Consider the following 72089-nt stretch of genomic DNA (forward strand, 5'->3'; position numbering starts at 1 on the left):
TCTCTGAAGACTAAACTTATTTAGGAAAGAAATATATTTAGCTATAGTAAGAGTGAAATACTAACAAAACAGCAAAAGGCATTAAAGTATATTAACAGTCTTTCGCAAAACAACTTTAAATCATACTTAGTAACATTGTTGAAGTCAATCATTAACCCAAGGCCTCCTTTAAAAAAAAAAGATTGTTAGGACATGGTAAGCTGTTAGGGAAACTTCAACAAACTGGAACAATACTAGCAGAATAACAAGGCATGAAACTGAGAAACATGGCAAAATTTGTGAAATCATCAGGATTTTTTGTGGTGGATGCAGGAACTTTTCAAAACTGCAATTGTATCTGCACAATAAATTAAGATTCAATCTGTTTCTTATTCATGTAGGTACAAGCTGCATGAAAGTGAAGTTAAAAAACAGGATCACTCAAGCCAGTGATATGGTGTAGAGGGATAAAGCCCTAATTACTGACCAGGCATCCTGAGTTTAATTAGCAGCTCAAGCACCTGAGGTGAAGGACATTCGTCTAGGAGTTTCCTGTAAGACATGATGGTCCACAGAGGGAAGCAGACCTCAGACATAAAAGACAAATGTGGGGGGGGGGGGGTTCAAAGTATAGGTCATATAAAACTCCACAATGGAAGCAGACAATAGCATGACAATTGAGGATGACTTTGGGTTCCACAATGGCCCCAGTCTTAGAACAAAGATAATTCATGTGCTATAGGAAAGGTTGGTAGAATCAATGAGGAATGGAGGCATTGGGGTAAGACAGAAAGAATGAAGCAGAAGATGCAACACAGAATAAAAATATGATCATCTAATACAGGGCTTTAGCAGTGCAGGTGTTTTACTTATGCATATATGTACTATAAACTCACACTTTGAAAATATAAGCAATTTGCCAGTTAAATAAAGTGAAAACAATCTTTGCATGAAATGCATGCATAATATGCATGCCCAGTACAGATGCTGCTAATGTAAGCGTACACAAACCATGAAGTATGCTGATGCAGACCTCAGCAACTTTGTAATAAAGAATGGAAACAATGGAGCTCTTGGGCAACATCCCTTCCCCAATAAAAAAAGAAAAAAAAGTACAGACCACCAGAGAAAAGGCTAACAATATAAATGAACCTAATCAATGTGGGCTGTCTTTGCAATCCAGGACCTAAGCAGTTTTATGAAAGGAAGGAAAGTACAGTTCTATAAGTAAACTTGACAACAACAGTAGATGCTGGAATGATCCCTGCTGCAAGAGCATTAGCATTATATCCTGCAAAGGATATAGCATTCCGCCAATTTCCAAAGCTTCAGGATACCTTCCATGTGCCCAAACCATCAGCCAGATTGAGCTAAACTGACTAAAATGACAGGTTTGGGTGCCAAACCCTTCAGAGCTTTTATGCCAACAGGGAGATGGAAGCTCTGCCTTGGAAAAACAAAAAAAATAAATGCCCACACCCTGGCATAAACAACACACCAAAAAACAAGAAGGAATGGAGGGAGGAAGCAGCTACCGCAGCAGTGATCATTTGAACATCTACCGTTAGAGTAAGTTTTTTTTTACAAAACTCTATGTTCATTATATTAATCACTGCAACAGTAACCTTAGCTATATGAGTAGATTACCCTAGCTTACTACATTTGGGAGGTAGAAGGAAAAGAGTCCAGAAGCGCCGGGAGAATGGTCTGAGCAAAGTCTGATTTAGACCTAAAAAAAAAAAAAGTCTGATTTAGACCTAAAAAAAAAAAAAAAATCAAGCTTATAATGCTTTGTAAAAGTATGTACAGAGATGCAAGTTGCAGCTTTGGAATACTTCTAGAATCCAACCTTTTCCAAAAAGCCATGGTTGAAGCCAAGGCCCTGACCCTGCTTGCTATAGTTTTGTTGTGCTGAGTATAACAAAAGGTAATAGCCTTAGACAACCATTTGGGAATAGTCTGTTTTAAAACAAGTTGTCCCTTCTTCTTACCTTCACAAAAAATTGACAATTGATTCACAGATCTGAAAGATGTAGTTCTGTCAAGACAGCACCCAAATTGTTTGTGGGGATCCAAGGTATCGAGTATCCTTTCTCTCTCATTTTTAGGTTCAGGAAAGAAAACAGTGAGATGGACAGCTTGGCTTAAAGTAAAGTCAGATACCACTTTACGCATAAAAGAAGGATTAGTTATCAAAGAAATCCTGTCTTGGTTGATAATCAGGTAGACTTGACTCACCATAACAGCTTGCAACTGAAAACCCTTCTTGTAGACATCACAACAATCAGCAAAACTATTTGCACATTAAGAACATCAAGTCAGACAAGCTAGCTGGTTCAAATGGAGCAAGTGTTAGCTTCTCTAAGACAAAATTAACATCTCAAGGAAGGACCACTGGTTTTCTTGGAGGCCTGTTATGCAAAAGCCCTTTCAAAAACATTTTGACTTGAGAATGCCTTGTAGGAAGAAGATCCATGGACAGACATGCTGGAGTAGCAAGAAAAAAAGGCCATAGGACAGTAACTCACATAAATATTGTGAGACCAGAGAACAACTAGCCGCAAATGTGTACTAGTTATGTTGTTGGAAACAACTAGGAAACCTTTTCCACTTACTAATATGTTATTCTTTACTAGGAGGCTACTTTGCCTCCACTAGTACTTACTGCACATACTCAGTAACAGGTGCTAAAAGGGGACTAAGACCCTATCATCCAGGCAGTCAAATGAAGTTGATTGGGTTTGGGGTGTATCAAACAACCCTGTTCTTCTGTGAGTATATCCAGATTGTGAGGAACCTTATGGTACTTGCCCCTGGCCATTTTCAAAAGAAGGAAGAACCACAGATACCTGGGCCAGAAGACAGTTATCACAATGATCTTGGAGGATTCCTTCTGAATTTTCAGAAGTACTCTGGATATCAGCAGAAAGGGTAAAAAGCTTACAGGAACAGTCCTTTCCAAGGAAAGGAGAAGGTATCTGTCTTCCAAGCTTTCTTGCATTGAGTCCTGGAGCAGAATCTTGCCAACTGATAGTGCATAGTGGAAGCTAAACAGATCAACTTGAGGAACTCCCCACAGATGGATCAAATCATAGAAGACTCCATTTTCTAGTTTCCATTTTTGAAGGGCTGCTCTTGTCCTGCTCAACTTGTCTGCCAAAAAATTTTCTCTGAAGTAATGTAGGATGCCTGTACAGTGAGACTGTACTGTAAAGATAAATCCCAAGCTAACATGGCTAGTCTGCAAAGCATGATCGGGTTCCCTCTTGCTTGTTTTATGTACAACATGACTGTGGTATTGTCTGTAATAACTTGAAGAGGTCCCAGGGACCAAAGATGATTCAGATAGCTGGGTGCCTTAATCAAGGCAAACAGCTCTTTTATATTTATGTGTTTGTGTCTGTCCTTGGTGTCTCACACACCTTGCACTTTTATACCAATAGAAACTGCTCCCCAAGCAAAATAAGAGGCATCTGTATTGACTGACTGCTTTGAAGCAGGGAAGGAGAAGGGGAGACCCAGATTTAAGGAGATTTGCTGTCTCCTTCAAGTAATATATCTTCTGATAAACCCAAGCACTGGGATTTGCAAAGACAAGGGATGTCGGTGCAGGGACTAAAAAGACTTCAGATAGAATTGCATCTTTCTCATGTGGAGTCTTGCCAGGGATGAGAATCACAGACGAAATGAGACCCTGAATCCTGAGGTATGAGTGGAAAACCTAAAAAATAGATTTAGATATAAATCTATTTTTTTCCTGTAGAAGAAACGCTCTTTGAACAGTGGTGTCTGTCACCCCAGGAACACTATCCTGTGTGAAGGAGTCAAAAATATTTTGAAAAAGACAGCAAAAGTAAGCAGATCATCTAAACATGGAAAAGTATGGATACAGTCTAGCCTGCAATGAGGTATAACTGGAGCTAGACACTTTGTGAACACTTTTAGTGCACTGGAAAGTCCAAAGGGTAAGGCAAAGAACTGATAATGTGATTCAAACACACAAAACCTTAAGAAACACTTGAAGTCTGGATGAATAAGGATGTGATGATAAACATCTTTAAATCTAGTGCTACCAGGAGACTTGAATGTGGAATAAGATGTAGCAGGCTGTAAAGTGACATCATTTTGAATTTGGGCACTACTACAAACAGGTTTAGGAATGAAAGATCCAGAACTGGCTTTCAAGCTTTTTCTTGCTTTGGCACTAAAACATGGTTGAATAAAAACCTTTCCTCATCTGTGAAGGAAGAACTGATTCTATCACTCCCTGGGACAGCATGTAATGAAGGATATGTGGAAATAAAATAACCTAGTCTGATCTGGAAGATAAGGAATTACACCCTGGAAAGGAGGAATTTACTCCCATTGTCATTTGTAACCTTTATGACGGATCTTCAGAACCCATATATCTGAAACTATCTGTTGCCAAAGAGAAAAGTGGAGGTTCAGACATTCTGGAAGGAAAAAAGGGAACCAAGGTGTGTGGACGGGGCAAGGTCCCTTAAACAATTATTCTGATTTCTTGGACTGTCCTTGGTTTTCAAAGGTTTTAGAATTATTTTGGAATCTCCTTGCCATTTCTTCTTTTTTTTCACTAATTTTTTTTATTATTTCAAATAAGATGTCTTAAGAAACATTACATGAAATAAAGATAAATAACATATTTACAATTCTAAAACATTACTAACTTCAAACCATTATATAACTATTTACATTGGTGTCTATGCAAATAACATTGAAATTCTATATTATATAGAGTTAGAAACATAAGATGATATATCTTCATCGATCTTTTCAAGTATTTCTAGTACTTTCGTCCAAGAGTAATAGTAAGAAGTAGATCTTTTAGTTTTGTTCTTCACTGTTAATATTTCCATATGAGCAACTGTTGATGTTAAATTCTCAAATTCCTTGAACGTAGGAGAAGCCTCATTTTTCCAGTGTATAGTTATGATTTTACATGAAATTGCCAACAGTGACCATAGGATTTTAGTGTCTTTTTTTGGTACACAGTTTGGAATAAGAGAGTTGAATAAAATTAAAGACTTTGTTAACTGAAAATTATCATTATAAACAGTCTGAAAAAAATAGTTAATGGACTTCCAGTACATATTGAGACATATACATTCATAAAAAACATGCCTGCCAATCTGCTTTTATCTTGGTATGGCATCTCCAACATTGATCTTCAATAGAATACATTTGGCTAACCTATGTGGTGTATAGAAACTTCTCTATAGATATCTCCAAGTAAATAATTGCCAGTATTTTGATAATGTAGAAAATTTGGAAGATTTTAGAATATTACTTTTTTCTTCTTCAATTGGAAGATGGTTGTTTATTAAAGTATAATAATCCCAATATGATTTTTCATGATAATTTTTTGTTTTTTTAACAATTTTATAAATATTAGATAAATAACATGTACCCTGATAAGGTTGTTTTGTGATAAGAATAAGGTATTCAATAACTTTTGGAGCTTCATGTCTAACTGAAGGTTGCACTTGTTCTATTTTATTTATAAAGAAATGTCTTAGATTTTGGAAAAGCAACCAGTAGTCTTTATTTATATTATAATTGTAAGTTATCTGTTCATTTGTTAGTATTTTCCCTTTCTCTATAAATTGATGCCAAAAGAGTAATGATTGTTTCTTGAGTATATTCATTTTAGAGATTTGGGATGTGTCTAGAATAGTGGGTGTAAAAGCTATAGGAAAAATAAGAAAAATCCAAGAATTAATATTTGGTATTTTGTTTATATATGTTTTGAACATTGAAAGTGTAGAGCCTATATAGTTTGATGGCAATTTATTAATATTATTCCTTTTCCCTAAAAAATTATCTTTTAACATCCATATAAGGGGTGATGATATTATTGTTAAGTTGTCTTGTCTGTGATTGTAATTGATTTCTATGTAAATCTGCCCATGGGTTTGTTTCCATATAGGTGTGTAAGAATTATTTAACCATAGTGTTATATTTTTAATAACAGATGAGGTAATATATAAATCAATATCCGGTAAATTAATTCCACCATCTTCCCATTCTGGTAAATGTTTATTTAAGGCTATACGGGGTTTATTTGGAAACCATAGAAAATTTAAAATTAGTTTATTGTATCTTTGAATAATATATTTGGGAGGTGGCAATGAAAAATTTTGTATTAAGTATAATATTTTGGGAAATATGATTACTTTAATAAGGTATAATCTGTCTGCTGTTGAAAAGATGTATTTATTCCAGTAACCAATTGTTTGTTCTATTTTGTCTAATATTTTATTATAGTTAAATATTAGAGAATCTGTTAATTCATTGAGTAGATTTATTCCCAGATATAATAATTTATTTTCTGTTACTATATATTTGGAAAATTTTTGTTTATATTTTTTTACAGTTATAGGGCATAATTTTAGTTTTGTTTTCATTAAATTTTAAGCCTGAAATATTTTGAAATGTATTCATGGAGTTAAATAGAGCATTCAAAGACTCATTGGCATATGAGAGTGTTAATAGTATGTCATCAGCAAAGAGTTAGATTTTAAGGTTTAACATTTTATTAATGCAAATGCCCTTTATGTTATTGTTTGATCTGATTTGATTTGCAAAGGGTTCTATGAGTAATGCAAATAACAATGGTGATAAAGGGCAACCCTGTTTAGTTCCCTTTTTAATTGTTATAGGGCCTGATCTATGTGATCCTAGTTTAACATATGCAGTAGATTTTTCATATAGTATTTGGATAAGATTATTAAAATTAGAAGGAAAGTTATATTCTTTTAAAACTAGTGAAAGAAAGTTCCAGTTAACCGAATCAAAAGCTTTATTAATATCTAATGAGATTACATTTAAATCTAGGACTTTATGCTTGCTATAGTCTATTAATGTTAGAATTATTTTAATATTATCTGAAGTATTTCTTCCTTTAATAAAACCTGTTTGATCTTTGTGAATTAAGAAAGGAAGAAAGTGTTTGATCCTATCTGCGTATATAGCCATAAACATCTTATAGTCTATATTGAGTAATGATATTGGCCTATATGAAGAGCACTGTTTCTCATCTTTATCTGGTTTGATAATTGGAGATATCAATGAATATTTCCAAGAGGGTGGTATGTTCAAATCTTTATTGGCTATATCATATACGTTTAATAGTAAGGATATGGCTTGATTGGGTATTAATTTATACATTTCTGGTAGCATATTGTCTGGGCCAGGTGCTTTATTTGTATTGAGCTTTTTAATTTGTGATTTTAATTCTGTCATATTTATTGGTTTGTTTATAATGTCTATTTGTTCTTGTGTTAATTTAATATGAATATTATTTTCTAAGTATTTTTTTATATCCTTAGTAGGTGTATCTTAAGTGTTTATGGAATTATCGATGTTAAATTGAAGTCTGAATGCTTCTAAAATATCATTTAGATCCGTAACACTTTTGTTAGTATTAGGAATAAATATTTCTTTTATTTGCTTAGATTTACTTATTTTTTTGTTCTATTAGTTAAGTGTCTCAGGTGTGCTGAATTAGTAGAGTATGAGTTTATTTTTATCTTTTCTAAGATAATCATAATCTTATGATGTAACAATTCTGCATACTTCTTATTGATTTGCGTATGTTCTTGAACTTGAGTAGTATTACCCTTTTGCATTTCCAGTTTCAATTTATCTGCTTTGTTTTGTAATTCTAGCATATCTTTATTCCATAACTTCCTTTTATTTATGTACCAGGATAATATTTCCCCATATATAACTGCTTTTAATGAATCCCAGACATATATTTCTGAAATATCTTCTGTGTAGTTTATTTCTAGAAAGTTTTTAATTGTTTCTTCATAAAATTCTTGGAAATCTGTCAATTTGTGATATAGGAAGATATCCTAGTAATGGGATTTGAATAAAAAGGTGTAAGCTCTATCTCAGAGACTATGGCATTATGATCAGATAAGGGACAATTTATAATTTTGACTTTGTCAATTTTTGTTATTAAGTCATTGGCAACATATATTCTATCAATTCTAGAGTTAGTTTTGTATCTATGAGAATAAAATGTGAAGATTAGTGAGTCTGGTTCTGCAAATTCATTTATATCTTTTAAATATAATGTATCTATAAATTTTAATAGTGCTTTAGTGATAGGTTGTTTTCTTCTTTTAGATTTAGAATCTGTATCTTTTTCATTCATTATACAGTTGAGTTCTCCTGCCAGTATCAGGCTACCCTTAGTTAAAGGAATTATCTCTTCAAAGTGCTGTTTTAACTGTTCTTAATCCTAGTCCTGGGATCCAATATAGATTTACTAACGTATAAATTCTCTTATTAAATTCTATTGAAGCTAAACAAAATATACCTGATGTATCTTGATGAGTAGTAATTATTTTAGGTGTTATAGTTGAGTTGCGAAGTAATATAGCTTCTCCTCTTTTTTTGTTTTGTATTGAGAGTTTATTAGTACTATGTAATTATTAATATTTAAGTTGTTTATATTTTTATCCAGTAAGTGTGTCTCTTGTAAGAAGACTATTGTGGTTTATGTAAGTTTATGTACTTGAATAGGCTTCTCCTTTTATTGCTATTATTTAGACCATTAACATTTATGGATAAACATTTCATTTCCTAGTTTTGAGTTTGTTTTATATGTGAGTTTATGTAAATATTGTTTATTCTTAGTTCCATCTTGGATACAGAATTCAAAAAGTTTTTCTTGTATGGTTTTTGCATGTTTCTGACTGACACCAAAGTGATAAAATGAAAAAAAGCAAAGAACTTCCAAACTTGTAATTCTTAACTTTAAAAACCATTCCCTATCGCTATGAGGTAATATGCCTCTTTGGTTAGTGAATCTAACCAAACAAACTTTCTACCCTCACAAATAATATTTGGATCAGTTTATCTTATCCTCTTAATTTTTAAATAAAGATAATTGAATAATATATTAAGATAATCTAATCAGCTAAATATATATAAATATATTATTTACTCTTATCTTATTGTAATTCAATAATACTTAGTTGTAATCAGATTTCAAAAAGGTACAAATATTTAGACTAAGGTAGTATAATTTCAAAATAGTTTAGGGTATTAATAAACATTTTCTCATGTTAAAATCTATAACTGTATATTGCAGACATCTGTTGAAAACTATTTACTGACATTACTGTATAATACAATACCATTGTTGTGCAAATGTTTTTAGACTACTCAAGTCTGAAACCAATGTTTAGATTAGTATTTGCAAAGTCACATTGAAATAAAAACATGAACAGTTCTGAAACCACATCATATTTCATGTTTAACATAAACTGAAATGCAATACAATGTACAAGTATATTAATATTTCTTTAGTGGACATTAAATATGTTCCTCTGGTTGCATTTTTCAGCTTTTCAAAGACAATTCCCATGGCTGGAGACAACAAGATCAACATTTAGACATCTCCCTTATCTAAGAGACTGCTTATAATGTTGTTACTTGAGTGTTTTGTTGTTAACACTTTTATCAATTTTTTATAGGGACTTTGTATAATCAAAAAGACACAGTACAGAGGTAAAACTACAGTGCACTTGACCACATTTTCAAAGCAAACATCTATGTATATCACATATTAACTCTTACAGCTTAGACTGACACTTAACCAATGAGTTTATCTGCTGACAATAAGTGTTGGAGATATAATTTTGGCTTACGTAACACCGTTAATTTAATCTTATGATTGAATAAAATTTTAGAATTAAACATCAGCAGCTTCTCATTATAGTATTTAAAAAGTATACCGAAGAACATATAAAAAAAAAATGGAAGCTGCTAAGATTTAAACTATTATGTATGAAAATGGTGCAGGTTAAAATTCCTAACCTACTTTGCAGTAAATAGACAAAATGTATTTAAACTATGGGGTAATGCCTTTATTAAGTCAGAAAGGTGATTAAGAAGCTTGTTTTTCCTCTAATATCAGAGGATAGCTATGGTGATCCATGCACTGCAAGAGTATTATTTATCCTGGTAATTGCTTTATGACTGTATATAGAAATATTTAATTCAAATAATTAACTGGCATTACAACAATGTTTCTCAGAAAAAGCTGTTTTACAGTTAATGACTAGATAGAATGCATCATTGAGAGGATACACTTATCAAATGTCAAGTGCTTTAGCTATAAGTGTCCCCTCGAATTAATCCCTGATGAATTTGCTGCTTACTAAACTTGCAAACTAATATTGGTGTCTTTTCATGTAGTCATATTGGAACGTGAAAATACAGGTCTGCTGATCAGGAACAATCAGGCTCTCAACTGCTAGACAATGCTATACATTTGTCTGCAGAAAAGTTTGAGAATTACGGTTGCATTGTCAAGCATTTTTGTTTAGACTAACAGTAACATGATATACCCACATACACTAGTATTGTGTCATTCTTGATAATGCAGAAAGCTAAGTAATATTATAAGAAGGGTGTAGCCACAGCCAGGTAATATAATAAGAAAAGTACAGCCGCAGTCATTACTCAGATGAGTAAATGGGAACAGCATGAGCCATCTAAGGAAGCATAGCTCACTGAGCACCTGCCACAATGTATATTCACAATGCATGGTAACTTAGTAATAAATCAGGGTGTGGGCTAAGCCTCTCCCTCTGCTACTCAAATTGGATTCAATACAATATGTGTGTAGAACATGGATGCTTCAACAAAGTTCAAACCTATATGGGATATAAATATTGTATAGTTGACACATTGGGTTAAATCCTCTGTTGTTATGTTACTTATTATAGTTGTTTATATGATTATTGCTTTTACTTTCTCTATCTAGTATATTGTACTGTTATTTGAATGTTTGATTTGCTAAATGTACATTTAACCTTCTTGTTGCAGCCCATTTGTCCACTTGAGGACATAGTTTGGCAGCAGGACATTAGTAGTATTTTTGTAGGAGCACCAGTGTGGCAAATGGCAATTTTCCTTAAAATAAACCTGCCCGTTGCTTGACAGTTACTAGTTTCTTTAGAGAATTTGTAAAACAGCAGTGATTCTATTTGCTGATGATTAATTTCTGCTCTTTAAACTCTGCTGTACAAAACATAGTAAGGGATAGCTAAAATGTCTGGAAAACTAAACTGACAGAAAGACAAGCAGACATATGTCCTTATCTGTCAAGATGCTAGAAGACATCAGAAGCCATAAGCTGAAAGTGCTTCAAAAAATAGATCTGTGTATATTTAGATGAACCGCATATATTATTTCCATTTCATTAGAAGAAATTTAGGTTCCTGTATCTTTAAAAGTGAACCTAGCTTATTTCCTGACTAGATGTTAATTAGAAAGAGTAAGGGGATGACGTTTACAAGTAAATGCGACAAGCAATAAGAAACTTGAGTTTCTAGTGATATTTGTGGCTGTTAAATTGTCTCGAGAACCAAGCGGGAAAAGGTATGTGTTTTTTCTTTTTTTTTCCCTTCTCTTACTTCATGATAAAATCATGTAGTGTGCACGTGAGTACTCTAGTCTGCCGAATAGTGTTCACATCTATCAAACTTTGCATTTTAAACATGTTATGCCTTATTTCTTTACGAAAGAAAAGACAGCAGGATATCTAAACTACTTATAAGTATCTCTCAACTCCGGATGTCCGGAGCCATAACACACTTGACTCATATCCGCAAAATATCACTCACAACATATTTTTGCACTGTACTATATCAATATGTGTATATGGGTTAAAGACAGAACATCTTTTAAGGCTATTTAAAGTAGTCTTATGATACAACTAAACTGAAATACTTCATTTCAAAACCAACACATTTCTGCCCAGCATTACTGTTTATCCAAACAGGGACATTTTTAACTTATAGAAAGAAATGTTGTCAGGGATGTAACTGATAATAAGTTATATAGCAGCTATTACTATACCTATTAAGCAATATAATCATATACTGATTAAAGTATTATAAGTTAATGAAGACTTTATAAAAAGAAAAAAAAATATTTGAGAACATTATTATGTGTTGATTACTCTGATTAAGAATATGAAAATAATAGATGGATAATAATGAAAAATAGAGTAATGTTTAAATTATGCTTAGTATATTAATGTGATTTGAGATAAATGTATTTAAATTTATGCAAATTTTGACATTTAAAGTATAATTGAAAACAGTACCTGTTTCGGTGTGACTTGAAGACAGAAAGAACTTTTCTTTTGTTAGTATTATTATTTAAATTTTTACAGAATATAACATATGTAAGATTATTTGTCTTTTAGTTTTTTTTTCTTTTGCTCAACAGTTTTCCAGTTATTTACTTCAGCATTTCTTTTTGGTGTACTAATTGTCCACTCCATAGATTCTTCATGTGTTAGGATGTTGTTGTTGGTAAGATATTTTATTGCTGAATCTACTGTTTTCTCAGTTTACTGTTTCGAAGACTTTTATTCCATTTGGTAGAAAAACTCTCAGTCTTGCTGGGAATAAAAGATGGACTTTCAATTGCTTCTTCTTCAAGGCTTTTATTATTGGCAAAAATTATTTTCTTTTTGAAACCACCTTTGTAGAATAATCACTGTCAAATCTTATTAATTAATCATTGTATTTGATGGGAGAATTTGCCCAAGCACTTCTTAATATAAGATCTTTATCTTGTGTAGAAAAAAGTCTCACAATTATGGATCTCGGCTTGTTCTTACTTGGAGAAGAAGTATTTCCAGAAGCTGCTAGTGATCTATGTGCACGTTCTATACCATATGAAAGAGCTTCAGGTATTTTTGTTACATCTGGTATCCAGGTGGTAAAGAAGTTTATCATATTGTCCCCTTCAGATTTTTCTGGTAGACCATATATTTTAATATTATTTCTTCTTGTTCGATTTTCCATATCATCAAGCTTTTCTAGTAAATATGTGTTCTGTTGAAGTAAGAATTCAGTTTGTTGTTCTTCTATTTAGACTCTAGTGTCAATGTCATTTAATGACTGTTCAATAAGTGATATATGTCCTTTCTGCTGAGTAAACATTTCTTGAATCTGTTCTAATTGTTGTGAGCACTTTTCTTTAAAAGTATCTATTTTATTGTCCATCTTGTCAATTTTTATTGTAAGTTCCTGTATATTTGTAACAAGAGATTGCAGGTCTTTTTTGAGAGTAGAGTCTTGTGCTGAATTCCTTAGATGACGCATGCTGTAAAGCTGATATTGCTGCTGATTTTCCAGTAATTAATTTGACAGGAATTATTCAAGTTCTGACAATAAAATTTTTCTTATAGATGCTCGAAGTTATTAGAAATAAGTTAGTGATAAATATTTCTTCAGATTAAATATTATTTTGTAAAATTCCTGTCAAGAACTGTATTGAGGTAAGGAGCTGAAATGAAGTGCAGCTATCAGTTCAGCATCTTAGCAATGCCCCCTTGCCATTTCTTCTTAAATATCAGTTTACCTGCATTTCGTTAGACCTTTTATTATGTTTTCACCAAAACTGATTGAGAGGTTAGAGAATCTCTTAGAAAATTTGGAAAAGGGGGACTGAAAAATCTTAAGAAATTTGTTGTATAAACTTACCCTTTTCATCACACTTTTCGATCATCACTGCAGCAGAGGGACCAAAAATGTCCAAAAATCTCTGTCCTAAGGAGAATTTACAATCTAATTTTAACATCATCTGGGATGTTCTAAGTACACAGTCTGGCAAACCTCCTCCTCATAACAGTACTACTGGCCATAGCCTTGGAAGAAGTATCAACTGAGTCATATACACACTGTAAATACTGAGTAGTGACATGTCCAGCAGGAGAAACTAAATTATTTAAAGCAGATTTTTCCTCAAAAGAAGAAACTACGGACAAAATGTTCCTCATACTTTCACAATTAATCAGAACAAACTTTAACATATAAACATGACAATTCAAAATTCTGAAAATCAAAGTTGCAGAAGAATACACTTTTCCCCTTACTCATCAGTAATCTTCCCATCTTTATCAAAAGAGTAGGACTGAAATTAACTAAGCATTTAGTAGCATAAGGATTAGCTAAAGCTATAGTTGCTGGGTCAGGTCTGGAAAGAGTGTATACAAATTTAAAAGAAAAAGGAACTTTATACATTCTAACTGCCTTTCAGGGGCAGATGGCTGACTATCAGGAAAACTGCAGGTAGTAACACATGCACTCTCCAAAGTTGATCAAACTGGAGGAATGGAAGAAGATTCCAGAAATTTCTTCTGTATTTTCTGGGGGACTAGGAAACCTCAGTGTTCTCCCACTGAAAACATTGGTAAATTCTGGAAAAGGTCTCAGAGAAAGAGAAACCCTCGAAGGAAGAATCAAAAAGCAAGCTCTTCTCTGAGTCTGAATCAGAAATCTGAGTAGAAAACTGTGTGTTTGTCCCTACATCTTCCTGTCCAGATTCAGAATCTTGAATCTCTTCAGGAAAAGAGGTATCACTCTCTCTCTTTTTTTTTTTTTTTACCAGAAACTAATTAAAAAGCAGGATTTACATTCTGAATAAAACCCTGACCTAGATTCAGTAAACTACTCCCGTCAAAAGAAATTTGAGGAGTAGGTACGTGTTTAGTTTATTTCTTTTTGACAGGAAAAATGGGGCCAAAAGTGTTATTAATGGCAGCAGTAGCTTCCCAGGGATGGGCACAACATTCTGTTTCCAAAGAGAAAAGTGCAAGGTTCAGGCATCCTGGAAGGAAAAAAGGGCACTAGGGTGTGTGGGTGGGACAAGGTCCCTTAAACAGTCATTCTGACTTCCTGGGCTGTCCTTGGTTTTCGGAGGTTTCAGAATTATTTTCGGAACCCCCTTGCCATTTCTTCTTCTTAACATTTGTAAATAACTAGCTTTATCATGAAAATATTATTGCCACAAGTAGTAATGAATCTATTTTGTTTTGCACTAATAAAAGCATGCATTTTACGTATAAACACTGAGTGCTGTTTCCCTTTTTTTAGTGAATACTTTTGCTACATGTACCTGCCACATGCATGCTAATATATATATATATATATATATATATATATATATATATATATATATATATATATATACATATACATATACACACTCTTATATATATATATATATATATATATATATATATATATACACACACACACACACACACACACACACTCACACACACACAAACACACACACACACACACACACACACACACACACACACACACACACACACACACACACACACACACATATATATATAACATCCATACATACATACATATATGTGTTTGAGTTGGTTTGTACGCCGGACAGCGCCGCTAAGCTGGGGTAAACTATTACCACTGCCAGAAAGTCTGCTCTTCAATTTTTCCCTTACATCTTGCTATTTCTCTTCTCTCATGCACTCTAATTAACTTATTTGCCTAGCACTTCCTTAGGCTTTTTACAGCAATTATTGTAGCACACATAAGTGCTATCAGCACTAGACGTCCTATAAGGAAACAGCTCCAGTACTTAGCAATGATGACCATCCCTCCTGGTATATCTAAAGGTCAGTTCCCTGTGGTTTCTCCTATTAAGCTGATGAACTTGGGCATTCTGAGGCAGTGTAGCAACTACTTCATTTACACAGACAACCTTCTCCTCTTACCTACCAACACTCAGACTTGTAACAGATGTACTTATATCTCCAAATTGGAAGCCATGCACTCTCCAGCCAAGACCGGAATAGCTGGTCAAGTGGAGGCCAACACCTGCACCACACCACATGGAACACATAGCCCTCCAGAATACCCACCATCACAGTCCTCACATAAAAACACAAACCACACACCCACCTTCACGGAGGTTCTCAATAGAAATCTACCCAAACAGCAGAGACCTCCAAGGCAGAAATGCACTCGACCACCATAACACAGCACAAACCAAAAGACACATAGCACACCAACACAGTGTGCCCCTCAACCTAAGCCCCTAAGGCAAAACAGTTTGCCCAATACAATAATCATAGGTGACTCAATAGTGAGGCACACTGATGTCCCACTCACTAGGTTGAATAAGGAGAAGGTAACAGTCAGTTGTCTATCAGGTGCCAGAATCCAACACATAACACACGCACTCAGGTCACTCCACAATAAGTACAAGTATGAGTCTGTCATTGTTCATGTGGGTGTGAATAACCTGGACTACATGAAAAGAGACATGGTGGAGCTCTTGGATTATGTGGCCCAGGCAGGTATGACCCTAGCCCTGAGAAGCATTCTACCATTGCCCAGAATGATACCGCAGTACAGACAGAAAATGATTGACTTCAACAACTGGCTAAGTTTCTGGTGTCATTCTAAGGAGTTCCAGTATCTGTCTGCTTGGGATGACATCACTGACTGACCTCAATGCTTTGCCAGAGATGGCCTGCACCTGTCACCCCTGGGTTTCTGGGTACTGGCTAAGGCTCTTTCCACCCCTATAGTGCCTTTTTTAGGCGGTGTCCCAAAGACCAAATTACCACCATAACAGCTATAAATAAATGCAATCTGAGGGTCATGCTGCTCAATGCTAAAAGTCTAAATCTCAAGGTGCACTCACTCAAAGCACTCTTCAAAATGGAGAACATTGACATTTGTGCTGTAATGGAGACCTGGTTTAAAGCAACAGAAAGCACTCCTGTGCTACCAGCTATAACTCATTCCACACCTTTTGGCCCCAGAACACGGACCAAAGCTCCTAAGGCGGTGGTGTCTTCATATTCATAAAGGTTATGCACACCTCCAGACCAGTAGCCCAGCATAATGCATCTGAGATACTCCAGGTACAACTAACATTGGGTAAAAAGGTGATTTAGGTCATAGCCTGCTACAGATCCCCAACCATGTCCCAAGACTCTCACTCCACATTCCTAAGCACCTTGGAAACTAATAAGATCCAACCCAACACTCTCATATTAGATGACTTCAACTACCCCTCCATCAACTGGGAAAACTACGCATGTACCAATGCACTGGCCCAAAGCTTCCTGGAATTAATCAATTCCAATGCCCTGGACCAGCTCATTCTTACCACCACTAGAGGAAGCAACATCCTTGACCTTGTTATTGCTAACATGGGCAACCATTGCTCTACACCAATAGTCAATTCCCCCCTGGTTAGATCTGACCACAGACTAATCACCATGGAAATCCACATCTCACCCACACCCCCTGCATAGGCATTTACCATGATAAACTTCTCCAAAGCTGACTTTGGACTCCTAAAAACAGAGGTGGCTAACTTCACAGCACCCATGCCAATGGAAAATAGATGCATGACTGCTGAATCATATACCAATGCACTGTACGAACACGTACATAAATGCATGGAACTAGCCATACCCAACAAAACCAAGATGCTCTCCGCCAAAAAAGGAAGCCAGTGTGGTGGTCCCTGCCATTAATAAACTCTACAACAGAAGGAAGAAACTGTTGCAGAAACAGGTGAAGTTCCAAGACTGGAAAAATTCTCTTATTAGCCTCAACAAAAAATTGCGATCCCTCATCAAAGCCTGCAAAACCAGCTATAAAGGCAGAATTGCAGCAGACACTAAAAACAACCACAAAGCCTTCTATAGTTATGTCAAGAATCTCCATGGCAATACCCAGATTTGTTCCGAGTTACTGCACAATGGTACCTCCTATACTGAGCCAACAGATATTGCCAACATACTGGCCGACAGATTCAGTGCCAACTTTACCCTTCTCTCCCTCCCTAAAGGACCAATCTCAATACCGGAAGAATGCCAGGCACCCAGCATTACTGCAGCACAGGTTAAAGCTGCATTGCCCAAGGCTAAGAATACACCTTCCATGGGACCCAACAATATCCCTGGCTGTGTTCTACATGAAATACAAAGTGAACTGGCACCAGATCTGTGTGCCCTGTTCACTCACAGTTCACCTCAGGCTTTGCCCCTACCGAATGATGCACTGCTACAGTGATCCCTTTCCATAAAGAAGAAGTGACTACAGACCCTGGAAATTATCTCCCCATTAGCCTGATGAGTCTGATATGTAAAGCTATGGAGTGCGTCATCACGGACCTAATTAACAAGGATATAGGGAATCTCCAAACTCTAGATCCCACGCAATTTGGTTTTGTGAAAGGTAGATCATGCCTGCTTTGAGTTAGTCACCAGAGCTGTGGATGAGGGTAAGGCAGTTCATACAACCTACCTCAACCTGACCAAGGCCTTTGATACCATTCTTCACTCAGGAATTATTGATAATCTCACCAAACTAGGTATCAACCCCTATATCATTAGGTAGGTTGCAAACTGGCTCACAGATAGAACCCACAGTGTGAAAGTAGCGGACTCCAAGTCAGACTTCTGACCAGTCATGAGTGGAGTCCCACAGGGATCGGTCCTGGCTCCTCTCTTGTTTGGCATCTACTTCTCAGAAGTCCAAGTCAACATGGAGGGACTCTGGCTAACTAAGTTCGCAGACGACTGCAAGCTGGGAGCCATTATTAACTCCCCAAGTGATGCAGACATCCTACAAAAAGGCCTCACTAAGACCAGTGACTGGTGTCAAAACTATGGCCTTAAGCTTAATGCCAAAAAATGCATCATCATCCCCTTTGGGAAAAATTCAGTTCCCACTAATTACCAAATCGATGGAAGCCCACTGAACACTGACGGCGTTATAAGAGATCTGGGGACACAGGTTGACAGCAACCTCTCCTTTGACTACCACATTGCCACTGTGGTCAGAAAGTCCTTCTATGTGGCACATCTCATTACCAAAGGTTTTGCATCCAGGAAGAAAGAGGTCATCATTTCTCTCTACTCTTCACTCATTTGACCAGTCATAGAGTATAATGCCCCATTTGGCATGTACCTCACACCTGCAACAGCTGGAGAGGCCACAAAAGTACCTCACAAAGAGGATCCTAGGCCTTAAACACATGCCCAACATGGACAGACTCAAAAAACTCCATCTATTCTCTGTCTCATATCATCTACTAAGAGGCGATCTCTGCTTGACTTACAAAGCCACGTCTGACCCAGCACTGTTAGAAATGCTACATCTAAAGAAATCCCAATCCCTCTGCACCACATGCTCCAGAGACCTCAACCTCATTACCACAATCAACAGAACATGCTGGAGGGACAGGTTCATAACCCAGAGACTGCCCATGCTCTGGAACAGACTTCCCATACATGTCAAGCAGGGCACCTCACTGGCCTTCTTCAACAGAAATCTTGATGAGTGGATGGGAAATAGAAAGTTCACCCCAGGGATCACTACAGTGGTTTTGCTTGATAGAGGCACTAGGAACTAAAGTTGGGAACAATGCCAGTGCACTTCTATGGGCTACTCTTGTAAAGACTCCAAGGCCATTAGGCTAGTACACACCTATGAACCTATATATATATATATATATATATATATATATATATATATATATATATATATATATATATATATATGTATACATACACACATATATACATATAAATAAGTTGAGAGTTAAAATATTGAGCTTAGTTGAGTGTAAGAAGAATCAGAAGCAAATTCCACACTAGTTTATTAAAGGGGCATGCATATTTAAGAAATCTAAAATTATTAAAGGATAGCTGTTAACCTTGGGTCAAAAACTAAAGTGCAGCCTAGAGGCTGCACTCAAACCAAACAAATAAAACACAAGAGATGGTTAGCTATAAATGCTTCAAAGAAAAAAACAACTTAAATATAAAAAGTCATGTTGAAGGTAGTTAGTCAAAAAGGCTTGGATTTATTTATAGTCAGTTGGTACTTGCAATTCTACCACAAAAAAACTCAGTTTTTCAGAAAAATAATTCAGAAATGGACTCCTTTTTAATAAGAAATTAACAGAAAGGAGAAAGATTTTGTCACACTAATTGAAATTCTACTGAATGACTAATGAAAAAGTTACAGTTGTATAAGCAGCTCCTACCCATAAAGTACAGTTGTGTGAAATCTTACCATAACAGTAATGTCCTTCTCTTCACAATTGCAGTATTCATTACAATAGGGATCCCCTGCCAAGGGCGGCCCAACATCCAGCCAGTATTCCAAAGCCTTTAGGTTACTTTAAGGTACGCTGTACATCACATGTATGCTAACAGGGCATAAAGATGACTCAGAACAAAGAGCCCTAGTAGGAATGCCAGTCCAAGGAGTAGAGAGGTAATCAGCACATCCAGAAGAGAAATGGAACAATGGACAGAGGGAGGGAGTGAATACTGCAACAGTGAAGAGAAGGACATCTACCATTATGGTAAGGTTTTACACAACTGTACTAAGTTCTTCTATTTCACTGTTACAGTATTCATTAAAACAGGAAGAGTGCCAAAACTCAGGAAGAAGAGAGGGAGGAGGAAGGACTAGCAGAGCTCTCTAGGAAGCCATAAAGGATGGCCCTAGCAAAATAAGCTGTAACTCTGAAAATTCCATTCAACTTGTAGTGCTTGGTATTTGTTATGCACAGCAGTCCAGGTAGCTGCCTCAAGAATAGAGTTAGTATCCAAACCCTTGAAAAAAGAATCAGAAGAAGCCACAGCTCTAGTAGAATAAGCCTTAACAAAAGAAGGAAGGCTCTTACCACGAAAGGAATAAAAAAAAGAAATGGCTTTAGAAATCCAAAGAGAAATAGTTTGCTTGGACACTGCCAATCTTAAAGAAATAGGATGAAAGGAAATGAAGAGTTATCAAAATAAAATCTGAGTTGTCTATGTACATCCAACATGTACTGTATCTTCTTACTAGCAGATTGTGGAGAAGGGAAAAAAGTGGGCAAATGAACAAACTGTTTAAGGGAAAACTAATTTACCACCTTTGGCATAAAATAAGAATTAGTATGAAGGGACACCCTGTCCTTATGAAAAAAAAAAAAAAAAACAAAAAAGGAGAACAAGCCATAAGGGCTTAAAGATCAAACACCCATCTGGCAGAAGTAAGGGCTAACAAAAATACAATCTTCCAAGAGCAATGTTGCAGGGAACCTGAAGCTGCAGGCTCAAAAGGAGTCTGGGTCAATTTTTCCAAAACAAAATTAAGATCCCAGGGAGGAGGAACAGGCTTCCTGGGAGGCCTAATATATAGAATGACTTTAAAAAATTGTTTGGCTTCAAATCTAGAAGCTAAAAGAGGTGACAAAGGCAGACAAGCAGAAAATAAGTGGGCCTTAATAGACAAATAAGCCAACCCAGCATTGAGCAGTTCACACAGATAAGAAAGAACCAAAGATACATCTACAGAAAGTGGATCCAGGTTATGTGAAAGATAACAAACAGAAAACCTCTTTCATGTGGACAAATAGGATTTCCTAATATTGGGTTTCCTGGCCTCCTGCAGGACCCTAAGCATGTCCTCAGAAAAAAAGGTGTCTATGTGCAATCAAAATCCTATCATCTAAAGTGTCAGTTGAAGAGTGGACAGGTGGGGATGGATGAGAGATCCCTTGTCTTGTGTAAGTAGGTCTACCCTGTGAAGTAAGTTGTGATGATTACTCTTGGCTAAATGCAAAAGAAGAGGGAAGTAATTCTGTCTTGGCCAAAAGGGAGCCAGCAACAAGATTTTGGGGGCACACTGTTGAATTTTGAACAAGGACTTCTGGAACATCCCCTTCCAAGAAAAAGATAGGGCATCCACCGTCAAAACCAGAGGACCTGGGACTCTGACATAAAATAGAGAAAGCTGTCTGTTCAGAGAGGAGACAAAAAAGATCTGCTTGAGAAGTACCCCACAGGTGGACAATGTCCAGAAACACATCCCTGTAAAGCATCCATTTGTGGAATTGAAATATGGACCTGCTCAGAGAATCTGCCACAATGTTTTGACCTGAGGGAATGTAAACTGCCTGAAGAGTCAGTTGATACTGAGTAGCAAGTTCACACTCTAGAAGTGCCAACCGGCAAAGAAGATAGGACCTTACCCCCCCCCCCCATTTGTTTACATACCACATCCCTGTGGTATTGTCTGTAAACACCTTGAGAGGTCCTGGGGAGAAGAAAGTATGAAAAACCTTAAGAGCCAGCAGAAGAGCTCTCACTTCTTTGACATTGATGTGCTCTCTTCCTGTTGATGAGGCGCCCAGACCCCTGTACCTTTAGGGAGCCAAATGCTGCTCCCCATCACATGTCTGAACAGTCTGTGAACAGCACCTGAGTGGGAAGCGGTGGATGAAAAGAGAGTCCAGGATTGAGAGTCAACTGCTGAATCCACCACTGAAGTTCCTTCTTGAGACAAGGCAAAATAGGAAGTACAAATTTGAGGGGGAGAGCATGTTGAAGCCAAACTGACTTCAGAAACCACTGAAACTTTCCCATCTGGAGTTTGTCCAGAGAGAGCATAGGAATAGTGGAGGCCATGAACCCCAAAATCTTCAGAAATTCCCTGGCTGTTAGTGAAGCCAGAGGAGGAAGAAGGGATTGAAAAAAAAGGAAATGAGAGTTAGGGCCTTAGGAGGGGCTAGGGATGACAGCAAAGGTACAGTCTGGATCCTGCACCCCAGAAAGACATGATGCTGAGGAGGAGTCAGAAAGGACTTTGTGAAATGTATAGTGAACCCCAGGCTTTGCAGAAGGGAAACAACAAAATAGAATTTTTTCAATAAGGTGTTTGGAGAGGATGCCTGAAATAGGAGGCCGTTCAAGTAGGGAAAGACTTGGATTCCTTGTAGCCTGCAAAAAATAATCACAGGAGTGAGGCATTTGGTGAATAGCCTTGGGGCAGAAAAAAGGCCAAAGGGCAAAGCAGAGAACTGAAAATGCCAGGAAGCACCAGAGAAGTGTAAAACCTTCCTGAAAAGGGGATGAATTGGGTTATTGAAATAAGTATCCTTGAGATCCAGAGATACCATATAAGCCTGAGGAAGCAAAAGAGGGAATAGAGTTTGAAGAGACAACTCTAGAAAAGAGGGAACCTTCAAAAATGTATTTAGATGAGAGAGGTCTAAAATTGGCCCCCATGTACCCTCTTTCCTGGGTACAAGGAACATTCTGGAGTAAAACCCCCACCCCCTGTTTCTGACAGCTGTTTCTGATGGGGTGGAGAAATTTCCATAAAAGGCAGAAGAGATTGCTAGACCTTTAAATGTCCTTGCCAGATAATGGAAGAACCCAAGAGTCCTAAGAAATGTTTAACCAAACAGGGAGAGATAGAGAAAGGTGAAGAGAAAGAAGCATGTGGCTTGGAAGAATATGATAGTCAGACAGCACCTGGTTTATCAGGAAAGAGAGACTTCTGGGGTACAGAAGTTTTAGCAGCTTTAACAGGAGGAGCCCACTTCCCAACTTTCTTGCCCTTGGCAGGAGGGCGAGATTGCCTATGAACAAATTCTGGCTTATTGGGATAATTTGTCTGAAACTTTGGTACAGCAGAAACAAAAACATGTTTCATGTTTAAGTTCCTGTAAGGCCCTTCCTTTATCTTTAAAAGACTTAAACAAAGCAGCAGCTTCACCAAACAAGTTTTTATTATCCAGAGGAACATCCTTCAACTTAGCCATAATATCATCAGGCAAAGGTTGAACCTGAAGCCAAGAATATCCCCTCATCAAAGACCCAAAAGGAGCAGCCCTAGAGGAAGCATCTACTTCATCATAACTACACTTGATGAAATGATGAGCCACCTGGGAGGAAGTCCCTAACAGGAAAAGAACAGAAGTCTTCCCTTCAGAGTCTGGAAGATCAGGAATTACCTGACAGGCCTGGGAAAGAAAAGCCAACATGTACCTGGACATACGGATCTGATAACTGACAGCCCTAAAAGCTAAAGTAGCAGAGGTATAAATCTTTTCCCCAACCTTTCCATGATACTGTTATCTTTATTAGATGCCAGTAATTTAGGAAAAGGTAGCAACTCTGATGGCTTGTCAGAAGCCACAGACACCACCGAGGGGTCAGCAGAAGGGTACTTGTAAAGAAATTTACAGTCCTCTGTCACCCTATAAAACCTATCAGGTTTCATGGGGGCAGGTGGCTGGGAGTCAGGAGCCTTAGAAACATTACAAAAGGCATCCAACAAGGCAACCAAAACAGGAGGGACAGCAGAAGGGCTGGGGGATCCATCTGCAGGAGCTCATAATACCTTTTTTTGTACTTCAGAAAACTGAGCACAATCCTATTTAAAACAACTCCATTATTCTAGGAATTGCATCCCCAAAAGAAATTTCCTCAAAAGGAGTATCTGGGCTAGTAGATTCCTCTTCCTCAGACCCATAATCTAAAGGAGAATGAATCAGAGAGGAGTAAGCAAGGGATTCCTCATCTGAATCTGCCTGCTCCTCAGATGAATCCTGTTCCCTGGGCCTTTTAAGGGAAGTACAGGACCAAGGAGGAGCTGGAACAGAAACTCCCTGAAGAGGTTTTAAAGCCAAAGAATTAAATAACCCTGAGTGAAATTTTGCCATTCACTCTGTGGGTCCTTTAGAGCTGGAGTAATCTGTTTAGCGTTCTGCTTTTTCTTTAAGAGGACATCCACCTTATAAAATATAGAAGGCTCTGGCCCCAGACAGCATTCAATAACTGCAGTAGGGAATTCATCTCTGATCAAAATTTGAAGAACACCCCCTAGGCCATTTGGAAATAACCAGATGCGGTTCCCCCTGAACATCTTATGCAGACGTCTGCAAGGCCTTCACAGATCTGCATAAGGTTGGATCCTTGCCAGCATCCAAACCATGGTGGCTGAAGAATCCAACGATGGAGCTGGGTGAATCTTTAGGCTTTCACTCACCTCTGGTGAGATGTCCAGTGGAGGCTGAACAGTAGAAGAATCCAGCCTAGATTTCTTGGCCTTCTTCTTCACGGATGGCTGCCCCTTGGAGCGGGAAGTTCCATCCATTGCGTCTTTAGCTAAGAGCTTAAGACGTTGATTCTCCAGATACAAAGCCAGAAAAAAAGTCTACTATGAAGGGTCTTGGGAACAAAGGCCTTACAGACTGAACAGGACGTATGGTTGAGGGATGTTCTCCCATACTGGCATCTACCCTTCTCAGAAGACATGAAACCCCACAACCATCAAAAAATAAAAAAAAAGATAAGATACAATAAACCACAATGGGGCACTTATCTGCAATGGTTTGGTGAACCAGAAACACAATGGGTGTTCAGACTGACTATCAAGAGATGGCGTTTGGACTGGTGGCAAAGAAGTCCTGAGGTCTGTACATTCGGATGTCACCTTTATGCCCTACACTACGCAAGGAACATATGTGTGATGTACGGCACACCTTAAAGTGACCTAAAGGCTTTTGTATACTGGCTGGATATTGGACCAGCCTTGGCAGGGATCTCTAATGTAATGAACACTGCAAAAATGAAAGAAGGACATCAGTAGATATTTAAATTTGTCACCACTGCATTAGCTTTTAGGTTAAATGGGTCGTGTTCTACCCAGGACACAACTGGCGGTAGCTACTAAAAGCTCTGGATCCCTCCCACACCTTCACTCTAACTGCTGATTGGACAGTCCTTCTGGCAGAAATCAGCAGTCAGAGTGCAGCTTTCCTCCGGACTTTCTTGCCTAAAAGTAAAGAAGTTGCATACTCATACTGAACTTCTGAAACCTGTAAACAATAACAAATAAACTTGTATCCTAAAAAGTAACTACATACAGAAGAAAGATGGTGGTTGAGTGCAGCTACTGTAGCAATGAGAAATTCTAACATCTACTGTTATAGTAAGTGCACCTTACACAACTGTACTATGTTCATCATTCTCACTGTGGCAGTAGGCTTTAGCCTATATTGAGTTGATTATGAAAGCCTAATCAACCTGGAAGAAGGAAGGATATGGATCCAGAAGGTCCTGGAGAATGGTTCTAGTAAGGCCTGTCTAGGACCTAACAGGAATCCAGTTTGCAATGCTTAGTAAAACATGCACAGAGGACTATATAATTGCCTCTAGAATAGCTCTAAAGTCCACTCCTTTCCAATATGCCATCAAAGAAGCCAAGGCTCTAGTAGAATGAGCCTTGATACTGCCTGGAACTGTTTCAAACTGTTGGGAATAACAAAAGGCAAAAACTGAGGGCAACCATCTTGAAACAGTCTGTTTTGACTTGTGTTGTCCTTTCTTTGTCATACCGTAACAAACAAATAGCTGATCTGTTTTTCTAAAGGACTAAGTTCTGTCAAGAAAGTATCTGAGCTGCCAGTGCACATTCACAGTATGTAGAATCCTTTCCCCAGAAAACCTGGATTTTAATGGCTTCATTGAAAATAAACGCTCTAAACACTTTTAGCAGGAAAAAGGAATTTGTTCTTACTGGGACTCATGGGACTCTACTCTATGAAAAAACACTTGAGCTCACCTGCCATGAGAGCTTGAAACTCAGACACTCTTCTTGCAGATTTCAGAGCAATAAGAACAGTGTTTTCCATGTAATGAACTTTAAATCTGCTTTATGAAAAGGTTTAAATGAAGACACAGTTAATGTTTCTGGTACAAAGCTAAGATTCCATGTAGGAGCAACCTGTTTATAAGGCCTCAGGTGTAAAACTCCTTCCAGAAACTGTTTCGCTAAACAGAGAAGAAAATGGAGCATCCATGTGCAGACATGCTGAAATAGCCACAAATGTACCTCAAAATAGGAGTAAGAAATACCAGAGGATAATAACTCACACAAATAGTTCAGCACCAGTGGTACATAACCATTGATATGACCCTAGTTACTGGCTAGGCATCAACTAGATAATCGTTTCCACTTGCCAGTGTAAGAAAATTTTCCTTGTAGCAGGTTTTCTTGCCTCCTTACGTATTGCTGAACATCCTCTTAAAGAAGGTGACTAAAAGGTATAGGAATAATCCAGGCAGTTAGTTGAAGATGTTTGTGGCAGGGGTGTATCAAACTCCCCTTGTCTTGTGCAAGCAGGTCTAGTTTGTAAGGAAGTTTGTGGTAATTGCCCTCAGCCAATTCCATGAGAAAAGAGAGAACCAATGTTGCCTGGGCCAAAAGAAAGTCACTACATTAATCTTTGGGGCGTCCTTCTGAATTTTCAGAATTACTCTGGCTATCAGTGAAAAGGAGGAAATGCATAAAGAAACATTCTGTACCACAGGAAAAAGAATGCATCTGTTTTCCATGCTTGTTTGTAAGGAGTACTGTTGCAGAATTTGTTCAGTTGTCTGTTCAAAGGAGGTGAATGGATATGTTAAAGATGTTTCCCACAATGGTATCAATTCCTGGAAGATGCTTTAATTCAAGCTCCATTTGCAAGGGTCCATCCTGATCCACCTCAGCTTACCTACCACTATGTTTTGCTCTGACAGAATGCAATATGCTGGGAGGATTAAAGAGTACTGAAGAGCTACTGCCCAAGCCAACACTGCCAGCCTGCACAGAGGATAAGACCTGGTGCTCCCATGCTTGTTTAGGTACTACATCACTGTAATCAACAGAAGAGTCCTGGGTACCATAGATGATGAAGAGATTTTATGACAGGGATCACAACCAAAATTTCTTTGACATTTATGTGCTTTTGTCTGTCTTGAAGATTTCCACAGACATTATTCCCATGGCAATTGACCCCAAGCAAAGTTTGAGAAGTCCGTGTCTACAGATCGGCTTGGTACTTGAGGAGAAAAAGGAATAAATGGATTTACTTCTATCTGTTGTCTCCACCACTGCAGTTCCTTTTATACAAAGAACAAAACTGGAATCTAAAATTCCACAGGATGGAAATGTTGGGTCTATGTGTTTTTCAGAAACCACTAAATACTTCTCATGTGTAACCTGTTGACAGGAATCATGAGAATCATAAAAGCCATGAACCCTAGGATCCCACGATAATCTCTAACCAAAATCTGAGACTGATTTGAGATGCTCAGGAAAGTTTCAAGATAAAAAAATCCACCTTATCCTGTGTAAAAAAAAAAGACTTTTTGCTGAGAAGTGTCTAGAAAACACCCCAGAAAGACAGTCCTGAGTGACAGGGTCAAGGAAAATTTCTGAACATTTATCTGGAATCCCAGATTGATCAGAAGAGAAGAAACCATTCTAATTACTCTTGATATCTGGAAAAAAGACTCTGCAAAAATACCTAAGTCATCTAAATAAGGAAATATCTGAATGCCATTCAGTCTGCAATGAGGTATGACTAGAGCTAAACACTTTGTAAACACCCTTGGAGCTATATATTACCCAAAGGGTATTGCAGAAAACTGATAATGTCACCCACATACAGAAAATCTAAGAAATTTCCTGAAGCCTGTGGCTATGGTAATACAATGGTATGCATTCTTTAAATCTAATGTTAACATAAAACTCCCTTGGGGAATGAGAGTGAACAGATTCTGAAAGGTCAACATCTTAACTTTTGGTAATTTCACATACAGATTTAGAAAGTAAAGATCTAGAAATCTTCTCCAAGAAAGTTCTTTCTTTAGTACCTTTGCCCATTTGATTTAACAGCACTGGTTCTATGACTCCTAGGGGTGATTAAGTGCTGAAGGACCCAAGGGAAAAGCTCCATTTGGTTAGGAATATGGGCAGTAACTCCCCTGAAAGAAGGTACTTTTTGTATCCAGCACCAACTGTAGCCCTCCAGAACAACTTTTAGCGCTCAGTGTCTGAAGCAGTCTGTTGTCAAAAGGGAATGCACAGAGTCAGTTTCTGGGACAGAGTTGGAGAGACAGGAGCAGAAAGGGGAGAAAGAATGCTGGTATTGTCATTCGGATTTACTAGGATGTCTTTTTTTTTTTTTTGAAAAAGATCTTTTTTTGTTATTACCTTCCTGCCAGCTCTTTTTGTTTCCCTGTTGGCTTGAGAAAACAGGGATTGTTTGTTCTGTTTTTTTAGAAGGAAGAGAATTTGGGAGATTTACAAGAGGAGGCCTGAAAAAATGTAGAAACTCCCTGTATTAATTTCCCTCTCTTATCAAATTGGATATGAGCAGCAGAGGGGCCAAATAAAATCTTATCTAAAACTGAATTTACAATTGCAGACTTTATCTCATCAAAAAACGTATTATTATGTACGCAAACACATCTCCTCAACACAGTAGCAGTAGCCCTAGACACACTATTTGTGCAATCATACACACTTTTTACAACATGTTTTGATACTTGAGAAATTTCAGAAATAATGGAAATCAGATAGGAACTATCTTCAGGAAGAAGTGTAGAAAATAATTTTCTCAAACTGTCTGCACAAAATATAATAAAACTTCCACACATGAGTCTGATAGTTACAAATACTGTACACCAAAGTGGAAGAAAAAAAATATTATCTTATCAAATTTGTCCAATACCTTTCCTGCTCTGTCCATAGGAGAAGAACTGGAGTGCACCAAAAGTCTATTCCCAACTGACAAGGATGTTACTGCACAGTCAGACCTAAGATAGGAATAGAAATGTCTGTAAGTTTGAGAAACTTTGTAAAGTCTACTTGCCTTTTTGGGACATGAAGGTTGACAGTCAGTATTATTAGGGCAGCATTAAATAAAACCTCAAAGGCTGGCACAATTAGAGGTACTGATATGGAAGCAGGGATATCTACTTGTAACATATTAATTCTGGGGGAACATCCATTGTGCTGCTTTTTGTATTAAAAGTTTTTCTCAACATGGTTGTATTCTACTGTTGCTTTTTTGTTTCCATTACTACAGTGGGTGCTTGTTTTGGAACATCCATTGTTCCCTTAAAGCACCTCATTCATACTGACTATTGCTGTGAACAGGAAAGTTCATTCAAGGGTGCTTATTGGGTTTCGGAATCTGCAGCAGAAGAAGCCCTGTCTCTGTCTGTGTCAGAATCCTCTAACATATTTTCTTCAGGAATTTCATCTCTGATATTATTCTCAGGTAAGGATTTCTGAGCACGAGCATTAACAACCTTTAATAATTGTCTGGTTAAGATGAGAAAAGTGTCTTCTCTAACAGATACCATGTCTTTAGATGAACAGTGTTTAACATGTATTTTTTTTCTTTGCAAGAAAAAGACTGGATGAAGGCCGATTTGGAGAAGGCCCTCGTGCCACATTTATAGAGGTCTCTTTCCCAAGCTACCCTAAGCAACATCACCCAGAGTGTCTCCCTGACATAAAGAAGACGGATCTCCCCTGCCTAGATCAGACACTGGAACAGCCAAAGGGGATGTAGTTGATCCCTGATTCAAGGCTGCGAAAGAACTACACTAGAAGAAGCCTGAGAGATAATTGGTCTGAGGAATGACAGTTGGCCATTATACATTCAGTCACTACCACCTGTCTGAGTCTGAGTACGCACCCAATAACTATTTTAGATTATGCATCATTAATAACTAAAATAAAAACACAGGATAATGAAATAAAAATGAGACACTGGCGTTTTCCCACCTATCTGTTGAAAAGAGAGGAATTTAAGGAATAGGTGGTGGAGATTATTCAGGAGCTATTAGACAGGATAGTAATTTTTTCAGAAAAAATAGCTACGGAGTGGGATAAAATTAAGGTGCAGTTTAAAAATAGGGCAGAAATAAAAGAAAGGGAGCTACGGTTAAGAAGTAACAAGAATCATTTAAGACTGACCAATGTTAAACTATTACAGAATAAGGGGAATCTCACACAACAAGAAGAGGATCAACTGCAGAATGCTCAGCAGAAAATAAGGGATTACCTCAATAATATGCATGAGTTTAGAAAGATTGCTGTTAATCAAATGTTTTTGATAATAACAGTAGAGCACAAAAACTTTCAGCATGCCTCAAAAGGGCTGTCATCAAGCTTAGGAAGCCTATAACAAGGAAGATAAAAAGGGATCCTGTAGAGATATTAGAAATATTTCAGAAATCCTATGAAAGTCTGTATAAAGAGAAATATAGAAATCAAGAAAAGATACAAATGAAAATGTTTATGGTAGAATTAAATGTGACAAGGTTAGACATAGAGGAGGCTCAATTACTAACGGTTAGGATAGGAGGAGATGGGATAAAAATTGTGATGTATAACCAATCTACAGGAAAGTCCCCAGGAATAGATGGTATTCCTGTGGAGGTTTGGAAGCTAGAAGGGAAAAAACTAACCCCTGGATTCATGAATCCTCCGTGTAAGACTAAATAAGTCTTACTCAGAGGCTGCAGTTGAACGGTATGACGTCAGCGTGCCATGAATATTCATGAGGGCACGCTGACTCTACCCCAAGTCTAACACGGACCGTGCAGGAAAGCAGGGGGCATGTCTGACTGCCAAGCAGTCTAAAGGTCCACGCCCCTGCAAGAGTGTGAAATGCAAAATGTCAACACACAAGAGCGAGTCTGCTCAAATGTCCATGTACCCAGCACCACACTCCCTGACATTGTAAACCCCCATCACAGTTCTAAAAAGTAAAACATTAATTTTCTTTTTAATTCCCGATATAGCTGCCCGTATTTGTGCGTGTGTGAGCGGGTGTGCCCATTGCTTAGCTGCAGTTAGCAATCTCGACATGGAAGAGCATAATAAGGAATGTTTATGCAAATTATGCCAGATAGTAATAGCGTAGTGGTAGAGCATTCACACAAAGAGGAGGCATTCACGGTTCGAGTCCCACCACTACCCTTCCTATTTTATGTTCAAAATTACTATATGAAATAATTCCTGACATATATGATTAAACTTTTACTAAAAAGCATTGAAATGGCCTATGTATCAGTGAACAAAATGTATATTTATAAAGGAACCTGACATATAATTGCCCGTAGTTAAGCAGCGCTTTACCCAGCGCAATATATTTGCCCGTAGTTAAGCAGTGCTTTACCCAGCGGAATATAGTTGCCTGTAGTTAAACAGTGCTTTACCCAGTACAATATAGTTGCCCGTAGTTAAGCAGCACTTTACCCAGCGCAATGTAGTTGACCATAGCTAAATAGCGCTTTACCCAGCGCAATCGGTTTGCGCGGAGGTATGCTCCACGCCAACCAGTGCACCGTCGGGCAATGTGGAGCAATGTAGAGCAAAGTTGCTTAAATACAGCCACACCCCCAAACCTGTCTGGACAGTAGTAAAATAAAAAGCAATGACAAGGTTCGAACCCAGGACACTGTGCACCATAATCAAAGTACTGAACCACTAAGCCACGACAGCTTAGGATAAACATCCACTGTTAACATATATACACTTGTAAATGGTAGATTAACCATTGCTAAGCAGGTCTACATTCAGCCGAGATTTTTCAAAAACAGCCAATCACCAAAACGTGCGGGAAATGCGGCATATTTAAGCTCCATAGGCTGGAATACTCGCCATAACTGATTGTAGCTCCCATCTGCAGTTAGAATGTCTGGTGCTGGAGAGGGTACTCACTTTCGAGCGCAACGCTGGGGCATCGAGGAGTCAAAATACATGGTTTGGCTCCTAGTCCATCTTCATGAGTCTCGACTCCTGCAGGGCCTCTGCCTTATACTCCGTCCCTTGGAACTGGTGAGCAGTCTGTCACCACCATGCAGACTTGAAGAGAAGGAAGCAAGACCTACTGAACCAATGGATCTAGGAGGCCCGTCATATGCAAGATGCCCCACTACTAAGTAGGTAGCCATGGAATGCAGTATGTAAGACATGCTAATATAGTCTAAATAATGGATAGGTATGTCTCAATATCCCTTAATTTACTTCACAGCTGCAGGTGTCCGTGCTGTGAATCAGCAAGCCTATGCAGATAGGCTGCTAAGGCTGCGTCACCAGGCAGGTTAGTAATTATTATGCATGTATTGTTATATAATATATGTGAGAGAGCATGAAAAAAGTGTTGTAGCCCAATAATACAGAAAAGTCAGAGAAACAGAAATAGAGTGTACTAACCCAGCAATAAAGGTAAAATAAGTCTGGAATACTATCTCTGCATGTACTGTCATATAAAATAAGTGAGTGAGCCTGAAAAAGAGTATTGTAACCTATCAATAAAGGTATAATATGTCCTGAATAGGTCTTCCTTATGCACTGTAATATCAAATAAAGGAGAGAGCCTGTAGAAAAGAGTGTTTAATGTGATTAATAAAGGTATAAAACATGGAGTGTGGCTGTGTCACTTACTTTGAAATGTTGTTGTACCCTTGCATTAAATAAATAGTACTGTTGTATTAAGTGCTGTCAACCACAGTTGTACAGTCCCATATGAAGTGGATGAAGGATGTGCCAGTAGCTGTGAAGCATATAACATTTATTCCCTGAATAAATTCTCTGCATGTACTGTTATATAACATAAGCCAGAGAGCCAGAAATAGAGTGTAGTAACCCATTAATAAAGGTAAAATAAGTCTGGAATACTATCTCTGCATATACTGTCATATAAAATAAGTGAGCGAGCCTGAAAAAGAGTGTTATAACCTATCAATAAAGATATAATATGTCCTGAATAGGTCTTCCGTATGCACTTTTATATCAAATAAAGGAGAGAGCCTGTAGAAAAGAGTGTTTAATGTGATTAATAAAGGTATAATACTTGGAGTGTGTCTGTGTCACGTACTTTGAAATGTTATTGTACCCTTGCATTAAATAAATGTTACTGTTGTATTAGGTGCTGTCAACCCACAGTTGTGCAGTCCCATATAAAGTGGATGAAGGAAGTGCCAGTAGCTGTGAAGCATATAACAGTCCTCAACAGTTGGTAAATGGCTGTCATGCATAGGTAAATCTGGCACATGAGTAGCTTGTCAAGGTGTTCCCCAGAAATGTGAGTGTGCTACATGAAATGTAGGGTTCTGTAGAAAATTAAGTGGAAATGTCACGTGAACACATCCAGATATGTAAATACATAAATATAAAAATAAAATACAACTATGTAGCAGTAACATCTGCATCATGGACAGTTAGTATGTCAGATATAGGTCAGGTATATAATGAACTAGCCAAACCCATTACACAATCTAATGCATGTTGCCTAGTGTAATAATACATGTAGGGGATATACACCTGCAGTCAATAGGAATGTAGTGTAGAGTAAACGTACTAATAAGATGTTAATGGAGGTTTCTTTTTACACCCTACTCCATGTGCATAAACAATGCAATTCCACACCTCAATGGGTATGTCTAATCTCAAAACAGTTGTTCGGACATATGTCCTATTGTTCTATAAAAATCTGCATTTACTTTGATGCATGTGCCCTGCTCAAACACCACAATCTTGGTGGCCTGTTGCCACCAATCATCCCTGCATGCTGTTGGAATGTCCACTGTCATTCAATATATGCATGTGTTATGCTTGCTGTTCAATTGTTGTAACCCTGGTGTGTTGGGTTAATGGGAATATTACTGCATGCTGTTGCAACTAATTTGGAATGCTGTTGTCTATGGTGTAATTAAACACACCTAATCACAGAATGTATGGGAAGGCCGGTCCCAGTGGACCCACCTGTCCCTCCTCAGCTGGCAATTGCACCTGGCACCAGCAGGTCTGGTGCCCAGCCCAGGCTACCCTCCTCCATTGGTTCTGTGCCACCTTCAGGTGGAAGCGCTGCAGGGGATGGGGCTCACCCCCCCCTGCAAGCGTGGGCGGAGAAAGGCCACCTGTCACCCTCCGAAGGGTCCGGGTTGTGGTGCGTAGGGAGATCCAGTATTTAGTCGCTGATTCTCTATGCCAGCTCGAGGCGAGAGTGGCTCGACTCACGGGTGAGCCTGCCCCTCCTACTCAGCCCCCAGCACAGTGACCCTCGGGTCTGTGAAGGTTCAGTGGTGACTGCCCATGGGTGGGGATCTCAGTCCCACTGTTACCATCTGTGGGCTCATGGGCTTGTGATTTCCAAACATCCATCCCCGTCAATTGTGTTCACCCACCCCATGTGTCATACTCCACCCCTGTATGCATCTTGTCTGTCTTGTCTGTTTAACTCCCCAACCTACCTCCCCAAATATACCTACTTCCTCTACCTCACTTTCCACTCTCACCTGAAAAAAAAAAGGGCAATCTGTACCCACAAAAAAATTACACCCCATACATTGCTGCCCATTTTGCACACATGTCTGCTGGACATGTAAACTGATAATTATAATTGGCAGTACAACATACTTTGTTGTCCTCACCCCTCTCCCAGGGGTGGAAGGTTTCAAATTTCACTACAGCTTTATTGCATATGCACAGCTGTTGCTGGTAAAGAAATGGGCAGCTATGGACCTTCCCTACACCAGTCCTGCACATCCCAAGCTTGTTTCCTACTGTCTTTCCCTCTTTGTGCCCCCTTTTTTACCACTTTCCTATCTCCCCATTTTCTTTTCTTTCAAAGAAATTATCACGGGGATTAGTGAGAGTAGGCACTTTTAAGCAGTAGTTAGTGGGTTTGAGCGAGTGTGCACATGTGTGCGCTAAGCTTAGCATCGCTAAGCGTCACGCAAACCCGCTTACAACTGCTTAAAAGTGCCTTAGTCACTCAATGTCAGGGCCCTTTTTCTGCTCAGCAGCAAAATAAAACACATCTGTCAGTCTCGAATCCCAGACCTTGGACACACTAGACTGCATGAAGTACCACTAAGCCACAGCAGATATACAATAACTTGGTGCTGAAATAAGTATATCATGCATTACAATGAGTGAATGTAAAGGAAATATAGGAAGGCCATAACACAAAGCTTGTTCTGTGGATCTTTACCAGCAATTGTTGTGGAATTGCATTACATGAGTGTGATGTGAGAAGCAGCCATTCAAGCAGCAAATAATGTTACAGAGGCACTTTACAACCCCCACACAGTATCATAGCAGGACAAACAGTGGCATATCTGATTAGGGCAGAGGCCATACTTCCTAACTGTGGCTACTTTTCAGAGATGTCCTTGATTGTGAAACATATTTTAGCTGTGTCCCTCTGAATCCCTCTGTAAAGTACTGATGTCAGTCAGAAAGGTGGGGTATTACACAATGAATACTGACAATAATAACAGTAGACACTGCTTGTACTTCATAAAAGGAGTACTAATCCATATGCACTGCTTCACTAAAGTCTACACTTACTGTCCCTATTATGTGTAAGGTGTACCTCACTTTTAACTACCTATCCCTGACTCCATGCAAAGATGTATCTGAGTGTTTCATAGGCCAGGCAGAGGCACAAACACACAGGCATATAAGCTATTCTGCTGTTACACACTCTGCAAATAGCTTTGGTAGGACCGCCACAAGCATACCCTTATGTAGGAGTACAACACAGAAACACCAAAGGATGTAGCCATGTACTGGTAGCAACTGACTGTAACAATGCCATTGTACCAGTCCTGAGAACACCTGTGAGTTGCACATACAAAGAATAACAGTGTAACTTTTGTTTGCCACCTGGATAGGTTCACAGTTGGGAACTATGCAGAAAGACCACCTGCCTTGATAAACTAACAGGTACACTCCAATCCTTTTAAGTCCAGTAAGATAGTATTCACACAATAATAAATAATGCTCTCTGTATGTAAGCATCACCCCCCCCCACAATTAAAATATACTTGTGTGTTTAGGGTCTACCAAGGGTGTAGGTAGGCATACTCAGTACTGGAATTGTCCAGTTGTCCTGAGAACCCTGTGCTAATGTCAACAATAAAAAACACAAACCCTGCTGAAATGAGAACATTAATATTTACAGTATAACAGTTCACAAACAGTTCATGTGCCAAAAGAATACTTCTCAATAACTACATTTGTATGTCAGTTAATTATATGAGTAGAAAAGAAACTACATAGTCACATAAATGTTGTGTAAGCATTTGTAGGGGTAAGTTAAACTCTGCACTGATAACTCTGTACTGGAAGTGGCAACAGTCAGGTCTGAGTACATGTACATCACTGTCTACACCTCTAGCTTCATTTATAAGATTTATACCAACCTTCTGACTTACACCACAGTGTCCACAGCAAACAAGCATGGGCCCCACTCTGGAAATCTGAAAGGGCTACACCTACATACCTTAGCAATTTATAGCATTGGGTTGCTATGACAGTGAGTACTGCAATTACCACACAGCAGGCTATATGCATTTACCAAATGCTGGGCACCAATTGGTGCAGAGGGCATCACATGCACATGCACAGATACCTATAAAAACAGATTGCACTTGCTATCCCCACATGCAATCATTACATTGCACATGTCAGCAACTCTAGTACTCCTGGAGAGTAGTGACAAACTGTAGTACTTGATAAAGAAATATTTAATTAAGTAACAAATATATATACTAAATTATAGCCTGAGTTTATTAATTAAGAAAAAAAACTTAATCAATAACCAAAAATAAAACTTAAGTAAAGAACTTTACTTAATAAAAGAAAAAAAAAAAAACATTGTCAAAGCATACACAGACGGACCTGAAAGGGACAAACAGGCATGTAATGGATTTGTAGTTACCGGCAAGTAGTAGATGTTTATGAATAGTACTGTACATACTCTGAAACATGCATATGTGGCAGCAGTAGGTATGTATGCACTGATGCCATGCATAACTACTGCCATGGAGAAATTAGTGTGTAGCTGTGTGCAGCGGGACATAACTGTGACATATGTAGCTCAGCATTATATGTCAAACATCTGAACATGTTATCTATGGTCTGTACAGTACTGCGTTTAATGGCAGCTTGGGGAGTAGTGCAAATACCTATATAAACTTGGATGTGACAGAGTAAGACATGCATGATAGTCACATAATGTGTAGCTTAGCATTGGCAACTGCTGTACCAGGCTAGTATAGTAATGTAGCATTTGCAGCTATATATACTCCCTGTACTATTACTGTATGCACACATGTGCCAACTGTCCATGTTGTAGCAAGGCCCAACAGGTCATCCGCGAGGTGTATGGACTTACAACAGTGTGGACCCTGTGTGTGTATGGCACACACATATGGAGAGATATATATGTGTCTGATATATTAGCATCTGAACATGTGCATAGAGCAAGGGACATACTGCAACTGTTTGTGAAGGGTGGTCATTTATATGTTGGTGCAGGTTGTTATGTGCATATTTATATGTAGGTTGTAGTGTGTGTCAAACAAGACAGCATACAGTGCTGGCATATGACATGTGGTGTTTAAACGCCGTGGTTATGATTTGTTAGGTTTTTAGTCTTCCAGATAGGGTTCCTGCTAAAGATACATGGGCTGAGAATACCTTCCATGCATTCTGCACAAGACTGTGCAATATCATTACATAACTGTATCCCTCTCAGCCTTTGCATAATTGATATTCCCAACATGAAAGGTGGACTGTATATGTGCCGATATGTATATATATATATATATGTACACCAATGGATGTTCATATGTACGCTCAAGCTCAATGTTGTACACGTATTGCCATCCCTTTTGTTAAAAACCCTGTACCCATGAACTACCACATAGGTGGTAGTCTACTCAACACTGAAAGTGTGATAAGAGACTACGGGACACAGGTGGACAGTAGTGTCCCTTTTGATAATCACAGTACCACACTAGTCATGTAAACTGAGTACAGTCCACATGTCATCAGAAAAGATGTGTCATCCATGGAAAAATAGGTCAGTGTTCCACTCCACTCATCAGTCATAACACCCATCTAAGAGTACAATGGCCCTGTTGGTATGTACCTCAGAAGACATCCACAGCAACTGTAGATGCCAGACACATATCTCACAAAGAGTATTACCAGACTCAAACAGATGCCCTATGCAGACTGTCTTACAAAACCACAGCTACACTGTGTCACATACCGCCTACCCAGAGGCTACCTCTGCCTAACATACAAAGCTATGCCAAACCCACAGGTGTTGGACATGTTCCATATAAACAGATGAAACACCATACAAGCTACACACTGTACTGATCTAAACCTTGTAACGTCAAAAAGCAGAACATGCTGGAGTGGTACATTATCATCTCAGACACATACCATACTCTGGAACTAACTACCTATCAATAGCAAATGAATGTCCTCATTAGCAGTTGCCATGAATAATCATGATGATTGGATGTGAGATAGGAAACACAACCCAGGAATCACCTCTGTGGCTCTGCATGACAGGGGCACATGAACCTACTTTACATGGGTGTTGAAGGGCAGGGTACCATATGGCTAGGCTTCCACAGGCCCTACTGATATTAGCCTATTAGCTACCTAGGACCCGATACACACATGCATGTACTTGTTGCATTACTTGCTATGTGAGGTTGACTGCGTGTGATGGAGAATGTGTTGGTGAATGTATCAAAGATGTGTATATGTGTGATAGCCTAGTGGGAAACTGTGTATATCATGGTATGTAGTGTTGTAGCTCTAATCCCAGCAAAAGATACGTATGCTATTGCTAGGCAGGAAAAGCAGTATGGCATACGGTGTGACGTACTCCCATGGTGTTGACTGGAGTGTGCCATTGTAGGCTAAAGCAGTACATGTATGCTTATTGATTGTTAACACTGGTGAAGTGGTGCAAGATAGTTGCCAGTGTGACATACATTAGTGGCCTTGAGTGACCGCATGATGCTGCCTGATGATGGCTCATGGTACTACACTACAACCAGTTACAGTAACTACAGTACTATATATAGCATTCATTGCTATACACCTGACAGTTGTGTGCATTGGGCCATGGTATGTATACCTATGAGTGATGGTGCATAGGACATTAGAAAGCGTTTCAGACTTGCACTGCAATGTTGTGTCCATGTACACATTGTGTTCCAGGGTGAGGCCAATCATTGAACAACACACATGCATCAACGACATGTATACTGTTATCAACAAGGACTCGCTACACTCGCACTGCATGCTGTTGAGCAACACACATCCTGCATGCTGACAGGTGTGATAGGACTCTTTGGCTTGTAATACTGTACTCCACCATCAACCACTAATGAATATGTTTCATATTGCTGTTGGTGTGTGTGTGTGTGTGTGTGTGTGTGTGTGTGTGTGTGTGTGTGTGTGTGTGTGTGTGTGTCAACTTGACTGAGTAGTGTATTTGTGTGCATGTGTGCATGTGTGCATGTGTTCATATGCTCATGTGCTCATGTGCTCATGTGTGCATGTGTGCATGTGTTCATGTGTGCATGTGTACATGTGTTCATGTGTTCATGTGTGCATGTGTTCATGTGTGCATGTGTGCATGTGTGCTAACATCCTGTACAGATGGTAAAGTGTGTTTCCTGTCTCCCCCTCACAGGTGCTGAGGTATTGTTGGATGAGTGCATCAGGGAACCCGAAGTCACTGCCACAAATAGTGGACATGATGATACATGTGTTGTGGCACAGGTAGATTTGACAGGGTCTGTCATTGATCCGCCAATCGACAGTACACAGCTTTCCACCCCATCTATGCGCACATATATACTGCCAATACATCCCTCAACACCAATGGCCTTAGCTGAGGAACAGCATACAGTAGGCATTGACCAGGATAGTGTGGTATCTATGGCACATGCAACACCCACACAGCAGCCATGCCCAGACACCTGGAATGGTACCACATAGGCATATGTCCAGGGGTTCTCGTGGGAGCACTGCTGGTCGTAATGCCCCTGGCAGATGTGCCCCCACAGGTCTCACAACCTCAGGTATGTTCCGGGCTGTAATGCAGGCACAGGCACATATGGAACGGTACACCAGGCAGGGAGTAAGGGCACAGGGGGCTCATGACACCACTATCAATGACAGTATCCGTGACCTTGCCGGTGCCATCCGTAATTACACCGAGGTCATTGATAGATGTTGGGGGAGACACTCGATGTCCTCTGCAATGTAATGTCCATGTGCCAGGACAGTGCAGGATGGCTGAGATGTCGACGTGGACATATACCAGCAACATCATCAGCTGGCAGTCATCGCAAATGACACACAAGTCCCAGCCATTCCCGTAGTGGCAGTACCAGCCCCAGCAATGTTGGGGCTGGGCTGTCGGTAGACTGTCCTAGATGACCACGTGCACGTGGCTCTGGCCAGTCCCAGCAGGGACATGGGTCCTGTCGACATCCATCTGCCTCTGACGATAGTACCCAGTCTGGCTTAGTACCCGATACTGTCCGTGTCACCCCTGCCAGGCACAGGTACTGTGTCCGTGGCCGGAGACAGTGATCTGTACAGCCTGGCAGGTACAGTCTGTGCCTGTCCCACAACCTCCTGTATTTGGCAGCCACAAGGAGGAACTGTGTGCATGCAGACACACACACATAAACCCAACACCTAGGGCTAACACATACAAACACACATTACATCAACACTGACCCATACTGTACTGTTGTCCCTCACACACACACACACACACACACACACACACACACACACACACACACACACACACACACACACACACACACACACACATGTCGATTGGATGGGTCATTGTTGGGCTCTGGCAAACCAATAACACACCCTGTGCATATGATGAAACTGTGCCAGCTTCTGTCATCTGTGACATTGATGCAGGAACAGGCTATCATGGTGCTGATGAACAGGGTGACCTAATGGCAGTGTAGCAATGTTAGCATGTTGTCAACAGTAAAGTGTAATGATATCCTTGTAGGTATAACTGAGCAGGCATGATGCATCAAAGCTATGATTATCAGTGTAGTATTGTTTACACCAGTGTTAATTCCAAACATGGATTGTCCGCCCATGTGCCATTTGGCTGATGTGTGTGGTACTGGCAGCATGTGTTGTTGAGTGGACGGTACGTGTGTGATGTGTGCAGTACAGATTTGCAGGTGTACATTTGTGAACATGGTGGATGTGCACTGCCTGCATGTACATGCATGGTGGACACATGGGAAGGGTGACATGCCCTGTATTACACAGTGTTAACACTTCATATTTCCTATTGGTGGCCAGTATGCATTTTATTACACATATGTTACAACTTGGGTACACATGTGTGTATGACATGGTTTGACACTATGCTGTGGGTGATACTGTTAATATCGGTCATTGGTTTTCATTCTGGTAGTGTACATAACCTCAACAGCCTCATTTTAACCAATCGTTAGATGATGTCTTGACAACTGACACACAGCTGTAGGATACACAGTAGCATTTGAATCCTTCCGATACTATACTATACCAGTTACCAGTGGTATTGACTGCCACACATTCCCGTGACCACTCCTGTTTGGCATGTGGCCGTCCTAGGTACAAGCAGACACACTAGGGATATGTCCGTCCACATCTGGTAATGCATACAGTGGCCTACAATGCATTCTCTGGATTAGACACTTATCCTGCACAAGGGTATCATACAGATGGATACCTGTTAACCAACCCATGCTGTGAAGCTATAAGCCAACTATAGCATAGTCATCCACATTTACTATACATAGTATCCTGACAGTAACACATTGGTAGTAGCCCACAACATGTAGCAGGGGTACCGATGTGTACATACAGCCACATGTGATGTCATCTGTTCTTTGATATTCACATTCCCAAAGGTATGCTGATGTCCCTCAGTGTATCACATAAGCAATAAGGGGTCTGTATGCAAATCCACGGAGTTGTTGTACACCTATAATGAATGCCTATTATTGACAGACTGTGTTGTGTTTGAACATGTCTGAAATATGCCCCAGGCATGAACCCTCACCCACACTATTCTATAGAAACTATCATGTGTGTGTGTGACACAGATGACCTAGGGCACAGATCACTACTTTGGCTGGCCTTGTCACATACATACATATGTGACCTACGGTCTGAGAAGCAGCAGCCCCAACTGACAATGGTAACAGATGTATTCGTGTAGAAAGCAGGCTTCACACCTATGAAGTGATTGAGGTCACATGTACATATATGTCTTTGCCACACAGTTACCAAATGAGGTCACATGTACATATGTGTATTTACCACACAGATACCTGAAGTGTGCAATGCACATACTGTTGTTTTACTGATATGTCATACAGTGCAATGCGCATACTGTTGTTTTACTGATATGTCATACAGTAGTAAAAGCAGGACCCACAACACATTGATTAACAGTGCCACATGCACACCCCCAGCAATTGCAGGATTCAAACCCCTACCTAGCTATGTTATGATACTAGAGAGATACCCATTAACATGATGCACTATATGCTTTATTGGGAGTTTTCATTTCCACTGCTGTATTTGTGGGATACTGACATCATCAGACTTGCCAAAGATGAATTTACCTCTTTTAATATGTTTTCCCAGTCTCCAAAAAGGCCACTCCTCTCAAAGGAAACCACACACACACTCAGCAATTGCATGATTCAAACCCCTACCTAACTATGCTATGATACTAGAGAGATACGCATTAACATGACACGCTATATGCTTTACTGGGTGGTTTCTTTTCTCCTGCTATATTTGTAGGATGCTGACATCATCAGACTGGACATGGTAATGAGTGTGCACTTTGTTTTATGCAATCCCAGGAATGAACCATGTGGGTCAGCAGGTGTTAACAGCTTGAACAGGACTCCACAATTCTTAGCTTATGTGATCTATCTGTGGACAAATTACCATTCCTTCATATGACAATACATATTTATGCACAGATTGTTAATTTTGTGGATACGACATGTGTCTGGGATGTTGATAAAGGGCTATTCAAAGTCTATGTGGGACGTGTGTAGCTCCTTTCAGTGATGTATGTCCTGGGTGGCTGCCTTGCAAACAGTCTAGCAGGTTTGGGAACCATGATCTGCCCATGAACATACTACAGTTGGTAGGGTTGTGTGTGTGTCAGCTTCCAATAGCTCTGTTTATGACTTCAATCATGATGGATTTCATGGCCTTGCAGATCAGACTTCATAGGCTTATAGGACTATAGTTCCCATGGTCTGTTGTGCACCAACACCTGTGGGGTGTGCCATATGTTGCTGTAACACATTCAACAGTTTCAGGTCCTGTAGAGAGGGTGAGGCTGTACAGACTGTTCATGTGCAGGGTCTGTTTGTTCTGCAGTTCACTTATGACACATATAGGGAAACTATGTTATTCAATTGATGCCATGTTTTCGGCTTTGGGAGGAGCTGTTTACCCATTCTACATGTGATATCTCTTGGTATGATGATAGGGCCTTTTGTCAGTGGGAGGTGGGTATGTATATATGGGCCTGTCTGACAGGATGTCAGCATTGTCAGTCAGGTACAGTTGGCCCTGACTCAGGACATATATGAGTGTACATTGCTATTTATGACATAGCTGAAGAAGGTGTCATGGTTCTGTCTGGACTCCTTCGAAGATAATCTTTCCAAAACACTAACAAACCTGACCACTAAACCCCTGTTATACTCTTTTACACACTTAACACCCTACTAATCCTTTGTGATCAGTCAACAGAGTATGTCATCATAATATCCTGGCATGTCCAAAGGTCGGTTTTGTGTGTACTCTCCAGTCCAGCTGGTGAATATTGGAATTTTGACGCAATGTTACAACTGCCTTATGTACACAGACAACCCTCTCTTCCTACCAACAAACTCAGATATATGTGAGAGATGTAACTATATAGACAAACAGGAGGCTGAGCTCTCTCAACTCGTGACTGGCACAGTCTATCAGGTGATGAAGGTAACCACACACACCACAAATCCAGTCTCACATAGACCTATAGCGACAGCAAACAAAATACATTACCACACAAAAACATACACGGAGGCTCTAAATAAACTCTGCCTAAGCAGCAGAGACCTCCAAAGCAGACACCCAAACAACTGCTACCGCACAACAATACCCACATATCACATAGTTCACAAAGTCAGTGTGCCACACCGTCACTGCCCTTAGGGCTAAACAACACACCTAATACACTTGTAATAGGTGACTCTTATTGTCAGACACACTGACATCCCACTCACCAGGCTGAACAAGGAGGAGGTCACTTTGAGCTGTCTGTCGGGTGCCAGGATCCGCCACATAACACATGCACTCAGGTCACTCCAAAGCAAGTACAAATATGGCTCCGTCATTGTCCATGCTGGTGTGAATAACCTCAGATGTTCCTCCCTGGACTACATGACAAGAGACATAGAGGAGCTCTCTGATCATGTAGCCCAGGCCAGTATGTCCCTGACCTTGTGTAGCATCTTACCCTCACCAAGAATGATGTCACAGTATACAGACAAACTGATCACTTTTAACAGTATGCTAACATATTGGTGTCATTCAAAGGGGATCCAGTGTCTGTCAGCCTAGGATGACATGCTCGACATGCCACATAGCTTTGCTATGGACGGCTTGCACCTGTCATCCCTAGACTTTCGAATATTGGCTAAGGCTCTTGCCACCCCCATAGTGTTTTTTTTAAGCGAGGCTGAAAAGACAATCCCACCTCCATATACGTTACAAGGTAAAAGAAACTAAGGGTAATGCTGCTCAACACCAGATGTGTAACCCTCAAAATGCATGCACTCAGGACTCTCTTCAGTATGGGGAATGTCGATATCTGTGCAGTAACAGACACCTGGTTCAGGCTCCCGAAAGCACACCAGCACTACCAGGTTATACTTCATACCATGCTTTTCGGCCACAAGACTTGGACCGGCCAACAAAAATAGGGGGAGTATCCATATACATGACAGATACACACACCTCCAGGTAAGTAGCACTGCACAAAGCATCAGAGACCATACATGTGCAACTAACAGTGGGCAAGACTGCCTTTCAGTTTGTAGCCTGCTACAGACCACCCTCCTGAACTCAGGAACACCACTCAGTATTCCTGGGAACACTGGAGAATATGAAGGTCTCTCCAAACACCATTATATTGGGTGACTTCAACTACCCAAACCTTGACTGGGAATACTACTCAAACCCCAACACCCTCGCCCAACAGTTGCTAGAATTTTTAAACTCAAATGCTATGGCACAACTGGTCACCACACCCACAAGAGGGGAAAACATATTGGACCTGATCATCACCAACATGGGGACTCTATGTTCCACACCACAGGTATACCCCTCATTGGTAAGGTCAGACCATACATTTATCTCACTGGACATCCATATCCAGTCCCCACACCCATCCTAGGTAAACTCGGTGAAGAATTTTTCAAAAGCAAATGTTACACTTCTCCAAACCAAGGTGGTATCCTTCAAAGACCCTGGGACAGTGGTAAATATGGCTCAGACCACTGAATCCTTTACAAACGCATTCTATGGACACCTACTGGAATGCATGGATCATGCTATCCCAAATAACAACAAGACTCACTCCTCCAAAGGCATAGGACCTGTCTGGTGGACCCTGGCCATTAATAAGCTATACAACGAAAGGAGGAGGCTACTACATGATAGAGCACAATCCCAAAAAGGGAAGGCATCTCTGATCAGTACTAGCGAAAAGCTACGATCACTCATGAATTCATCTAAGGCCCACTTCTAATGGAAACTTGCACCAGACACTAAGGACAATCACAAGGCCTATTTTAGTTATGTCAGGGAACCTGGGTGGAAACTCCCAGATATGCTGTTAGTTACTGCATAATGACAAAACATACACTGAACCCACAGATGTTGCCAACATCCTGGCAAACAGGTTCAGTGCAAATGCCCCCCCCCCCATCCACCCTAAAGAGCAAATGTCCATCCCAACAGAGTGTAGCCTCCCTGGCATCACAGATTAACAGGTGAGTGCTGCCCTCTCCAAAGCAGACAACACAGCATCAATGGGACCAGACGGTGTCCCGGCCTGCGTCTTACATGAGTTTCATGATGAACTTAACCCTCACATTAAGTCACTGTTCAATATCAGAGTTACTACAGGATATGTACCCAAGGAATGGTGTACAGCAACAGTGGTCCCACTCCACAGAGGTGGTGCCACAACAGACCCCAGACAATATCACCCTATAAGCCTAACTAGCCTGGTCTGCAAAGCTGTGGAGCGTATCATCATGGAACTCATACACATAGACATCGAGAACCTACAGACACTGGATCCTACAAAATTCAGCTTTGTTGTGGGAAGATCTTGCTTCTTGAACCTGTTCGACTTCTTTAAAGAGTTACCAGGTCCATAGATGTTGAGTTGGTTGTCCACACAGCCTACCTGGACCTCGCAAAACACTTCAACACAATACCCCACTCGGGCATTATACATAAGCTCACCAGCTTCGATATCAACACATATGTCATAAGATGGATTGCTAACTGTATCAGGGATAGCACCCACATGGTCAGTATTGCAGGTGCAATGTCTGACTATACACCAGTTACATGTGGCATCCCACAAGGGTCAGTCCTGGGACCTCTCTTGTTCAGTATATATTTCTCTGACGTACAGGCTAACATAGGAGGAATATGGCTGACCATGTTCGCAGATGACTGCAAACTGGGTGCCATAATCAACTCTCCAGCTGGCACAAGCATACTCAAAAAGGGTCTCACAGAGATGGATAACTGGTGCCAGAGCCATGGCCTACAGCTAAATGCCATTAGATGCATAGTCATCCCCTTTGGGAATAACAACGTACCCACACATTACCACATAGGTGGTAATCCATTACATACGGTAGGTGTTATTAGGGATTTGGGGACACTGGTAGTTAGTACTCTCGCCTTTGACAATCATGTTGCCAATGTGGTTAGACAGACCTTCTATAGCCCACCTTATCCCAGAAGGTTTCACATCTAGATCAAGGTGTTATTAGAGATTTGGGGACATGGGTAGTTATTACTCTCGCCTTTGACAATCATGTTGCCAATGTGGTTAGACAGACCTTCTATAGCCCACCTTATCCCAGAAGGTTTCACATCTAGATCAAGTGAGGTCATTGTGCCCCTATACTCATCAAGCCCATGCTTGGATACAATGCTCCATTTGGGATATACCTTACCCAACACCTGCAGCAACTGTAATGGCCACAAAAGTACCTCACCAAGTAGATCTAGGGACTCACACAGATGCCTTGCGCAGTTTGGCTAAAGTAACTCCAGCTCTACTCAGTCACTTACCACCTACTCGGATGTGATCTGTGCCTGTTGTTTAATGCCATGTCCAACCCATAATTAATAGACATGCTCCACCTCAGGATATCCAAATCCCTTAGAGCTACACGCTCCAGGGATGTAAACCTCAGCACAGATATTAATAGGACATGCTGGAGAGACAGATTCCTATCCCAGAGGCTCCACTCACTCTGGAATAAGATCCCAGTCCCACATACGCAGATCCCCCCACTACCACCTACAGGAGACATCTTGACAAGTGGATGGATGATCGTATGTTTGCCCCTGGGATATCTTCTGGGTCCCTGCGAGACAGAGGCACAATAAACTAAATGTAAATGGGCTGTCTTGTGTCACCTACTATTCACAGGCACAGTCTACTAATCTAACAGGGTTGCGAAAGCCAAACACACTCTGGCTAGGCTTATACATGCCCTAGGGACTGATTGCAGGTTTTGTTTCTTCTTTGCTTTCCCACTTTCTATGAACAACCTAAGCATCTGCAGAACATATTTGATTATGACAGGGTTCCACTATATTATATATGTGTCTGTTGTCATATAACTGTGTGCACAAGGTGGATTGGTGAATAGTGAGAGGTTCCTGGGTTAACACATGCAACTGCTGGATATGTGTGGCCCACTGCTTTACTCAGACATGGCCTAAGTGTGTGAGCATGCCCAGTTCAGACTTTCAGTGTTTTGTTGCCTGACATTTGTCTCATTTATTCAAGTGTGTGAGCATGCCCAGTGTGACCTTTCAGTATGTTGCTCTCTGAGGTCCACTACATTTGTTGATGTGTTTGAACATGACCAATATTAACATTTATACTATATGTGTGTTGAAAATCAGGTTCTATTCTTACTGCAGGGCTCACCTTTGTGTCATAACTCCACAGGGATTATGCTGTGCCTGCAGGGTTTCCATGAGATACTTTGTATAGACTTATCAACCTTTCTTCATACAGGCTGACCACTGAAATACTGTTATGGTTTAGTGGTTCAGTACTATGACGATAGTGCACAGTATCCTGGGTTTGAGGACTGTCACTGCTTCATATTTTCATACTGGGCAGACCAGACTGCTTAAGGAACAGTAAAGCAAATATGACCATGTTTACCTGCTTTTGCTCAACTATGCTCAGCTTTGACCAAACTTGCACAACATTGCTCAATGTTAACCAACATTGCTGAACGCTGCCCAATATTGCTCAACATTGCCCAAAGTTGTGCTACTTAGTGTGTGCAATTTTGTTTCCATATACTAAATAGTGCCAGAAACCAGCGAATGAAGCCCAGAATTTTTTCTTACAGCGTTTTTGAACAACAAAAGTTCCAGACCATTACATTTGTGGCAAAAACGCTACTTTTATTTGTCCATTTAATAAAAACGCGTTAAGGAAAGAATTCTTGGGCTTGGTGTTCCTGTTGGTCTGGAGCTTTTTCGCTTGTTCATATACTAAATAGTGGTAAAAGCTGTTTAGCACTGCTTTATATTGCTTAACACATGGCAATCATGTCTCAGGTGGTGCTGCAGGGCTGCCTATGTCGGATGCACATATTACACTCCCTATACATGTTTGTTAACAGGTAGTGTCAAGTTAGACATCCCTTTTACTATATGTGTGAGTCAGAGAGAGGTATCATTTCCAGGGTTCCTACTGAGCCAGTGTATATGCTATGCGTTGTCTCTTTGCCAAGGCCAAAGCATACTGGGCACGCCTCCTTCTGCCTACTAGGGCAGGCTCAGGTTGTTCCTCCTTCGAGTCACACTCTGCCTGTGATGGCCTTGGCAATGGTGGGGGCTGTTTGGCCCAGCCATATGCTGCTCCTGCTGCAGCTGTTTTTGCAGGATCATATTATGTAGCATAGCACATACCATGACTATTTGGGTACATGTAGTTGGTGAGTACTGCAAGGCTCCACCAGATGTGTCCAGGCACTGGAACCATGACTTGAGCAGCCCAAACACACACTCAATTACATTTCATGTTTGTGCGTGTGCCTCATTATGGCGTTCCTGTTCAGGTGTGTGTGCATTTCTGATGGGTGTCATCAGCCACGGCTCGAGTGCATATCCAGCATCCCCCACTAGGTGACCATGAGGGATGTCCCCATTGGCAAATGTCTGGTACAGCTGTGTCAGATGCCAGATATGGGAATCATGGTAGCTTCCAGGGCAGCCAGCACACACATTCATTATTATGCCCTGGGCATGACACACGAACTGGCAGTTGATGGAGGGGAAACCCTTGAGGTTATAGTAGACCCTACCCCGCTCACCAGCTGGTGCTTTGATGCATATATGCATGCAGTCTATTACACCCACTACCTCAGGGTATTCCACTATTTGCTGGAAAAGACGCATATTGCTGGCCAATACCTCACGGGAATTGGGGAAATATACATGATCACCGACATGTGCTGACATGGCATTCAGGAACTGGTGCAGTACCCTGGAAGCTGATGCCTGTGAAATCCCCATCATATCACCAGTTGTCTCTGGAAGGTACCTGTTGCTAGTATTCTTAGGCCAACACATACCTTGGTTTCCACTGGGATGGGTTCCCCTCTGCTGGTTCCGTGTGTGAGGCGTGGCCTGCACAGCTCAACAATTTGCTGCATGAGGTCTCTGTCCACTCTATAGCACTCCACTATCTCCAGCTCATGTAGCCCCTGGTAGGTTACCCTGGGCCTGTACGCGCTTCTCCGTCTCCTCACTGTGGGTTGCTCAGCAGCATTCGCATTGTCACCACCCTCAGCATGTGGCATATGTTGCCTTATAACAGCAATGGCAGCCCTTAACATTTCTTTGTCTCAGTAAAGCTTTTTCAGTTTTCACTTCTATTAGCTTACTGCAGTGTTGCAGTGTCTCTGAGAAAAGCATAGTGGAAAGTTGTTTGCTGAGTTTTAAGTGCTGGGGTGGGCTGGGCTAGTGTACTGCCTGTGTAATTGCCTGATTCTGATTGTTTTCACCTGCTAGCTCTGCTAGTACTCCCTGGTTAACTTCCTACTATTTGTTGTGCTTCCTTTTCCCTTTCTGCTTCCTCAGGGGGGCAGAGGCATGCACACAAGTGCAAACACGCACACACCAGCTCACATGTGCGCACACATGCTTACACGGACTAAAGCTTGCTTATTCTTGCTAAAACACACGCACACAGGCGCAAACTCATTACACAACTTTAAACGACCTTACACATGCTTACTCCGGCTTATACGCGTGCACACAGGCGCACACGCATGCACACAGTCTTACTCGGATGTACGGGTGCACAACCGTGCGCAGACACGTTGCAAGCACTTCTACAAGAAACTTTAGTGTTATGCACGGCATACACCTTCAATTTCTTGCCTTTGGCTTGGGTACCTGTTGACACACCTCTTCCAGTGATGAGTAACTGAAAGCAAACACATGCCACTCTGCTCCAATAAGCTTCACTTCTTTCATACATACCCCTCTTGTGATATCACCTATCATCTACTCTGATACTCCCCTTATCCTACTCCTACACACCACGGACTGTGCTCTTTTGCTATGTAAACTTGGGATTCACTATCCTTACCCTCATTTGCATAAGATTGCCTACTAATGCTTGGTTACATCTCTTAGACTGAGCTTCCCCCCTTAGCAACCTCTACTCGGTAGCCATGTTGTCTTCGGCCTGCCATTCCCTTGCATTGTATATTAAGACTTACAATAAAATCCACATTTGTGGATTTTAATTATTGTTTTTCTGATTTTTAGACCACAGCTCGTTTGCGTGGTGCTGCGTTACTCTTAAACATCGGCAATCGGGATAAAAATAAATTCTTTTATTTTTATTTTGCATCGGTGAACATTGCCAATGGCCGTATTTTTGGACATTGGCATGCTTCCTCCACTGGATGCACCCTTTTTTTGGAGCTGTCATGGCTCCGTTTTGCTATTTGCAGACCCGTACTCAGTTGTCAATGGAGTATATTTCTGCAAATAACACTACTCTTACTCAGACAGGTTCGGGTTTCCTGGATCGCAAATTTACCTCATTTGCATAGCTTTCACCTGCAATTGAGGTAATTTGCATATCCTAGCCCTGTCCGTGTAAGAGTCGTTTTAGGAGCTCTGTTGCACGCCCCTACTGGCTGTTCCTGGATCGCTTGGCAGACATGTTGGCTGCATGGAGTCTTACTCTACTCTTAGACTCCATGCAAGTCTTCGTGAATCTGGCCCTAATAAAGATCTGGAAGGTTTTGTTTAACAGTATTTTAAGAGGGGGAGAAGTACCAACATCCTGGAAGGAAGTTGTGGTAGCTGTAATACCTAAAGAGGGTAAAGATCCATCAGACCCAGCATCATAGAGGCCCATTTCAATATTAAAATAGGATTATAAAGTGTTCATGTCTATAATGGCTAAAGGAATGACAAATGTAATGCCAAAATTGACAGATATGGATCAATGTGGTTTTGTGGAGGGTAGGCAAACATTTGACAACATTAACAGAACACTGATGATCCAGGGGGAACGGAATATAAGAAAATACCATTGTTGTTGACAGGTCTTGATACAGAGAAAGCATTTGACAGAGTAAGCTGTGACTTTATAAGCAGGGCAATAGAAGCATTTGCATTTCTTGAAAAAATGATAAGGTTGATTAAGAGGATATATGAGGGAACGAAGACAAAAATTAAAGTGGGTGAGATCCTCTCTAATAATTTCTGCTTGAGCAGAGGAACCAGGCATGGGCATCCTCTTTCCCCTTTGTTATTTGCATTATATTTAGAACCACTGGCAAAGAAAATAAGGGACTCCGAAATTCAACGATATAATTGGTATGATAGTCAAAAAAAGCTGGCTCAATTTGTAGATGATATTATTTTATACCTGAAAAAGCAGAAAGAGACATTACAGTGTTGTGGAACATTTTGAGACAGTTTCAGATCTTTTCGGGATACAAACTTAATAAAGCTGAAACAAAGACAATAGCAGTAAATTATGTACCCACACACAAATTGGTTCAGTAATATCAGTATTTATGGGGACATGATAAAATGAAGCATTTAGGAGTATAGATTAAAAATGATTCTGGTGTGGCAGCTAAGGATATGTGGGCGAGACTAAACAAAAGATAATGCAAATACTGAGAAAATGGAAGCTTTTTATATGGATATGGATAGTAAGATATAAGCAGCCAAAATGTTTTTAGTCCCTTTAGTCTTATACACAGGTCAGGCATATTTTTTATCAACCAGAGGATAATTTGTGGATAGCAATTAATAAAGAGCTGAAGGACTTTATCTGGTAGGGAAGAGTCAAGTGGGATAAGCTGATTCTTCCAGTAGAACAGGGCAGATTGGGATTACCCAATTTGAAGGGGTATTTCAGAGCTACACAGTTAAGGCTCTTAAATATATATATATATATATATATATATATATATATATATATATATATATATATATATATATATATATATATATATATATATATAAAACACAAGCAGAAAACTATAATTCAAAGTGGAAAGGGATGATGTTGAAGTGGGGGGAAGCTCAAGAAACAAGGAAATATTGGGATTTTGGATGCAGGCCTTTAAGGAGAATAATAATAATCATACAGAATATTATATCCAGAAAGTAGCAAAAATTATTCTAAGAACTAAGCCAACAAGGGAATGCAGAAAGGGGATTCTGCTGATACAGATTACTGCAATTAGGGATATAGACAATAGGCAAGAGGATGCTGGAATTTATTGGAGAAAATTGGTAAATAAACCAAGGTATTGGGAGCAAATAACTAGAGAGAGAAAGGTAATAGGATGGGAAGAGGCCAAGAATTTATATGGACTGCAGGTTAGAGATTGCCTTCCCTATCAAGAACTGATATCAGAGTACAGGCAAAGATAATGAAATGTGGGAGATTCTAAACAAAACACCAACACTGGTAGACCTTCTAGTAGAATCTAGAACAGAACCTGCAATTAAAAAAGGAATAATTAGTAGAGCATATAAAATATTGCATGATAACCATAAGAATCGCTATTATTGCAGCTGCCATCATGCCTAACAACTTTAGCACTTCTGATGCAGGAGCCTTGTTTCTGGATATGATGCTCTGGACTTGCTGACAAAGTAATAAAACTCTTTCTGCTGGAAGTTTTAAAGTGGTGGTGATGTCCAGTTCTGCTCCGATAAAAACAGTATGTTGCGATGGCGACAAGGCAGATTTTGCTGAATTTATGGTAATTCCCAAATGATTGCAAAGAGTAAGAGTGGTGTCCCTGGCTTGTATTAGCTGATGCCTGGTGGTGGCGGTGGTGAGGAGCCAATCATCTAAGTACGGAAACACCTGGAATCCTAAACACCTCAGGTGAGCCGTGACCACTGCCATACATTTGGTGAACACTCTGGGGGCTGTAGTGAGACCAAAGGGCAGGGTTCGAAACTGGCAATGATTGGCTCCCAGCCAGAAGGGCAGATGATCCCTGGATAGTGTGGCCATTTCTATGTGGTAGTACGCATCCTGTAGATCTATCGAGCACATCCAATTGTCTTTCCTAAGAAGAGAAGTATCGACTGAAGCGTGACCATCCAGAGCTTCTCTTTCTTGACAGATCTGTTTAGTCTGCTGAGGTCCAAAATAGGTCTTTTTTTTTGGAACTAAAAAGAATCTTGAGTAATTTCCAGATCCTGTCTGGTCTGCTGGGACTGGTTGGATGACTCTTTTTCTTAGCAACGTTTGGACCTCTACTGTTGCCTGTTCCCTGTAACTTGGTGGAATGTCCGGGATTTTTGTTGTCAATGGAGGGGGAATGGCAAAGGGAATTAAATATCCTCTTGAAACTATACTTTGTACCCAGTTGTTGTTTGATATTTTGAGCCAGGAGTCCGGATACAAAGATAAGCGACCCCAGACTGCCTCTTGAGCAGGACAGTCAGACCTCCTTTCAGGAGCACTGTTAGGACTTCCCAAAGAACTGGTTTCTGTTGCCCTGGTTTTGCAGACCCCCCCTCTACCCCGAGAGCAACATCTTCTATTACTGCCCCCTCCTCTGCCCCTGGAGGGGGTTCACCACGTGTGTCCAGAAAGGCTCCTCTTTCCTCCCTTTTGACCCTTGGGGTAGGGTCTAGAAGGGGTGGAAAAATGGACTCCGATGGCAGACAGAGTCTTTTCTTCCTGCTCACACCTGGTCAAAGTTTCCTTAACTTTGGGCCCAAAAAGGGATGAGCCATCAAAACTGGTGTTGACAAAGGAGGATTTAAAAGGCTCCATGAAGGAACACAAGCGCATCCAGGAGTGCCTCCTAAGAGCAATTTCTGTACCTGCTGCCCTAGTCATTCCATCAGCTGCATATGAAATGAGACGCATGGATGAGTTCTCTATGGAAATGAGGGTAGCAAGCTGGGAGGTGATTTTGTCTGAAGATCCTGCAGCTACGGTACCCTGAAAAGTATCTACAAGCTCTTTTAGGAGGCCTCTTTGCAGTCTTGTAAAATGTGCAGTCGCTGAACTGTACATGTGCTCCCGTATCTATCCATGATCCTAGAGTCTCTGTTAGGAGGATGGGTAGAGGAAGAAGTTTTTGACATCTTCTTTTTGGTGATTGCCGCCATCACCATGGCATCAGCTGGCACTCCCTTAGTGAGAAAGGACTTATCCTGAGGGACAGAAATAAATTTATTGGGCCTCCTAGGGACAGGGTCCATGGTGTCCGGAAACTCCCACACCCTTCTTGAGACCATGAGCTCATCGAAGGACAGAGACACCCAAGAGGTGGAGGGTTGAGACCCAAAAGCCTTCAGGAGAACCAACTCATCTTCAGTAGGGTTGGTGGACTTCCAGCCACCCCTCTGCTTAAGGATTTCTAATATCTCTACAAATGAGATATCTTCAGAGGGGAACCATGGGGACCCTTCTGATTCATCTAAGTTGGTATCAGACATGAGAGACTCCTGCAGGGAGTCAAGGTGCTTCCTCTTGCAAATTCTCTTCCTGGGAACCTCATCAGTGGGAACTTCTGGTGAGGTCTCGGAAGAGCAGGGGCCACCCAGTGGGGCTTCCTGAGGCTCAGGGTCTCTATGCTTCAAAGGGATCTGTGAGGCAGAAGTGGACACAGGCACTTTTGGGGAGGAGGTAGTTTGACCTGAAGTTGTAGATGTCTTGGGGGACATCACTCTCCTCATGGCTTCAAAGGCACCTCTGCTCCGATGAGAAGGGACCCTCAGATCCAAAGAAACAACCAATCCCCTTAGTACCGGAACACTGGGCTCTGAACCAGAGGTAGGAGCCGAACACATCTGAGCTGAGACCTCGAGAGGCAAAGTGGGAACCAACAAGTCAGTGTGAATATCCTCCCCGGACACGACCAGAGAGTGTCAGCTCCTAGACTCCTTGATATACACCGAGGAAGTCCAAGTAAATGGAATTGGTGGCACTGGAGCAGGCATCGGCTCTGAAGGCTCAACAATCACCGGGTCCAACTCCTCCAGCTCCGAAGGACTGGTATGGCTTGGAGGAGGAAAAAAAGTCAATGGCATAGCAGTCTTCAGTTCCAAAATCACTTGGGTCGGCGCTGATAAAAATTTAGCAAATGCCGGTGCCTGTAGCAACTTCTGCACCACACAATCCACATCCAAATCGGATAGGCTGATCGAGGACTGAGATGAATGTATGGAGGGTGGTACCGACTGGAGAATGGGAGACTTTAATACTTTGGTTCCAGGACTGGGGACTGGCTCCGAAAAGACAGGAAGCTCGGCTCCAAAGGCTGTGGAGCTGATGTCGATGGTTTTTTTTATTTTGTCACATCAGTAAAAGAAGCCTTAGAAGACTTTGATGACTTGGGAGACTGGCTAGATTTATCCTGGTCACTCAAAGCTTCCTGAAATGAAGATTTTAAAAGTCCACTGTCAATATGTTTTCTATTTCTCTCCTGTAAAACTTTGGAAGAAAAAGAATGGCAAATGGAGCAGCTCTCTTGCAAGTGCAAGGCTCTGAGACAAACAATTTACGTGACTGTCACAGACATCTTTTGTCCACATTTTGGACACTTTTTAAAGCCAGACTTAGGATGCTTGTCTTTCTCCAGGTCAACCATATTAAATTCTACAGTATCAAAAATTCTAACTGTAGTCTCAAGAAGAATACACACACACAACTTTAGCAAAACTTAATTACAGTAATTGGCCCTAAACAACAAATGGGCTGTATAAGAATAAATGTGATGTAACTATAACTATTTACATGCACTCACACACACTATGTCTAAAGTTTAAAGAATCTTATTTAAACTACAAAGCTATATATATAACTACGCTAATATTTGATAAAGGCACACCAAAGAAGGGAAGGGAATATTAAAGGCCTATAAAAAAAGAAGGCCAAAAAGGAGAAGAATTATCTAATATTAAGCTATCAAAGTTATAACTATGAATAACTATCACTAACTATAATAAGTAATACCAAATTTAGCAAAGGTTTTAGAAAAAAAACTATACTGAGCTGTGCTAGGAATCCTCCGATCTATTACAGTGGCAAACTAGATCTGAGGTATCTCAAGGTGCATCATGGGATAGGGACTTGCCTTGAGCTGTCTGAAGACCTCTAGCTTTGTAGTAGGCCATCTTGGAGCTAAGGATCGGCTTCGAACCCATCTGTAAGAACGAACGGCGAGAAAGAACAACTTCACATCATGCCGTTCATCGAACTGTTCATACTGAGATCACGGTACAGTGAGACTCAGGACATTTGCACTTTCCCCACTGTAGTGTGATCTTGGAGTTGGTATATATAATTAGTGGGGGGTCAGGGGGCACAGCCCCTCACATGAAGAGAACTCTAGGAATGGCATTGCTGACGAAATGCCATTCGTTGAATTGATGGTTCATTGAAGTGATATAGACTCTATTTTTATACTCCAAGTAAGCTCCAGAGAATTTTTCCTCAGACAGGAAATGTTGGAGGTGTGACAGGGAAGAAAGAGGTACTTGGGAACATATTTTCTGAGAGTGCGATGGGTTGGTGGACTTTTAAAGATTCCCTGCACTGTCGGAGATGCTGGGTGGGTGGATTGGTGTGATGAGTGATATGATTCTTCCGAGCTATGATACAGAATCAGAACTGCCTATTATGGTGGCTACCAAAAAAGCAATTACTAGACAATGGAAATCAAAATCTAAACCAACTATATTAGAAGTAGTGAATATAGTAACAGAGATAAAAAACTGGAATTGAGATCTTTAGAAAAGGGTAGGAGCAAACTATATAGGAAAACATGAGAATTGTTGGAATAATACCTACGGGGAGGAAAGAGGTTTAAAAGAAGGCAGGGCTTAAATGAGCTATGTAATGTTTGACTGAAAATGATGGGTAGATTATAAGTGATGTATAATGTTTGCAGCTGGGAATGTGTCATTACTGTTTGCAGTGTAAAATGCTTGCAACTAGGATTGTGTCAGTATGGTTTGTTTTCATTTATATAAATGTATGATTGCTTATGTCATAAGTGATGGTTTAATAAAGATGTTTCTTGTTTAAATAAAAAGGAGGCAGGAATTGAATAATTTATGTAATGTTGCTTAGGTTATATGATGTATAGCAATATATGTGAAGTATAATGTTTGTTAATCTTAATTTGTTAATACGGTTTGATTACTTTTGTATAAATACAAATTTGCCTGTGTCAAAAGTGTCTCCACCAAAGGGGTTCCAATTTTACAAATTCCAAAATAAGAATCTGAACTGCCAGGGGATGTTGATGTTGGGACCATACAGATTTTACACATCACTGAATTTTTCTCATATGGTGTCAAGTTAGAGAAAACGTGAGACTCATGGAAGCCATGGAACCTAGTATCCTGAAATTCTCTTCTTGAAGCATCAGTCCAAGTGGAAAATCTCAGGAACAGATGTGGATATAGATCAACTTTTCCCTGTGGAAGAAAAGCTCTTTCAACTAAGAAATCAAGGAGACATACAAGGAAAATAAGTCAAGCAAGACTTTTGCATGTTGTCCGGAAATTCCAGTCTGAGAAGGAAATATCTCACCAAAGTGAAGAATTCCTGACACTCTGAAAAAGACTACAAAGATAAGCAAGTCATCTAAATACAGAAAAATGTGAATACCTTGCAATCCACAGTTGGCTATCACTGGAGTGATAAAGTTTGTGAACACACTTGGAGCAGTGGATAACACAGATGGTAATGCAAAGACCGGAATCTGGTGTTACAGGAATATGATGGCAAGTATCCTTTAAATCTTGGGTCCTTAAAAAAGCTTCAAGGGGGAATGCAAGGTAACAGGTCATGAAAGGATAACATTTTCTGAACTTTGGAACTTTCATAAACTGATTTAAAAAAGAAAGATCTGAAACTGGTCTCCATGAAGTTTCTTTCTCTGGTACCAGAAACATTCTTAAATAAAAATATTTCCCTTTTCGAGAGGGAAGGACCACTTCTATCACACCTTGAGTTAGCGAATGCTGAATGACAGCAGGGGAAAATTAAGTCTGATCAGGCAGACGTGGAGGAATCTTTTGAAGAGGAGGAAGAAATTCCCACTGCCATCTGTATTCCTGGTGACTGACTCTCAGAACCCATTTGTTTGACACTATCTGTTGCAAAAGAGACAGAAATGCAGAACTAGAATTTTGGGAAGAATTAATGGCTTGCCAAGGTGGAAAAGGAGGAGGGCATTTTTAGATAGTCATTCAGACTTATTGGATTATTCTTGTTTCTGGGGAAATCTTGCTTTCTTTTTGGAGCCCCTTGCCATTGCTTTTAAAATGTCTGCTTGACTGCACCTTGCTGTGGCTGCTTATTTTGTTTGTTTAGAAAATGGTACAGAGGTAACTTTCAACCTCTTGACTAACTGGAGAATAACGGCTGAAGTATCTGAGAAACTCCCAACATCATTTTCCCGCTTTCATCACAAGTTTTAAGGACCTCTGCTGCAGACAGTCCAAACACAACCTCTCTATCTAAGGGAGAATTTAAAATTTCAGCTTTAACATCCTTAAGAAGGTTCAGTAGTGGCTGTTCTGGAAGTGGCACCAGCGCAGTCATAAGCACACTTCAAGGAGTGTTCAGGCTCCTGACAGACAGAAGCAATAAGATTGCACAAAGATGATTTCTCCTCTCCTCTGAAGATGGAAAGAAGTTAAAATGTTTCTAATATTCTGAAAGGAAGCAAGTACAGACTTTAAAATATGAGCTTGACAATTAAGATTTCTAAAAATACGTGTTACAGATGAATATAATTTTTCCAAAATATTTCAAAGGCTTTCCCATCCTTGTCAGAAGGGCAGGGATTAGCATTTACCAGATGTTCAGCAGGATTTACTGAGGAAGTCACTTGTTGGGGCAGTTCTAGGTTTTAGAAAATAAAAACGTACATAGATTAAGGCAATTTATGCAATCTATCTGGTTTCTTAGGGGCAGCAGGCTGGCTGGGTGGCTGTCAGGTAAGTTACAGGCTGTAAATAGGAGGAGCTGGAGTAGGTTCAGGAAATTCAGGTTGTAATAAATTGTAATAATAAAGACAGTGGAATACATTATGTTCCCAATGAAACAACTGATCCATTCTGGATATGGTTTCAGAAAAAAATAATCCTTCTAAGGGGACTATCAAAAGAAGCACTCTTTTCAGAATCAGAAAATCGAGGAGAGAAAACAGAAGGTGTCCCCTAACAATTATTTTCCTGTTCCGCGTTACGATAATCCTCAGACAGTGAAGAAGGTGCAGTTGTATAAACTGCACTTACCATAACAGTAAATGCTCATATTCATCACTGCTACAGTAACCTAAGCTATACGGGTTATATCCTGTGCAGGGCCAGTCTTAAATAGTCTCTGACTTCCCTCCACACCTGGACCCAGACTGCTGCAGCTCAAGCTCCAGAGGGAGAAAACAGCATCTTGCATGAGAAAGTACTTCAGGACTTTCTTATCCTCAGAAAAGAGACAACATACTCTCCTGAAAAAAATATAAAGTTAGGTTAGTAAGACCTAGAAAACAGCAGCCAGGGTGAGAAAGTACTTCATGACTTTCTTGTCGTCAAAAGGGAGAGAATTTACCTTCCTGAAAAAATAAAGATAGGTTAGTGAGATCTAACTTTATTACAAAATATAACTGTACACAAATGTAAGAGAAAATGTGGATGGAGCGGCTACTGCAGCAATGATGAATTCAAACATGTACTGTTATGGTAAATGCAATTGACACAACTGTACTACATTTATTATTATCACTGCTGCAGTAGCCAAAGCTACATAAGTAGATTACCATAGCTAATCTACACTGGAAATGGGAAGGATATAGTCTAGCAGCCTCTGGAGAATGGTCCCAAGTGAGCTTACACTGGACTTGGAGGAGGGATCCAGTAAGTAATGCTTTGTAGCAGCATAAAACAAGGAGCCAAAACATACCTCTAGAAAACTTTCAGAGTCCATCCTTTTCCAATATGCCATCAAAAAATGAGACTCTAAAAGAATGTGCCTAGATACTTCATGAAAAAAATATCATGGTGAGAATTAGAAGAAACAATCAACTGATAACTGTTGGAAGTTTACAGCTGTAAAGCTTTCCTAAGAGGCAACATTCTAACAAGAAAATACCTGCATTGCAACATACGCATATCCAGAGTATACAGTATTCTTTCTTCCTGGTTTGAAGTTCAAGAAAGAACACAGGGATGTTGATGGCTAGATTCTTACTAAACCCTGAAACCACTAATGGAATGAATGAGGGATCTGTTGTAGAAAAAAAAAATCTGCATGGAAAAACAAAATAGGGTTCACCCACCATGAGAGTTTTCACTCAGATGCTTTCTTGCAGATCTCACAGCAAACAGAAAAACAATCTTCAAAATAATGAACCATAAAATAGGTAAATGAGCTGGTTCAAACAAGGGCAGCTTTAATTTCTTTAGTTTCAATTTAAGATACTAATAAGATGCCACCTCTATCCAGGGTGATCTTATATACAGAAAGCCCCTTTCTAAAAGACAGTGGGCAAAGCCTGAGAAGAAAGGAAAGGATCCATGGGTAGACATGTTGAAATGGCCTCCATATACACTAAAAGAGTAAGACATGCAAGAGGCTAGTAACTCAGACAAATACAGAAGAACCAGTGTACAAAACCCCACAAAGGACCTTGGTTACAACTGTGGCACTTACTAGCAATTTTTTTCCAAAAAGTAACATGAGACTTACTAGCAACAGAGTTTATTCCCTCATTTAGTACCTGCCGCACATCCCTCAGAGATGAGGTGCCTAAAAAAATATCAAAGTTGAATCATCCAGGCAGTGAATATATTTTTTCAAAACTGGGGTGCATGAAACTACCTCTGCCTTGTGTGAATCGCTACAATCTGTGAGGAAGTTTCTGGTAATTGCCCTTGGCCAATTCCATAAGGGAGAACTACAAAAGCCTAGGCCAGAAGGGAGTCACCACAAAATTCTTTTAAGAGTCCATCTGCAACTTCAGAATGATCCTTGAAATTAGTGCAATAGGTGGAAAAATGAACAGGAACATTGCTGTAACTGATACCAGGCCTGCCAGCAAGGAGTCCTAGTGTAAATTTGTCTAGACTGTTTTGAAAGGAGGCAAACAGATCTATATGAGGTGTTCCCCACAAATAGATCATCTCCCAGGAGACCTCATGTTTAAATTTTATTGATAGAAGTCTATTCAGGTCATGCTCAGCTAGTCTGTCACTGAATGTTTGCTCTGACATAGTGTAGGAAGCTTGGAGTGAGAAAAATGCTTTACGGTGACCTCCCATACCACTGCAGGCAGCCTGCACACAGGGGGTGCCTTGCATTCTATGGCAAGTAATGAACTACATAACTCAGCATCATCATCCCCCTTTTTCCTATTTCCTACACGGGGTTGGGGTATTGTGTTAACTGTCACCATCTCTCTCGATTCAGTGCCATTTTCCTGCCTTCTTTGACACTTAGGCCTGACTGTCGCAGATCTTCTCTTACACAATCCATCCATCTCTTTGCTGGATGTCCTCATTTTCTCTTAACTTCTTCCTGTCTGTCCCAAATCTTCTTCACCAGATTGTCTTCTGCTTTTCTGCACATGTTCAAATCACCATAATCTGTTCTCTTTGATATTTTTTGCAATTGGAGCTACTTTGGCTTCTGCTCTTATGTCCTCATTTCTTCATCTGTACCACAGTGTGCATCCTACCACTCTTCTCAGGCACCCCATTTCCATCACCTCTAGCTTCCTCTCCTGCTTTGCCTTTACTGCCGAGGTTTCTGTCTCATAGAGTAGTACTGGTTGCACCACTGTCTTGTCCACCTTACTGTTCAGCATTTTTGGCATTCTTATGTCATAGAATACACCTCAGACTATATGCCAGTTGGCTGCAGCCCCTCTGATTATAGCTCTGAACTCTTCAGTCAGACTCACCTTCTCCTCAAACAACCCTCCCAGATACTTGAAGCTATTAACCTGTTCCACCACTGTCTTACCTATGTTTAGTTTTGCATGCCATATATATACATGAGGTGTTTCCCACAAATGGATTTATTGATGAAAGTCTATTCAGGTCACATAACTGTGGAGGTGAAAGTCATCACCTGCAGAGGTCAGAAAATCATAGATAATGAAAATATTCTATAACATATATCAGCGCTAACATATCTTTTACCTTAGAATGCATTGGCCTATTAGTAAAGGTTTATAGGCCTGTACCTTTACCCACAAAGAAAGAGCACCTCAAGCAAAGGCTGATGTGACTAATAATAGTAAGAGCTGGAGTGGAAAGTTTGTGCTCACAGTGGTTTAAAAGAACCATAACATTATTTTTATGTATAACATGATGAGAAGAATCATGAGAATTAAGGATGTCATCAACCTTATAATTCTGAGATATTGTCTGGCTTGATGAGTGAAAATGAATGGAGAAGCACAGAGAGAGATGTAACACTTTCTCTTGGGCTTAGGTATGTCTTCCATAGGGAAGAATCTAGGCAACATCCTAGAAAAATCATCCTTAAAACAAGACTTAAGTAGGAACATTTTAATGGGAGATCCACAAACTAGGAGTGGAAGGAGATTATGCCTTCATGAACGAGACTCCTAGGAAGTGGAAAAAAAAGTCTGTAAGGTAATAAATGGAGGGAATCTGTGAATTAATTGCAACTTACATAGAGCTATTACTAAAGGTAAACATTACACAAACACCCAACATTGAGAGAAACCCAAAGGCTAAGTCAGAAAAATCCCAAAATAAAAAAATCTGAGAAATTTCCATACAGTGTGGAGTTGGAAAGGTGAAGATACACCTCCTGCCCATCCAGCATTAACAAAACCCAGGGGAGAAGGAACAGGAGAAAAAATATGATTTTTGTAGAATCAATCTATATAAATTCTGCACTTTCACAAACAGGTTGAGAAAGGCCAGGGCATGAACTGGTCTTTAGAAACCATCCATCTTAGGGACTAGAACAAAAGTCTAAGAAAAGTATGTAAAAGTGTTTTCAGTGCCATTACAAACCCTGCTGCCCAGCAAAATTGTAGTTAGAACCAGACAAATCTCCTGAACCCAAGAAGAAGAATAAAAAGTGAGAATTAACATCTTTAGAAAATCTGATCTTAAATCCAGACAAAAATCTCCTCACATGAAAAGAAGCATTAGGCTTGGACACAAACTCTACAGAAAAGGTAGCAGAAAAATAATTCAGAAACTACCACTTTCTGAAGGAAATGTATCAAAGGAAATTCTCAGGTAGTTAACCCAGTCCACATGTAAATAAACATAAGGGTCTGGTAATTTAAACGTTAATAGTAAAGAAACAGATAAAGATTACGTTATGATAACTGTGAAAGACTTTATCACCCTTAAAAAATGCAGTATCATTGGAAAACACTAGAAACCTGTTAGCAACTGGCAAACAAGACCTGGAATGTGAAGGCAAACACTTAAGGTATTATACAACTTTATCAGGTCTGTTTGCCTTTATGGTGATTAAGAAAAGCCCTGTTTGCACTAAAAAAAATCATCTTTGACACAGTTACAAAAGAGATAATTCCTCTCCAACTGTTTAGCATAGACTTAAGGACCACCAGAAATAAAACCTGAAATATACCCATAGCCAAGGAAAATGTAAAACTTTTATTTATTTATTTATTTTTTATAGGAACAATCTTAGATCAAGTCTAACTAAAGGGTGGCTCCTTTTTCTGTGAAACAGTTCTCTAGAATTCTTCACATTGGGAAGACCCTCATTCAGTGCTCCCATACTCAAACAAAAGTTGTTCTCCCATTTCCAGGATGGACAATGGAAATTCTCATATAGTCAACCCAGTCCACATGTAATTAAACTTAAGGATCTGGTAATTCAAAAATGTAAACTGTAAAGGAAAAACAGATAAACATTACGTTATGATAACTGTGAAAGGCTTTACCACCCTTAAAAAAGGAGTAGCATTGGTAAACACTTGAAACCTGTTAGCAGCTGGCAGACAAGAATCAGGATGTGAAGGCAAATACTTAAGGTAATGCAGAACTTTATCAGGTCCATTTGGCTTTATGGAGATTGAGAAAGGCCCTGTTTGCACTAGAAAAAAAATCCTCTTGGACAATGTTGCAAAAAGTGAGAATGCCACTCCAACAATCTTAGATTTCTCTGAGTCTGACTAAAGGTGGCTCTTTTGTGAAACATTTCTCTAGACCCAGTCACATCGGGAAGACCCTCACTCAGAGCTCCCATACTCAAACAAAAGTGGTTCTTCCATTTCTAGGATGGATAATAAAACAGCAAAAGAGGATGTGGCTGACTCCCAGTCCACAGTGCATTAAGCGTCTACAAACAAGAGATCCAAGGAAACCAGTGAGTGGTCTGAGGAACAATTGGTGGCTACAGCACAGTCATCCATCAATGACTGAGGCACAGAGTGAGCCGTGGAAAAGGCCAGGGCTCATTTTAGAATGTAGTGGGAGGAGAATGATTACAGCCAGTATAGGAACCTATGTTCCAGCAAAGAGATAGATCCTGTTAACTGTTAAGAGCTACTGGAATGGGTTGATTGAAGGTAAGTATCAATTCAATTGTGGACAAGCACTAGATACATATACCCCTTTCCCACAATTGTTCCACATGGACAAAAACAATGCCAAGCAGTATAGTTTCATTCATAAACAGCAGAGGAACACCTTTCTTAGAAAGTGCAACTGCAGAAAAGCATAGCAGGTAGATTGTCACAAAGTGTACACAAGCCAAACATACCCTTACTCTGTCCAAGAATTGTTCCATTATTCCACAAAAAGACATACAAAAAGTAGAAGACTTAAATGCCAGCAATAAATAGCAACACACTGCAGAGAAGTACACAAGGCTATGCTGTCAGCAAGTGTCCATGAGTGCCACACACACTTTTCCTGCCCAAAAACTGTCTCAGTAAAGTGAATAAATATATATTACATCTAAGTCCTTCAAAGAAATGTAGGAACTCCTTTCTCTCGAAAGTGAAACTACAAAAAATAGGGAAAGAAAGTTGTCATGCAGTGTACACAAGCAACTCCTAGACTTCTGCTACTCAATGACAATCTGAGAAAGCCAAACGTTAAAAATCTGCTTGTGTAAATATAAATACAGTACCCTTTAGTCCCCAGAAAACATAGGCACTTCTTTCTCGAGAAAGTGAAACTGCAGGAAAAACATGAAAGGTAAGTTGTCACAAAGTGTACACAAGCACCATACATGAAAGTAACCAAAAAAAAATGTTTCCAACATATTTTTAAGTACGGAAAGTACAAAAAGCAGCACACTAGACCCACAATTTCAATAAATGACAATCACTAGTATAAACTGATTGTTTTCATTAAAAAGGAAATGCTTTATAAAGACAGTCTTCTAAAATACTCGGAGAACAATACTGTCATAAAATGGATTAAAAATACATTTTTTGATTGTGGAAGGGATCCCCAATGGGAACTTATCTTGCTAGAAAAGAAAGATTTAGGCTTACCATTAATCCTGTGAAGCCCAACTGAGCGCTTTTGAGGGTGGCAAAAAAAAGAAATTAAGTACTTCTGCATCCAAGCTGTTTTCTCCCTTGTGGAGCTTCAGATACAGCAGCCTGGGCAAAAGAAGCCTGACAATTTTGAAGACTGTCCACCCATTACATTGCGTGCAGGATATAACACATACAGCTTAGGCTACTGCAGCAGAGATAATGATAAACATTTCCTTTTTCTCTTACAGTTAACACCAAAGGTGGAAGGATCAAGAGCCTGAACTGACCCTGTGAAAAGCCTAATAAATAACTCCAGTCCAAAGTAACAGATACAGGAGAAGATAACGTCTAACTTTCTGCTTCCTTTTTGAGAAGAATTTCTATAAAAGCAGGCATACTTTTGACAGCTAAGTCATCTCTATGGGCATTTATTCCTAAGCAAAGAGATATTCCCTGCTCCTTCCTCTAAGATCGACAAGATGACATTTGATCACAGTTTTGTAGTTGGGATTTACTGATATAGGGCTTTTTTTTGATGGGAGAGAAATATTCAGTGTTTTGTGTTTCACTCTTAAAGAGCCTTTCAGTGTTTTATAAGTCTCTCTTTTTCACCATATGTCATTTTCTCTTATGAGCTTTCTATGTTTTAAAACAGCACAGTAAGTTTTGTAATAATGGTTATGTATAGAATCAAAACTTTTCAAAAATATGAGTATGACCATGTATATTTTTAGATACTAAAAACATTGTCTCATGTTTTATTTTACCTGTACCAATATTTTCATTTTGCCAGGAACTGACACCATCAGTCTTCCAAATGGTCTGTACATCACAGTAAAGTGGGTTAGTCCAGCAAACAGGTTTCTTAGTCTGCTGCTTTGTAAATAATTCCATAACATCATTGCTGTAGGCACAGTCTTCAGAGTTCTGTAAGGCAGAATTGGACTTAGTAATTTGGAAATCACGGGCCATGTCAGAAGGGTAGTCTATGGAAATGTCATCAAAGTCAGATGTATGGCTACTTTTCATTTTATATGTTTTGTTGAAAATCCCAGGTTCATCTCCCTCCCAAAATGCCCAGTTAACATAACCCTCAGCTTTGCATTCAGAGATATAATTTGATACATGTGAGCTGTTACTAGCTGGAGTAGGTAACTGCATACTTGGCGAATCTTTAGTCACATTCTGCTTGCACATGTCAGGAGGCAGAAGATTTAAGGTTGAGATTTCAGGATGCCTTACAGCCTCCTTTTTATCAGGTATAATCTTCTGGCACTTGTATCTGACTGAAATGGTGAAAGGGTCCCTTTGTTTCTTATCAACAGGCATTTTTGCTCTGGCAATAGGTGGACTGCCAGGGACAGTAATATTGAAGATCTTGTCTTTACAAGAAGTAGGGATATCAGTACAAGATGGTACAGAAAGGAAATTCCCAAACTTAGGAGTAGATATTGGCTCAGAAGATACTCCAGATGTGAGTGTGTCTTTTGAGTCTTTGCTGACTTCAGTAGAGCATGTCCTCTCCTTCTTAAGCAAAGCATTCATCTTACTTTCTGTATGGCACCATAGTGAGGGTGGCTGAATTCTTTCAATATTTCTAAGAAATGAAGGTGGAGTGCTAAAGCAGTTCTGTTTATCTATCATATCAACGTATCTATGCCTGGGCTTCAAGTTAATAGCACTACTCCATCTGTATGGGATTTTTCTGCTTGTCATACTCTTTCTGCTAAGGGACATTTCATCATCCTCATTCAGCCTGTCCACAGCTTTGATGATTTTGAGTGTGTCAACTGTCAATGCTGAAAGGTCCTGCAAATGTCCAAGCTGACCATCTATTGAAAGCAAAGTCTCTTTGATGTAAAACACTTTCGCATTCATCTCATTCAGGTAAAGACTTATCTCTTCAACTCTAACCAAAAGCAAAAAAAAAAAAGACAAAATAAGCTAGTAAGAAAACATTCATTTCAGAGTTAAATATAGACTTCAGGGTTATGCAATTTCATCTAAAATCTTTCCTCTTTCTGACATATTGTAAATATATTTTATAGATCATATTTACTAACACTAAACTAATAATGGAGCTACTAATATGGAACTAAGATCAATGAATTAAGGACTAATTTATCTAAGCTGTACTCCTTTTGGGATGGTACCACATAACAATATCCTCCGTTATATATATATGCATCTCTCATCAGCTCGTAAACAAATAAAGACAGGGGTGAAGTTCCACTGCTACACTTGAAGTAACAGAAAGATGCTACTTGGTTAAAAAAGCTGAAAAAGAAAAACAAAAGTTAGGCGCTTACAGATAAGGATGGATCCTATTCATCCTCATCCATCTGACATGATTGATTCCCTTCCCATAATTCCATACATGCCACCCTGTCCACAGATCAAGTTTGCCCATATACAGCACAGGAACCTAGCTGAGTGCAAGATCTAGATGGGGGTGGGAGGGAGTAATGTGCTATCAGATGGGTGAAGATGAAAAGGATCCATTGTTATGGTAAGTACCTATTTCATACATCCATCCAATCTGACTGATGGGACAGAATTCCAAGCTACCTTCTTTCTTGGGTGGCATCATGATATGATAGTCTTCTGAACAGAAGCCCCGAAGTGTGCTCTAGATATAGAAATTATATCTAGTTTGTAATGAATAGCAAGGTAGACCATGTAGCTGCTACCCAACTTTCCTCAACTATAGAATTCTTGAAAAAGTCATTGAACATAGCCATTGGCTTAGTAGCATGAGCTTTTGGTTTAGCAGGAAGCACTCATTTCTTGATCATATAGACAAAAGGTATGCAGTCCAGCAACCATATGGACAAGGTTTGTTTGGAAACATTTTGCCCCAATATGTTGAGAATGAAAGAAATGAACAGTTATGAATCTTTTCTAATGGCTTTAATTCTGTGCAAATAGAATCTGAGCTGACAGTGGAAGTCCAAAGTATGAAGTAGATATGTTCCTTGGTTGCTGTGACTTGGAAAGAATACTGATAGGCGAATGGCTTGATTCAGATAGGTCTCTGTGGCCACTTTGGGAATAAAAGGATTTGTTCTTAAGGATATTCATTCCTCATGAAATGTCAAGTACAAGACCTTTGAGGACAGAGCATGTTGCTTTGAAGTTCTTCTGGAGGAAATCACACAACTAAGAAGAGGACTTTCCAAAACAAAAGCTTAAGTTCAGTGGATGAGGCTGGCTCAAAAGGAGGCTTCATTAAAGCCTCTAAAACCAGGTTAAGATCTCAAGGAGGGGTAGGATCCTTTATAGTAGGACACACATAAAAAATCCCTTGTAGGCATGCCTTACATAGCTTACGAGAGGCCAGGAATTATTTTGAAACCTAGAAGAAAGTTAGTTATGGAAGCTTGTTGGCTTTGATGGTAGAGAAACTAGACCCCTGTTCACACAGGGAAGCTAAAAGTTCAAAACTTGAGAAACTGGGATAGAAATTGGTCTAAGTTATGTGAAGAGGCCCAAATGAAAAATCTTTCCCACTTGTTTTGTACACTTCTTAAGTAGACTGTTTCTGGAAAGCTGACAAAATGTGGACCATTGATTGTGAAAAGAGGTGTCAGTGGTCATCATGGAAAATGGAGATGCCATGCGATGACTCTGTGATTGAGGAGATCTGGATAAGGCTGGCCAGATGGGTGAGAAAGAAGGTCAGGTTTCACATCCAACAGCCAGGAAATCTTCTTTAGGAGAGGCTATAACAGGAGAAACCATACTTGTCTGGACCACAGGGGATAATAAGAATTTCTAGGGATTTGCATTGCACTGCTTTCTGAAGGAACTTGAGAATGAGGGGAAATGATGGGAAGGCAAGCTGGGGCTCACTGACAGACTAGAGCAACTCATGGGGTGCACCCCTATGGTGGCAGAAGGGCGAAGGAACTCCTGCATTTTGTGTTGTCTGAGATGGTAAAGATATTGCAGTAGGGGGTGCACCAATGGCTGAATATCTGCTGAGTCACCACTGGAAAGACAGAAAGGATAGATTGACTAAGCCTACTGCTAAGCAGTTGGCTTCCCCCAGAATATGTATTGCTATTAGAAAGCGATGAGGTTCTCATGCCCATTGTAAACCCTCATGCTTGGTAATTTTTATTCGGTGATAAGGATCCTAGAGATCTATGAAGCACATCCAATTGGCTTCCTTGAGACAATGGAGGATTGCTTGCACTGTGACCATCCCGAGAAGTGTCTTTTAGACAAATTGGTTTAGGCTACTGAGGTCTGGAATTGGCCTGAAGTCATTGTCCTTTTTAAGAACCAAAAAGAATTGTGAATAGATTCCTGATCCTCTCTGGTCTGGTGAGACCTGCTGGATGGCTCTTTTTTGAAGAATAAGAGCTAAGCTATTGCCCTCCTTGCTACTTCACATTGGTGGGGTGGAACATCTGGAACTGTGGCTTTTTGAGATGAAGATGGAAGAGAAAATGGAATGTATTAGCCTCTGGATATTATGTTCTTTACCCATTTATCTTGTGTGATGGCTAGCCACAATTTGAGTGAAGGGACTAACTCCCCTGACTGTCTCCAGAGGCAAGCAGTTGGGCAAACCTTCAGGGCTGCTGATCCTGCCTTCCCAAGAAGGAACCATGGAAACTATGATTCTGCAGACCTCTTTGACCTCTGGGTCTGCATCTTTTAGAGGAATCATCTCTGAAATTACTATTTCTGTCTGAAGGAGAATTGAAGACCTGATATTCAGATTTTCTGAACCATAGAGATTGGTGCCCTTCTGATCTTTATCAAGGGGTCAATAAGGGCTCTCAAATCTAACTTTCATGTCAGTTAATGTTTTACCTTCTTTGCATTTCAACAATTTTTATTTCACCATTGGACCAAACAGGTTGGTACCATCATAGGGAGTGTTGGTGAAGGACACTTTAAAATTGTTCATGAAATCACATAAGTAGAGCCAGAAATAACTGTGCATAGTAAGTCTGTTGCACACCACACTTAGCATTCCATCAGCTGCATTATGTAGTAGTCACATGAAGAGATTCAAGATGTGCAACACTGTCCCCAGGGTGGCCTGTAATTGCCGCTCGGAATCCTGTTGCAAAGTTTCTGCAAACTATCTATAGCCTATTTGCCAAGTTCCTTTGAAAGCAATTTATGTGAGTTAAGTAATTTAATACCCTTAAGACAAAAGTGTCTGAAGCACAGGCTCTCTTCTCCATTCTAACATCCTAGACTCTCTACTGGGAGGCTGGATAGAGGAGGACACTTCAGAGGTATCCTTCTTGCTGGCAGCTGTAACACCCATGGAGTTGATTGGAGGACGCTTTGCCCAGAACTGCCTATCTTCAGTAGGGTATAAAATTTTCTATGGTTTGTTAAGTATGGCTTGTGACATGTCTGGTTCCTGCCATGCTGCTTAACAGTC

The sequence above is a fragment of the Protopterus annectens genome, chromosome 2.part0 (genome assembly GCF_019279795.1).
Source record: "Protopterus annectens isolate FY-2018-M chromosome 2.part0, PAN1.0, whole genome shotgun sequence".
In the NCBI taxonomy this organism is placed as follows: Eukaryota; Metazoa; Chordata; order Ceratodontiformes; family Protopteridae; genus Protopterus; species Protopterus annectens.